Source organism: Anomaloglossus baeobatrachus, chromosome 1 (genome assembly GCF_048569485.1).
Source record: "Anomaloglossus baeobatrachus isolate aAnoBae1 chromosome 1, aAnoBae1.hap1, whole genome shotgun sequence".
Lineage (NCBI taxonomy): Eukaryota > Metazoa > Chordata > Amphibia > Anura > Aromobatidae > Anomaloglossus > Anomaloglossus baeobatrachus.
In genome coordinates, this window is record NC_134353.1 from 807046422 (window position 1) to 807118510 (window position 72089).

The 72089-nt window shown below is 42.6% G+C and overlaps 1 long non-coding RNA gene across 1 annotated transcript; it reads right to left on the bottom strand.

Annotated features, from left to right (window-relative positions):
- Positions 1 to 32246: 32246 nt before the first annotated feature.
- Positions 32247 to 58753, bottom strand: LOC142300654 (uncharacterized). Its single transcript, XR_012752677.1, has 4 exons — positions 58638 to 58753; positions 49443 to 49625; positions 34737 to 34867; positions 32247 to 34655 (listed from the first exon to the last, which is right to left on the bottom strand). It is a non-coding gene; the product is annotated as an uncharacterized LOC142300654 (long non-coding RNA).
- Positions 58754 to 72089: the final 13336 nt, after the last annotated feature.

Sequence of the window (72089 nt, forward strand, 5' to 3'; positions counted from 1 at the left end):
CTTTAGCTTTTCCTTCTGTTCATAGACAGCATCTCCAAGTCCACACCCGAAGAGCAATTTTATATTGCTATAGTGACCAAAGGCAGATCCAAAAAACAGCAGCCATGTGTAGTCTGCAACAATGCATGCAATGAACGGCAAATAAGCATATTGCGTTGACAGTTGCTAAAGCTCAGCAATACACCTTCACGCTGTCAATTCATATCCATGTGATACTTCATGGAGGAAGTACTCAAAAGTGTGAGTTTTTGCCTTCTACTTACAGATTGTTGACAAATCTTACAGATTACATGACTTTGGTGATCCTTTGCGATGTCCAAAAATTCACAGGCTAGGAAAGGCTTACAGCCCATGCGACCTGCATAGCCAACACGACATCTGCTCAGAGTCAAAGTTGTGGTCCAGGATTCAGTTGTTGACGTGCTTCCAGTACTTTGTCTCTGGCCAGGAAGACGCAACGTAACCTCTTCGTCAGTAGCATCCTCCTCCACCTCCTCTGCTGACCTCATCGACTGGCTGACTTTGGTTTGACAGTAAGTGTTGTCTCCAACCTCATCAATAACCCTGTGTGTTTTCATTCCCCTCGTCCTGAGTCCTCCGAGACAACCTCTTCCTGCCCTGACCGAATAGTAAAGTTGTCCTTCCAATCAGGTATCTGTGCTCCTCATCATGTTCCCCATTGTCTCCACCAGGAGGATTTAATTTTTGCAAATGAGGGTGTAGATTAGGCACAGCACCTTCTTCATCGGGGCCTGGATCGCAGTCACAAAGCTTCAGGCTATCTGCGCAGATCATTTCCCCTGTCTCATGGAACTTGCTACCTCAACACGTTAGATTATATGCTACACACGCAAGCTTCAAACTGAATCTGAAAACTCATCTGTTCAGAAATGACTATAACCTTCAATGACACCACCACCATACGTACTTGACGCTCAACCTAAACAACTCCTACTGTCTCCTCCCAAAAATCCTTTAGAATGTAATCCCGCAAGGGCAGGGCCCTCTTCCCTCTGTACCAGTCTGTTTATAGTTACTTGTATATGTATTCTGTATGTAACCCCCTTCTCATGTACAGCACCATGGAATCAATGGTGCTCTATAAATCAATAATAATAAAAATAATAATAATAACTTCCTTGTCTGTACTCATTGCAGCTTTGGAGCAGACCTCTGATTCCCAGGCTATAGTGCGACTGAACAGCTATGCAAACTCAACCATCTCTGTCACCCCATACTCAGCAGGGCTGGTGGAAACTTGAGAGCTGTTAGGAAGCAAGTGCGATTGGATTGACACCACAGAGGAATGGAGTATTTGGGATCTTGAAATTGGGGTGGAGGAGAGGCCACTTTATGGAGCAATTCAGATCCATTGAAGCAGCTGCTGATTTGGCCTCATCTACATTTGTTAGCGATGGTCGTGTCCATGAAAAAAGGGATCATATCAGATTATCCATGGGAAGAAGTACACCTGTTCTTTTTGATGTTATTTGTTGTTACAAAACGGTGACGCCTTAAACGCAAGCAGCCTGCTGCGGTTTCAGTTGCGCCCAGGCATCAGCTGCCATTTAGGCCTGTGCCTCGGGTTGTCCAGCTGGCTGCTTTCTCCTCCACGTCTAAGTGTGGAGAGGCAGCTAGTGCGCATGCGTGTGCCGATTTACCCCAGCCGCAGCCTAACTCCAGTGTTTCGCCTAGTGAGTATGCTCAGCCTGACTGTGCCATTCCTGAGGCTAAGTCTTCATTTCGGGCTACAGCGCATGCTCCCACACTTAGTGCGAAAAGCCTCTTTGCACAGGTACTTGCACTCCGTGCCGGGTCTAAGTCCTGTGTTGTGCCTACACACCATGCTAAAGCTGATAGTCTTTTTTCAGAGACTGTATTTCATGCAACTGACCATGGTCAGGCACTTACTGCATCAGAAACTAGGTCCGGTAATGAACTCTTTGGCCCTGCCCCTGATGTGGGGGGCCCATTTAGACCACAGGGCATCAGGTGTCCTGACGATGTGGCCAGGCCACTCCCAAATGGCTTGCAGAGGCCCGCCCCTATGACTTGTCACCTCATTATTGATGGTCAGACGATGACTGGTGAGGTGTTTGGGTCATGACAGCCATGAGGTCATCATTGAAGTTGCGGTTCCAAATAGGACGCTAGTTATGCCACTCATGACGTATCACTCTGCTTTTGTCTCCAGGAGGTGCATTGTGGTCCACCCTGGTTTGTGGCGGACCCAGGTTATAAAAGGGGCTGGAGACAACAAGGAGGTGCGCAGTCTTCTATTATGCTCCGAAAGAGCACACCTCCATGTGTTGAACCCATTGCGGCTTTAGGCCAGAGGTAGGCAGGGATAGGGCGTCGATGCAGGCCGCCACCACAGTTGGTAACGCAGAACGGTTAAGACCAGCTCCTGTCCTACAAGTCCTGCTTGTGCAGCCCAGTGGCATTAACAGGCCTGCTGCTGCTGATGCGCCTGCTGTTCACAGGTGTGGCCCCAATGCACACGGTCAGCGTCCTGAATGGCCCCTGTGATGTTAACAGGGAGTTCCTGGGCTGGGTGGGCGTGTGGACCCTGTTACGCTAACAGGGCTCCCAGTCTCAAGATCCGAGTGGCGTCTAACTTGGTTCAGGCTACTATTAGTTTCATAGCCACACAGCTCTGTATCCTCCACCGAACCTTCCAGTTGCCAACCTCTCCTTTTCCATCTGGGAGCACGGTGGACACTGACTGCTGATGGGGATATATACCTTTCTCTTTCTTTTCTTATTAATTTTCGTTATATAGTGGTAACATAGTATATACCACCTTATCCAAATCTGCCAGTCCCACCGTAACAGATGGTGTTTCTTCATCAAATGTTACTTTTGCTTAACCACCAAACCCACGGACCAAAACTTTTTTCCCCTTTCCAACACACCTGTTCCCCTTTTCACCCGCATCTGTCCTTTTTCAACTCATTTTGTATATGACCAAAAGTGCAACTCTGCAGGGACACCGTACTCAATGGTATCTCAGCACAACAGCCAGCCCTCGGTCCCTCAGATGTGGACAAGTAAAAGACCATTTCCTCCTATCCATGACAAACCGTTGAAATTCACTCTGTGCAGCACTGGTGTTTAGTGGAAAAGCAGATCGAAGATTGCGTAACACCTTCTGAAGATACTCCTGTACACGTGCGTCCCTTTATATGGCAGGAATTATTTCGCCAAATTTTGTCTTGTACCGGGGATCTAACAGTGTGGCAACCCAGTAGTTAGCATTACTTCGAATTCCTACAATCCGAGGGTCATGTTGTAGGTAGTGCAGCAAGAAGACGCTCATGTGTCTTGTGCATCCAGGAGGACCAAGTCCTTGGTGTGTTGGTGGCAGAGAGGTAAGAATCGTACCTCCTTCCTCTGCCCTCTCCCCCCAACCTCGCACAACCGAAATGTGAGCAAGCTCTCACTCATCTGCTGAGTCTTCCATGCCCATCGCAAGTTCGTCCTCCATTTCTTCATGGCTCCTGCACCTTCCTCAACAATTTTTGCTGATACTATGCGCCCTTGTTAATCCCTATCCCCCACCATAACTGCTGCCTAGGTGCCGCTTACCGTATTTACCTTGTAGATCTTATTATCCCTTCTGCATATGACTCCTCCTGTACTTCCTCACCTTCCTCTTGGACCAATACCTGACTCCGAATAATGCTTACAGTGTGCTCCATCATGTAGATGACCAGAATTGTCACGCTGAGAATGGCATTGCCAGTGCTAAACATCTTCGTCGACATTTGGAAACTGTGTAGAAGGGTGCATAGGTCCTTGATCTGACACCACTCCAGCAGCGTGATCTGCACCACCTCTGGATCAAGTTAGCCCAGGGTATGCGTCATACCGTATTTCAGCAGGGCTCTGCGGTGCTGCCACACACGCTGCAACATGTGCAGATTCCAATTCCTGCGTGTCGGAACATCGCATTTCCGGCGTTTAACCGCCAGACCCTAAGACTTCCGGAGCGATGACAGTTGTTGAGCTGCTGGGTGCGAAGGATGAAAGTGAGCACACAGCAGCGTGCCCGCTGCACAAGGCCATGTAGGCCGGGATGGTATTTTAAAAATTGCTGGACAACCAGGTTCAACACGTGAGCCATACAAGGCACGTGTGTCACATTGCCCTGAAGAAGGGTCGCAGACTGGTTTGCATCATTGTCGCACCCGACCTTCCCTGACTGCTGGTTGACTGTAGACAACCATTGATGAAACTCGGTCTCACTCTCCAGAGCTAACCGTCCACAATTCCTCAGCGGTGTCTCACATTTCCCCTACATTTCAAAGTAAACATTTGACCGCCTGATGGCCTTGAGCTCTGCTGCCAGCATAGTAAGGAGGCATGTGGGATTCCTTGGGCGCAGTTACAAGGAAGGGTGGCCTGACCACATAGGGTTTGGGCCGAGGTGGAGGACCCACACGAGGTTGAGGAGGCAGAAGCAGTGGAGGAACTTGTACATACAGAGGAAGGATTGACACACAAGTCGTGGGGACGGCAAGACTTGTACAGCAAACCCTTCTCCATCTCTCACCATAGTTACCCAGTGCCCAGTCAGCAACATGTAACTCCCCTGTCCATGCTTACTGGTCCAAGTATCTGTGTTGAAATGCACCCTGTCACACACAGAGTTTCTCAAGGAATTGGTGAGGTTGTGTGCGACCTACTGTGGTAGCGCGGGCACGCCTTTCTTGGAGAAGGAGTGACGACTGGCCATCGGCTCTTGGGGCACTGCAATGGGCATAAGGTCTCGAAAATCCTCAGTCTCAAAAGGGTGTAAAGGCAGCCTTTCTGTTGCCAACAAGTTGCAGATGATGAAACTCAACCTCTTAGGCATGTCATTCCCTTCGAAAATCATGTAAAACATAGCGAGGGGACTCCAACCACAGTCTCCCTCGTTGCCACTAATTGGGCCACACACACCCCACTTGACTGGCATCAGTTGACCCCCCCTTTTGAAAAAGAAAAAGATGCTTTGCATGAAGCACTCTCAAAAATACGCGTGCCTTTCCCGTCCCCTGGCTGACCCAGGGGAAGAAAAGTCCTCTGAGAGCCATGACTTGTTCATCTTGGTTCTTTTCGGAAACACAGCAAGGGGACTCCAACCACAGTCTCCCTCATTGCCACTAATTGGGCCACACACACCCCACTTGACTGGCATCAGTTGACCCCCCTTTTGAAAAAGAAAAAGATGCTTTGCATGAAGCACTCTCAAAAATACGCGTGCCTTTCCCATCCCCTGGCTGACCCAGGGGAAGAAAAGTCCTCTGAGAGCCATGACTTGTTCATCTTGGTTCTTTTCGGAAACACAGCGAGGGGACTCCAACCACAGTCTCCCTCGTTGCCACTAATTGGGCCACACACACCCCACTTGACTGGCATCAGTTGACCCCCCCTTTTGAAAAAGAAAAAGATGCTTGGCATGAAGCACTCTCAAAAATACGCGTGCCTTTCCCGTCCCCTGGATGACCCAGGGGAAGAAAAGTCCTCTGAGAGCCATGACTTGTTCATCTTGGTTCTTTTAGAAACACAGCGAGGGGACTCCAACCACAGTCTCTCTCATTGCCACTAATTGGGCCACACACACCCCACTTGACTGGCATCAGTTGACCCCCCTTTTGAAAAAGAAAAAGATGCTTTGCATGAAGCACTCCTCAAAAATACGCGTGCCTTTCGCCTCCTCTGGCTGACCCAGGGGAAGAAAAGTCCTCTGAGAGCCATGTCCACATTGTCAGTGGACAGACACGTGTGCTTATCTGCCAGCAGACCCCCAGCAGCACTGAAGACAGGTTCCGAGAGAACGCTGGCTGCAGGACACGACAAGATCCCCAAGGCGTACGTGGCGAGCTCAGGCAATTTATCCAGATTGGAAGCCTAAAATGAGCAGGGCTCAAGTTGCACAATAATGGCATCGATGTTTCCTTGCATATACTCATATATCTGTGTGTCCTCCTCTTTTTCCTTGTCCAGCTCTTTTGTTTTCGCATGAGTATATGTCCTTGTCACTTTCCCATGTGTTTGTGTTGTGGTGTGAGTTGTTTGTCACCTTTTGGACACCTTTGAGGGTGTTTTCTAGGTGTTTTTATGTGTTTGTGAATGCCTGCCATTGTTTCCTATGTGGTTCGAGTTCGGTTCGTCGAACGTTCGACGAACCGAACTCGAACGGGACCTCCGTTCGGCGAACCGACCTCGAGCCGAACCGGGACCGGTTCGCTCATCTCTACTGCCGATCTGCTTCTATTATAGAATCTGATCTATAATACCTTGGAGAAACCAGTAAGTACCGGTAGTATACGGAGCCATGGTCTTTGTCACACTGTTTACATCCGGCAGCTTCCAGAGCTGGAGACAGCTGAATGGTGGATCATCAATAACAAGGTAGCGGACAATCCCTTTAAAGGGAACTAATCACCAGGATTTTTGTATATAACCTAAAGCCAGTGCTATACTGCCACTATCAGGCTGATTTTATACATACCTGTAGTGCTCAGCTCGGAAGTTTAGGTTTTGAAATTCAAAAAAGTAAAGTTTATAAAATTAGCTTCTTGTTGAGTGACAGCAGCTGAGGATCAGATAATATATTCATAGTTAGCCCCTCCTCCTTTTAGAATTCGCATAAGCATTATACAAATGATTCACTTTGTCTGTGGAAGAACCTGTGTGAGGTCATACCCATGTCACCAGAAGGGGCGGGGCCTCAGCCAACAAAGCTGGATACCAGGTCACATGGGTATGACCTCACACAGGTCCTGCAAAAAACAAAGTGAATCGTTTGTATAATGCTTATGCTAATTCTAAAAGAAAGAGGGGATAACTATGAATATATTATCTGCTCCAGTGCAATTGTCACTCAACAAGCAGCTCATTTTATAAAGTTTACTTTTTTGGATTTCAAAACCTAAACATCTGAGCTGACCACTAAAGGTATGTATAGAATCAGCCTGGCTTTAGGTTATATATGAAAATCCTGGTGACAGGTTCCCTTTAAGGAGCTCCTGGTGGGCTAACCACCCTTTGCCCTCTTCCCTGCCTTTCCATATGGGAATGCACTTAAAAAAATAAAATATGCAGTACATTTATACATTGTGCAGAAAGATAGATATTATACAAATACATAAAAGCGGTGTGTGCTTATTTATCAGAATTCATGTCATATATGTCTATCCCTTTCATCATAATGTATAATTCTAACCATCTGAAACATCTCCAGCCATATCAGAGGAATAATCAGAGTCTGCGGCTATGATTATGGCATCACAGTGCTGTTTTCATCTGCTGAGGATAATGTGTTTACTGCACATCCAATTCTGCATATTGGACGCCAGTTATATTTTTTATTTCATCGCTGGAAATATGCTTGCGCTTCAAGTACAGCTATCAAAATGTATATTATTGCTCTTGGTATCCTTAAGACATTACAAGCACTAAATTATCCACTTTCGCCCTGCAGAGGAACAGGCTCATGGGGAAAAGCAAGTATTGTTATCCAAATAATTATCCATTTAGGGTGTACTGTACCAGCGTCTTGCTAGCTCTCATTAAGCATTTATCAATTCCTTAGAAAGAGTACCTACTGTACAATGAAATTCCCATCAATATTTAATATAGCTTTGCCAGAAGCAGTTAATCGACTTTCTTACTTGTGCTAAAGTTATATGCTTCACATTTCCTTGATGGAAGATTTTAGATAAATCCCTCAGCTTTATTTTCTCTTTTTTTAGTGTCCGTTTATTTTATTTACCTTTATGGTTATTGGGGATCAGCCTTGGAGAGCTCCGATTGTGGGGCACATTATCTCCAGCCTATTAATTTTAAAGGCTAAATCTGACGCTATTGATTAAGGTGTTCTGCTCGGGCGGCTACAGAGGGGCTGGTGTTCTATATTACTATCAGTTGACAGGGATCCTTAAATACAAGCTAGTCTTGTCAGTCGGTGACTTATTTTATTTTTTATATTGTATAATAAAATAATCAGCTGTGGATTTCTTCTCCGCATTTTATTTTTCGGTCTCTTGACTTCAGCAGCTTGAGCCACATCACATTATTCATTGAGATTGATACACTCGTTGCTTTCATTTTAAACTTTTATCCCTACTGGAGCTCAGAATGAATTCATAGTAGTTTCAAGACAGAAGTTTATTAGAAAATTTACACTTAACATTCAAAGTGCAGTTATCTTTGCCTATTCACCATTAATAGTACAGGGAGTTCTAGAAAGTCAACCTCTTGCTCTGACTCGGTATTATTTTGCCTTTATATTTTCTTGACAGAGGCTGTTATTGCTTGCTTTTGAATATGGTATAAAACATAGCGATACAGCAATATAACTGCTGGGATTGATGTGATGTTGCACAATTAAAATGATTTTCCTCTCCTACTCTTCACAAACCTGTCTCACTGACTGCAGAAGGAGCTTCCGCTAAGTCTATATGCAGACGCTGCAGTATTTTCTGCAACCAAAACTGCACCTTGTCACAGAGAGCCTGGAAATGTAAAAAAAAAAACGGTTGTAATGATGGTGTATTTTGCTTCAATTTTTTTTATTGCGTTTTTTAAAGGAGAAACAAAATATGATAGGATAAGATAATTGATAGATAGCTAGAATAGATAGATAGAAAAAATAATTAGAAATAATAGTTAAATAGAGAGAACATATAAAACAGAAAGAAAGAACATATAGAATAGATAATAAAGAATACATAGAAAGAAATAACAGAATAGCTCGATAGAGCGACAGCTAGCTGGAACAGTTTTTTTTTATTTTTTGGGGTGAAAAAATTACATGGGGTCTCCCCCGTTTTTCATAACCAGCACTCGAACAGCAGCAGCTGAAGGCTGCAACCCTCAGCTGTCTGTTATACCTTGGCTGGTTATGAAAAATAGAGGGGATCCCATGCTTTTTTTTTTAATTATTTGATTTTTTTTTTTTTTAAATTAACGTGGGGTCCCCCCATTTTTCTAAAACCAGCCAAGGTACAGCAGACAACTGGGGACTGATATTATTAGGCTGGGAAGGGCCATCGTTATTTGGCCCTTTCCAGCCTAACAGTAGCAGCCCACTGCTGCCCCAGAAGTGGCGCATCCATAAGATGCACCAATTCTGGTGCTGGACCCGGCTCTTCCCATTGCCCTGGTGCTGTAGAAATCTGGGTAATAAGGAGTTAATGGCAGCCCACAGCTGCTACTAAGTCCTAGATTAGTGATGGCAGATTGATGTGATGTTGCACAATTAAAATGATTTTCCTCTTTTATTCTTGACAAATTTGTCTCACTGACTGCAGAAGGAGCTTTGCTAAGCCTATATGCACACGCTGCAGTATTTTCTGCAACCAAAACTGCACCTTATCACAGAGATCCTGGAAATGTAAAAATAAAAAAACGCTTGTAATGATGGTGTATTTTTGCTTCAATTTTTTTATTGCATTTTTTAAAGGAGAAACAAAATATGATAGGATAAGATAATTGATAGATAGCTAGAACAGATAAATAGATAGAAAAAAGTTAGAAAGACTTGTTAGATAGAAGGAACATGTAGAACAGAAAGAAAGAAAGAAATAACACATAGAATAGATAATAAGAAAGAATAGATAGAAAGAAATAACAGAACAGCTTGATAGGGCGACAGCTAGCTGGAACAGTTTTTTTTTTATTTTATGGAGTGAAAAAATTACATCGGGTCTCCTCCGTTTTTCATAACCAGCACAGGAACAGCAGCAGCTGAAGGCTGCAACCCTCAGCTGTCTGTATACCTTGGCTGGTTATGAAAAATAGAGGGGATCCCATGCTTTTTTTTTTAATTATTTGATTTTTTTTTTTAAAAAAATGATGTGGGGTCCCCCCATTTTTCTAAAACCAGACAAGGTACAGCAGACAACTGGGGACTGATATTATTAGGCTGGGAAGGGCCATCGTTATTTGGCCCTTTCCAGCTTAACAGTAGCAGCCCACAGCTGCCCCAGAAGTGGCGCATCCATAAGATGCACCAATTCTGGTGCTGGACCCGGCTCTTCCCATTGCCCTGGTGCTGTGGAAATCTGCGTAATAAGGAGTTAATGGCAGCCCACAGCTGCTACTAAGTGCTAGATTAGTGATGGCAGGTGCCCATGAGACACCCCCCATCACTAATCTGTATGTTAAAGTAAATGAACACAAATACCTCAAAAATCGTTTGTTTGGAATAAAATACAAAAAGAACCCTCTTTCACCACTGTATTAACCCCCCATACAGCCCTGCAGGTTCAAAGTAATCCATACAAGGTCCCATGGCAATTCAGCTCTGCTACATCCCTGCCATTTTACAGTGAGCGCCATAGAGCATGACTGTCCCACTGTGAGCCCACTGTGAGTGCACACAGAGACAGCCGCGCAAACTGAATGAACTCGGGTGAACCCCTGACATCTTAGTTGCGGGCCCCACATTACCGTGTGTGTAGCAGCAATGACGTCACGGGTTTACTCGCGTTCATTCTGGGTGACATACCCACAGATCGCATGGCTCACCTATGTCCTGGCCTGGAGGAGAGGGAGAGGGAGAGAGAGAATAAGAGTCCTATCTGTAATAGGAGACCAGGAATTATGCATTCTATTTTCTCAGTCTATGTGCACATGTTGCAGATTTGGGGCAGAGATTTTCTGCATCAAATCTGCACTTTCTGGCAGAAAAATGCACCAAAAAACGCATGGTTTTTTTTATGCCATGCGTTTTTCTTAATGAAGTTAATAGGTGGAAGGGCTAAAAAACGCACAAACAATTTCCATGTTGCAGTTACTTTCTGCACCAAATCTGCAAGGAGAAAATAAGCAATGTACACACAGCACTTGAGAAATCACATTGACTTTGCTGGCATAAATATAGACATGCAGATTTGTGCCACAATCTGCACCAAATCTGCATGATAAATGCACCGTGTGCACACAGCCAAAGATTCTGTCCACATCTGTTTTGTTGTTTCCATATCTAATGAAAAGCCTCTATCACATGACTGTTGCATGACCGTAGTATTTGGTGGACCTATGGAACTCACATTCGGGTCTCTTCTGTAAAGGTGTCCATTGTTTTGACATGACTGGAAAATTAGTACTGTAACTAGTGCCAAATTGACAAAAAGGGCTACTGAGCCCTCAAAGGAGATTTGACCTTATACAAGGCTAAACATTTCCTCTAAGTCTCCGGTGAGACATAAATGGAAGGATTAACTGGTCAGTGTTGATTAAACAGACATTGCCTAAATTAGAAACTATAATATAAAGTAGGATTGTAATGTATCTTATTGGAGAAATCTGATTTTGTCTACACCTTGAGCCACGTTTTCCCCTCCCCCAGCCTTCTGAGCGCAACATTCTCTCTGACCAAAAAGCTCAAATCTGTTGTGATAAAACCACAGTAGACTTCCGGCAGAGTGAGGTCGGAGAACAGCTTTTTTCATACTCTATGGAAAAGGGAAGGGAGAATAGGAAGAGGAGGAGTAAGAAATAGGAAGGGCAGCACACACAGTTGGAGCAACTTTCTAGCAATAATTTGTCTCCCAGAGCTGGATTCACAGTTACACTGTTTAACCCTGCTCTATATTGTATTCTATGCTACTGCTGATCTTCTATGAATACTACATAGGAAAATAAAATCAGAAATCCATGTCTCTAGGTGTTCTGAATATGGGAGACATCATAGCAGCTTGTCTCCATCCTATAATTCAGAAAGAACTGATAATTGAATATGGTGCAGAGGGAAACAGTGGTGAAAATGGCAGGATGCAAGTCATAAAATAACCCAAATTTGTTTTCATCATTTACACAAACAAGACATCCTGTTCTGAGAAGTTTTTCAAAAAGACTGATATGCTTTAAGGATGAAACTGACACTTGTTTGTCACTAGACCGGATGTTATTGTATGCTAAATAGAGATGAGCAGACCTGACAACATCTGCCATCAAATTGTGCTTATTTTCCCAGGAAATTTGATATACACTGAAGTTGTTCTGAATGTCCCTTATTAATAAATTTAAGACATTAGAAAGAAAAAAATATGCTCACATCACTTCTTCCCTGTTAAGCCACTTTGCTTCTTACAGCCCACCATCCGGTCTCCAACGCCTCCTTTTCTTCCTCATGTCATATGCAGCATCTCCAGGACTGTTAATATTAGGCCACGACAATTGGCTGTGAACAGGCCTTGGAGGTGTCTGTGCATCGCAGGTTGTGACGTTACAAGCATGCAACACACAGTAATCTCTGAGGCCTAGTTACAGATGAAAGTCCCAGCCTAGAGTAAACCGATCTGATAGTAAGCAGGTGATCAGATGCAATGATGAAAACAATATGGAGGCAGTGGTGGCTGAGCCAACAGTTTATTAACTTTATAAAAATTAAGGATTATGAGAGATCAGATATGAGTAATAGTGGTAAACCAGAGTATTTCACATAGGATAAATCAGCAACACAGATATCCAGAATACAATCACAGTATTATTTACAGAATATTACTCCTATCACTAACTAATAGTTATCGTATTCTAGATCCCTTTAGCAGGGAAATGTTAGTGTCACTCTATTCGTTACTGTAGTCTACTTAACTAACCAATACTACATAGTGCACAGGCACTGGCAGAATGAGAAACACTACTCATAAGTCCAAATTGTGGGAGCTCTGCACACCCTCTACTGGCATTTGTGCTCTGAAACATGGTCTAAGTTCTCACTCAATATTGTATCTCTGCACAGGAAGCAACGGATCTTAACCAGCCTAGTGTGCGGCTTTACCACAAAGTTGAGACTCTGAGCGGAAGGGCCAGTCAGCGGCAGCCTGAAATTTCTGACTGGCAGTAACCTATGGAGCCTCATTCTGAGAACATTCTTAGAATGAGGCGCCATAGGTCACTCTCGATCATCGTTAGGTAAAGAATTTCCTCCCATGCGTGAGAAATTCCATCCCTTCTGCTGACAGCATTATCCTATGGAGCTTTGTTCTGGGAACATTCTCAACACAAAACTCCATAGGAATAGATATGTGTCATGGGACATTACTTTATTAGATTATGTCATAACTTCCAGGATTTATTTTCAATTAATAAATTGGTGAACGAGGGAGTGTGAGGGAGTCTTTATCCCCCCATTGGATTAAGTCAAAATTTCAAGGATTTTTTTATTCAATAAATTGATGAACAAGGGAGTATGGTTTTTTTCCTGTCAGTGTGTTTTTTATCTAACACTTACCGGGTTAGTAGTGGGGGTGTTTGATAGACGCCTGTCCATTACTAACCCCTAGGCTTGATGCCAGCTGTCAATTCACAGCTGTCATCAACCCCAAAAGTATTACCTGAATTGCCACTGCACCAGGGAAGGGTACCACTTCTGTTGCAGGTGTGGGCTGTTATTTTTAGACTGGGAGGAGCAAAATAACCATGGCTCTTTTTTTTCTTTTTACTTATTTATTTTGTTCATAGCAGTGCATCTTCCCCATACAATAAAGCTTGCTACTCTGCAGCCTTTCAGCATATGAACAGTATCCGAACTCAGACGCAGACTTTTTTTTTAAAAAGTATATGTTCGAGTCTGAGACCTGGGCACCCAGCAACCGGTACGAACCCTGAACTTTACAATTCTCTCATCCCTAGCTCCAACTACTGTAATTCTACAACATCAATGGAATCAGGTTTTCTGTAAGTTTTCAGCTACTATGGGTTTCTCAAGGTATAAAACTTGTGAGGTCATTGCCACCTGTAACAACATCTGATCCTTTATGTAATTGCTAAAAATCTATGTAACGGCCATAGTTTCTACTGAAAAGTAGGAGTAAAAGAAAGTCATGGAGTATAAATTCTGTAAAAGTTTTCTCATGTGGCTCAAGTTGTGCAATAATCACTTTCGCTATGAAATAATAACACAGTGTGAAAGCTAAGGAATAATGCAGAAATTGTAAACAGGAGCTAAAATACAATAAATCTTTTGGTTCCGCTCTCCAACATCTTTATGGATTGTATTTTCAATAACGTGGGAGAGCTAAACATTGATCTCATTACATCCAGCACCTTTATTCAGCTGAAGGGTAAAATAATTACATTTTTTTTCGTTCTAATAGCAATCATAACACTATTATAAATGTAAATGCTTTAAACATTGTATACATTATAGATTCCACACAATATACATATAAATGGCTCTGGTATACAGTATTGGATTGATGTAAAGTATGGCAAAGACTTAATATTTGGATTTTATTGGAAAAGCTATTGTGCTGCAGGCCTTTTAGTACATTAGGAATCTACAGGAATCATCAATATTCCTGTTGATTTTTTAAATGTTCTTCTAAATTGTGTGATAAATCAAAGAAAATTGGAAAGGCCACCTCGGAATACATTTTTAAATCAAACTTGCCAACCAGTTTCTGCACTAATAAAGCATTTGAAAGCTTCTTTCCCATAGACTCCATCCAGCTCTTCGTTGTTGCCGCAGCTCACCAGAAATCAATTATAAAGATCCTCTTTCTGCTGTTTAAAATGTTCCAAATTTGAACAGTTGTTTTAAGTACTTAAAAAATGTCCCCTGGGTATAGTGTTAATTAAAATAGGTGGATGTGAACTACTAGCCAGTAAAACGATTGCTCACTGCTGTATCTTTTATTAGAATTGTAAGGCCACTTTTACAAGAACATTTGCATCATCATTAAGGTAATTGTCTGGAGAAATGGCAATAAAAATTGGTAAATAAAAGTCATAAAAAGTATGTGGGTGTTAGATATACAGGGGCATTGGAACATAACAGCTAACACACATTGCTTTATGTACAGCTTTAAATTGGACACTTCTCAGCTATTACATCAAAGGCAAAAGACAAAAATAGTAGAATAACAATCATTATTAGCAGAATCATATGACTGTGTTTTATACACATTCGATGGGAGGATAGAACATGGCATGCAAAGTAGCATTTCCATGGAATTTGTCTTGCATATGAAGGTACGTCCATTACTCCCTAACCCCGGGCGTTTTTTTCATTTTTGTTTTTTCTCCCCTTCTTCCGAGAGCTGTAACTTTTTTATTTTTCCGTCAATCTTTCCATATGAGGGCTTTTTTTTTTTTGCAGGACAGATTTTACTTTTAAACAAAATCATAACTTTTACCATATAGTGTACTGAAAAATAGCAAAAAAATTCCAAGTGCGGAAAAATTGCAAAAAAAAAGTGTAATTGCACAAATATTTTGGGGGTATTTTATTCACCATGTTCACTATGTGGTAAAATTGATGTGTCAGTGTGGTGCCACAGGTCAGTACGAGTTTGTAGATACCAAACATGTATAGGTTTACTTTTATCTAAGAGGTTAAAAAAAATTCAGAAGTTTGTCCAAAAAAAGTGGCTCTCTTTTAGCGCCATTTTCCGTGATCCACAGCATTCTTATGTTTTGGGATATGGGGCTCAGTGATGGCTTATTTTTTTGTCTCAAGCTGACATATTTAACGGTACCGTTTTTGTGCAGATGCTAATTTTTAACCATCTGCTATTGCATTTTGCGAAAATTTGCAGCGACCAAAAAATGTAATTTTGGCACTTGTAATTTTTTTTGCTGCAACGCCATTTACTGATCAGATTAATTGATTTTATATTTTGATAGATCAGGCATTTTTGAATGCCGCAATACCAAATATGTGCATATTTTTTTAATCCTTTAATTTTCAATGGGGCATGATTTGAACTTTTATATTTGTTATTTAAATTTTTTAAAACTTTTTTAACTTTTTTTTTATTTTACTAGTCCCCCTAGGAGGCTATAAGAATCAGCAGACTGATCACTTGTTCATTTCTGTAGATCTGCACAGCTCTGATCTCCTGAAATACTGATTTCCTCATACAGCGCTCTCCTGGAAGTAAGAAGAAGTGAGTCATGATAGCTTCAGGAGTCATCACAAGACCCTGTGCTACCATGGCAACCATTGGCTCTATGTGATCATGTCATGAGACTTCCGATGGTGGCGGGTGAGTGCGCGCTTACCGTGGCGGGCATTTACATTGCACTGTTACATTTTGACAGCGCGATCTAAGGGGTTAACTTGAGCAAGTGGATCGCAGATCCACCCGTGCATATTTGCCGCACTTGTCAGCTGTTCAGATCAGCTGATATGTGCAGGATTCACCGCCGGCTGCCGGCAGCAGCTGGTGGTGATTATACTGACATGAGGCAGGACGTACCCAGTACGTCCAATGTCAGTAAGAGGTTAAAGAGTAACTTTCATTTTAACTTTTATTTCATAAATGAATAGTACACATGAAAATAAGCAACTTTGTAATACATCTTATCAGACAAATTTGCTTCTTGCTCTGCCAGTATTGATCAGTCATTATCAAAATTCTCAATTCTGAGGTAAAATCTGTATTCAGTGAAGACTTTCCCATTACAGAGATAGGAGATGGCAGTTGTTACTGATAAGATTCTATGATGATGGGAGGAGGGTGGAGCTAGAGAGAGGAGCTATAGAGAGAGGGACGGGCTAGAGGCAGAGGGAGGAGCTAGATTAAGTGGAAGGATCTAGAGGCAGAGCTCCGCCCCCTCCTCCGGCTTCTATCTACATAGAATCTTATCAGTAACAGCTAAAATCTCCTATCTCAGTAATGGAAAGGTCTTCACTGAATACAAACACAACATCACAGATTTCGTCCAGTTATATAGAAAAATTGTTATAGTAGGGGACTTTTAACAACACTTTTTTGTTTATTTTTATTAGAAAATTTACCCTCAACCCTCGATAGTATCACAGACCAGTATGGTACATTCTGTCTCCAAGTTTTTCATCTCCAATTCTGTAAAAATGTATATAATCCAGATACTGAGTCCAATACTGTAGATGATCTTCCTTTTACTTCAGTGCTGTATATCACTGTATATTCTACAGAACTGCAAACCGAATAGATTCAATTCAATATTGTTTTATGCCAAACAAGGTAACTTCAGAGAATATTAGATCTTACAAGAATCACCAGCTGCTACCAGCTAGATTTGAAGAACAGAATTAACATGGGTGCATGTGTCTTATTCGGGTCTCCAAATAAATTGTAAGACATCTACTTGCATTCCCATTGATGATATTGAGCCTTGTTGGCCTAAGAGAGGTAGTTTTGTTAGCCTTAGAATGAGCCAACTATTTAGCAGACTGATCAAATGCTATGTGCCCACGTAGCGTATTTTCGTGCAGTTACGCTGCGTTCTGCACCGCAGCGTAACTGCATGCATCCTGCGTCCCCAGCACAATCTATGAAGATTGTGCCTAATCCATGCCCACGTTGCGTATTAGAACGCAGTGCTTCGGCTGCAGCCGAAGCGCTGCATTCTAAAAAGCAACATGTCACTTCTTTCATGCGCTTTGGATGCAGGTCCCGCTGTGTCTATTGGAGAGGCTGTATCCAGAGCGCATAAAATCGGCTTTTCATTACAGACTGTTTCTGCAGCGATTTGAAGTGCATGTGTGCTGTTCAAATCGCTGCAGAAATTTTTGCAGGGACAGAACGCAACATGGGCACATAGCCTAAATGTCTTGATAAAAACTAAAGGCCAAAGCTAAGGCATTAAGAAATTAGGAACAGATAGATGAAAGTGTTTATGCCATGAAGCAGATGTAAGATGCTTTGAATATTCATAAAATTCTTGCGGTATGTGGGGTTGTGCAAAATTTTGCAACTTCTAACATTTTCATGCCAGTTTCAGGCAGTTCTACGAATATGAGTAGAGCTGTGAAGAAGTCAGGATGGACGTAACTATACCTACCAGTCAAATTTATGGAAATTGGGGGTGTTTCTTACGCCAGAAATGTTATTCCAGTTACTTAATAGCGTTAGGGGTACTTTGCACGCTGTGACATCGCAAGCCGATGCTGCAATGTCGAGCGCGATAGTCCCCGCCCCCGTCGCAGTAGCGATATCTTGTGATTGCTGGCGTAGCGAACATTATCGCTATGCCGGCTTCACATGCACTCACCTGCCATGCGACGTCGCTCTGGCCGGCGACCCGCCTCCTTCCTAACACAGCAGGCGGCCAATAGCAGCGGAGGGGCAGAGATGAGCAGGATGTAAACATCCCGTCCACCTCCTTCCTTCTGCATTGCAGCCAGGACGCAGGTAGGAGATGTTCCTCGCTCCTGTGGCTTCACACACAGCGATGTGTGCTGCCGCAGGAACGAGGAACTACATCGTACCTGTCACTGCAGCGGCATTATGGAAATGTTGGACCCTACACCGATGATACAATAACGACGCTTTTGCGCTCGTTAATCGTATCAAAAAGGATTTGCACGCTACGATATCGACTGCGACGCCGGATGTGCGTCACTTTCGATTTGACCCACCAACATAGCACCTGCGATGTCGTAGTGTGCAAAGCCTGCCTAACATTGCTGGTGAGACACACGGTGGCACATGCCACTGATATGATGGGCCAAATTCATTAAGTTGTATGAACTGCTTAATGAACTTGGTGCACCTTAGTCAATCACACTGTTCATTAAAGCGTTTCCTATAAACAAAGTTCATTTTAATCAATAGATCTTGGAATAATAATAAGTTCCTCAATTGAATGTGTTTAAAAAAAAATGTCACTATGCTGAAATAATCTTATAAATATGTCCCTTCTATGTACTGTGTAATGGTCGTGTCTGACTGTACAGGGACATGGTCTGATCATACCACATCTCCTGGGCAGGGAGGGAAGTAAAGCATACAAACATAGCATGGATCACCAATTAATCCTTCTTTGAGGTAAAATATTTTTTTTTTTTTTTAAAAAAAAGGCAGAAATTTTTTACCTCACAAAAAGAATAAGATCTCGTGCTGTTATGTCTGTATACTCTAACACATCCTCCCCTGCCCAGGCAGAAGATATGGGTTGTTCAGACCATGTCCCTGTATGGTCACACACATCAATCACAAAGGAATATTGATATATTGATTAAAATTAACTTTAAAATTACCTTTGTGGGAAACCCCTTTAAGTCTGACGAATGACATAACCGTCTTAATGAACTGATAACTTAGATTATAGATCAAACTCTGTCCTTCTATGGCAGATAGAATTTCTTAATACAAATCTGTCAGCAGGATTTCCCAGCGGAAACTATTTATATATGCATGGAGGTCTTTCAAAGACAAGTCCAACATATGTTTACATGGCCAGTCCGTTTCTTTGTTATTGAGAAATTAGTGTGTGAATTGATATGCAAATGAGGCTGAAGAGCTATTTTAGATATAAATCCTCTGTCACTCCAGTTCTATTCCTCGCCTTCCTCCTGCTTGATTGACAGCTCCTTTCACCAAAGTCACACAGTACAGAAATTGTCAGTCAAGCAGTAGGAGTTGGTGCTGGGCAGGGAATAGATCTGGAATGTCAGAGGCCTCCGATTGACCATAGCTTTTGCATCTCAATTCAATTGCTGATTTCTTCTTAGTAGCAGTGGAACAGACTGGCCATGTAAAGGTATTGCTTGACTTGTCTTTGAAAGAGCTACATGTGCACATCAATAGTTTGGGGGCTGAAATCATACTGACAGATTCTCTGACTGTTCCCAACTTCTACCATAGAATATACCAGTATATATGCCAATTCTTGTATTCTAATAAGATTTTTACTGTATGTACCACATTCAGGATACAAATATTCAATAATTTACTTTTATTCTGCATTTTGCATATGCAAATTAGGCATTTCTTCCCCTGGACTTCTCCTTCTATTCATGCCTCCCCAATTGGGATTGACAGCCTACATATACTCTCTGTTAGGCCAGGGTCATGCCAGAGAGTCGGGTTGATGAGTATAAATGACACTACAATCAATCACTGATCCAAGTTTAAGCAAAGTGTCTGTTTCGAGTTGTCCAATTCTCTCACATGAGGAGATCATAGCCCATAGCCAGGAAAAGATGGAGAACAAAATTTCTCCATCTTCTCCATTCTGCGAGTCGGCATGTCATCTGAGTGCAGTCCAATGAATTTCACACACCCGTAGACTAGAATGGGTGTGGGCCATGTTATTTACACTGTAAATGGCAAAATGTTCCAATTTTTTTCTCATGCCGAATAGGCTAGTCAGTACTGTCCCATAGAAAAACATTGCTCAGAGTGCAAAAAGTATAAAACATCAGATAGCACTTGTCTGATGTATATGTTCATGTGAGTTGAGCCCTTATAGTAGCCTGCGAATCAATTGGACCTAGCTTTTTGCAATCCCTTAACTCCATCCCATTCTTTGTAAAATAGATTAGGGCCATTACCTAATATTTTAAATATAAGCTATCAAAAAAGGTGATATCACAAGTATAAAGCCGGCCATACACATATATTGTAAGTAAAGGTGTAAAAGAATACAAATATTTCCTTGCTGATAACTGAAGCAGTGTATTATTATTTATATAGTATATTTAGTGCATTACTTTATATGTAGTGATTTTATTTTCTATCTGTTTTCCATTCTTTTCAAACAAAAAATGTAAATTGAAAACCATTGGAAGAAAAAAAAATAATACAAAGCAGCAGCAAACATCTCTTTTTCTTCTATTTTCTATACAACAGAAAATCGTCGCAATGATCTGTTTGAAAATGCAGTTAATATAATATGTTAGCCGCTTCTCAGAACTTAAAAGGAGTAAAATATACAGTCTAACTATAAAGATATGCACTTGAATCAATGCAAAATAAAACAAATATAGAACAAAATCTGGAAAAAAACAAACTTCTTTAATGATAGGCTTTATGAAGGAAGGATACACACCAAGGTCAGAGAATAGCTGAAGCATAAACTGCAAACAAAATGAAATGAGCTCCATATTAAACAAAATGCCTCAGAAATATCTCGACTCAGTAGTTGTTATTATACCACAATAACTCATCACTAAGACAGCTAAAAAGTATATTTTGAAAATTTACAAAAGTTTTATTCTTAAAAAATTATGGTGTTTTGTTTTAAAAAGTCAACAAAAGTAAGGCAGCACTCTGTATGTATGCACTTATATGTATGCAAATATTAAATATTAGAAATTTGGAGTGCTATGCTGTTATATAGAATATACTACTTAGTGCATGAATTGACCTAATTAATAGAGGCAACGAGGGACGACAAGGAGTACCTTTCTTTGATATGACACTAAATCTAATATTTATCAAAAAATTCTCTAACAGGCTGAAAGCCTTCAAATTAAAAGGGCAGGTAGGATTAAACACTAATTAAAAACAGCCTTAGGCCGAGGTCACAGTATCGTATAGCATCCAATACATAAGCATTGGATGCGATATGCTAATGACAATCGGCTCAAACAATGCTATAAGCATGTGCCAAGTATCATTTACTGTGCTCCGATTCTCTCGAATGCGAGAATTGGAACAGAGGTGTGGAGAAGAGGGAGGGGATAATCTCTCCATCTTTTCCATTGTCTCTGCGTATAATGGACAGCATTTGATGATATCTAACTGCAGTCTGATGTTTCAGCATAATCGGATTTCTGGAGGTACTTGCAGCATGGTGCAAAAGTTTTCTCATGCCGAATCAGCATGAGAAACAAAATCGTGAATATGCGTTTTCTTGCATTGCACTTGTCTGATTTAAATGCTAATGTGAGCAAACCCTTAGGGGTACTTTGCATGTTGCGACATCGCTACTGCGATATCGTCGGGGTCAAACCCAAAGTGACGCACATCCGGCGCTGGTAACGACGTCGCAACGTGTAAAGCCTAGATGCGCCGATAATCGATCGCAAAAGCGTTGTAAATCGGTGATCTGTGTAGTGTCGGTCATTTTCATAATGTCGCACCAATAGGAGATACGATGTTGTTCCTCGTTCCTGCGGCAGCACACATCGCTGTGTGTGAAGCCGCAGGAGCGAGGAACATCTCCTTACCTGCCTCCACCGGCTATGCGGAAGGAAGGAGGTGGGCGGGATATTTACATCCCGCTCATCTCCGCCCCTCCGCTTCTATTGGCCGCCTGCCGTGTGACATCGCTGTGATGCCGCACGACCCACCCCCTTAGGAAGGAGGTGGGTCGCCGGCCAGAGCGATGTCGCAGGGCAGGTAAGTGCGTGTGAAGCTGCCATAGCGCTAGTGTTCGCTACGGCAGCTATCACAAGATATCGCATGTGCAACGGGGGTGGGGACTATCGCACTGAGCATCGCTAGCATCGGCTAGCGATGTCGCAGCATGCAAAGTACCCCTTAGGGTATGTGCCCACAATTAGGACTCACTGTGTCCTGGACGCAGCGGGTCCTGACATGCGGGGCTGAGAGTCTCCTCTGCAGGAGACCACAGCTGCTCGTAACCATGATCAGGGTTTAGTGTGCTGCATCCTACGAAGGATGGAAGATGCATGCAAATCCACAGCAAACAATTGACATTCTTGGAAAGCCGCACCGCAGGTTATAGTTTGCTGCGGAATCAAAAAGCACAGTGTGCACAGGATTTCTAGAGATCCTGTCAACTATGCTTGCACTGTACAATGCAGCATTTTGGATGCAGCGAAAACACGCTACATCCAAAACGTTGCAAACACTGATCGTGGGCACGGACCCTTAGACTAATTGTAGCAGGGCTCAGACAGATATAAATGCAGTCACCACCTCCAATAGTATAGCATTCCCCTTTTTGTGCTGAGCTGTGCACAGCAGAAATCACTGCAGCTCCTCTCTCCCACCAACTCCCAGTAGATTGCAAGTTACATATACTTGTAAAGCTTACAGAGAGGGAAACCGGTTGTACGATGAAATAATGGCAGATATAGTATTATTCCTCATGGGCATATAGGTCACTTTATTCTGAATAGTTGGGCCCCGACCCTCCTCTTTCCCATCTATATTTATGCCGTTTTACGTAAGGTCCGGTTTTAATATAAGATTAGAGACCGCCCCAATTGGTGTACACCTTTTTGCAGTAGGATGGCTTTATGCTTTTTAAAAAAAAAAAAAAAAATCTGTCTTAACTAAGTGCCTTCTGTTATTTATATGTACTATTGCTTTTTTTTTTTTTTTACTGCAGGGCATGTGATCATTTTGTTTCTATCTTAGGTGTTTGTGTTTAATGGCCACTGTATGAATATGCTTCTAAGCAATGCATATATACTCACAAACATGGGCATGGCCCCCTCTCCTTTGGCAGGAGATGTCCTTTATTTAGCTTCCCATGGGATGTCCATACAGTCAGGCCATGGCCTTTCTCTGCCTCAATCTACATTGATGTCATTTGATGGAAGCTGAAGGTTTAATATTAATTTAGGGACTGTCCCAATTGGTTTACACCTTGTCATGGTCGGACGGGTTTATGCTTTGTTTAATCAAAAACAGTGTATACTAAAAACCCTATATTATTTATATGTACTATTACTTTTTATTTATTTCTTAACAGGAGAGTATGTACTCATTATGTTTCTATCTTAGGTTTTGTCTGTTAAATAGCCACAGTGTGAATATTCTTATATGCAGTGCATGTATACTAACTAATACTCCCCCTCATATTTTTGGTTTTGGAATAGTTGCGTGAAAGGAAAGGTTATCCTTTAACTGAAACACAAGTAGCTATTTAGGAGGCTTCAAACTGGGTGAGGAATAACAAAAATCTGCTACAAAGGTGAGGTTGTGGAATACAGTTTCATATCACAGGTTAAAAATCGCAAGATTAGTCACAGCAACAAGACCCAAGGTAGATATACTGCTTTAGCAAAGTCTTTACTCTGCAATTATCTCAATGCAAATAGGTCTAAAAATGTGATGTTCAAACAACTTTGAAAAAGGCCAAAGAAATTGGCAACAATGAGTAGTGTAGATGCCATGGTCAACCAATGAATCTTAGAGCAGTAGATAAAAGGCATATCATGCTTAATTTTCTTTAAAATTCAAAGTCATCCAGGAGCACCATTAGTTTAGCCAAAATTGGCAGCAGCCAATTGAACCCAACTACATCCATCTAAAGTTTTGGGGAAGTCTGGTCAGAAGTGTTTGTTATGGAAAGGCTATGATGGGCCATTATACTGTGTAGAGTGTATTTAGGCCATTACACTGTATGAAGGGACATTATTCTGTGAAGGGATGTGTGGGACTATTATACTGCGTTGGAGGGCAGTGTGGGGGCCATTGTAAAGTGTAAGGAGCTGTATCATAGCCATTACATTGTGTGGAGCCATTACACTGTGTGGAAGGCTGGGTTCTTTCCATTATAATGTGGAGACCATTATACTGTGTGGAGGACTACATGGGGGCCATCATATTGTGTGAAGGTCATCATACTGAAAGCAGGTATTCAAACTGTGTGGAAAACTGTGGGGGGGGGCATCATAATGTGTGGAGGGCTGTGTGGTGGCCATCCCACTGTGTGGATGCTTTTATACTGTGTGAAGGACTGTGGGGGGGGAGGCTGATCATACTGTGTGGAGGGCTGTGGAGTGGCCATCATACAATGTGAATGGTGGTGTGGTGGGTGACATACTGTGTGGAGTCCATTATTCTGTGTGGAGGATTGTGTGGAGACCAGCTTACTGTGTGTGGGCAATCATATTGCATGTAGGGGCAAATAGAGAGATTTCCTGCAACCTGCTACTTTAAACAACTAGCACTAATTTAAGAACACTGCTAAGTTCTTACTTGATTTGACACTGAATATTACAGATTCAAAAATGTGACAAGATCTATCCTTTATCTCTAGCACCAGTTATTAAATGTATTATATTCCAGGCATGCCCAGCAAATGTGAAGGATGCATATATCATATAAAATGGAGCATGATGAATATGATGTGGTTTAATTGTGGTCTTATTTGATAACCATTTATATTACCAGCTCGTTCAATAGATGGATAATTTTATTTTTTGGAGAACATGATTTATTCACAGTTTTCCTGGAATTGATTTGACTTTGTCATGAAATGCATCATATAGGAATGGCTTTATATCTGGCAATTGTCATTGCATTATAGATGTAAGTGTTTTTTTGATGGAAGTTAAATCTGGTTACACTGGATGTCCCAGCTGCCTTATGCTTGAGTTAAGATAATATAATGTTGTTTAAATTTGAGGTTGGGCAATGCTACAGGGAAATAGAAAGCTTCTAGCATTACATATTTACATTGCTGCTGAAAAATATACTTTTGTCATCACTCATCAAAAGCTGAATAAAAGCTGACTGCTCAAAATGGGTTTGGCTTCTTTAACCCTACTGTGATAAGATAATATTGGAGGAAGTCATATCTAGTTACACATTTTACCTGCAGTAGCGAAAATATAACAATATGGAGTGGCCATTCAAATAAATGACCATTCATGTAATGCATGGTCATGCAGAGTCATGAGTGTGAGTCCTACTACAATTGGTCCATGTACAATAAAAAAAACATATTGTGATGCTACTACCAGGGGGAGCTGGTGCTCAGGCAGGATATAATGCTTCTTAGTGTAGTTAGGCGCAAGCCCACTAGAGGTCACAAGCATCCAAGGAAGGATGGAATAGAATGGTCAATCAAGCCGACGGTCAGTGCCGGGAAGTCACGTAGGTACAGCGGGTGAGCAGAGTCAGAGTCAAGTGAGAGCCAAAGGTCGGAACGCCAGGAAGTATCGTCAGGAGCCGAAGGGGAGCAGAGCCATAGTCAGATAGCAAGCCGGGGTCGGAAACCGAGAGGATAAGTAAGTATAGAGGAGGGAGCGGAGACGGGATAACAAGGCAAAGAGCTGGTTAAGGAAACAGGGAGGTAAGACAAGATGGGAGGTACAGAGGTCAAGGAAAGGAGTACTAGGTAGAGGGCAGGATCAGAACAGACTCACAGGAGAAGCACACACTGCAGAGCAGGAACTATCACTGGCGACGTACCGAGGAAGACAGTTCCAATATAAGGCAGCGTGACCACTTGGACAAGACACGAAAGAATAAGCTTCTCCCATCGGACCTCACCTCAGAGGATGCAGACAGCAAGAAAACAAACACATACAATGGCTTTGCACAAGCAGAGTCATACGTGAATCATGACACATATGAACTCCACTGTGGATCATAATCAAATTCTCTCCTGGTAAAATATTTGTGGAATTTAAAAACTCTCTAAATTCCTGATGTGGATGTAAAAAGAGTTTATACAATTCTGACAAGAGCCAGTAGTAGTATTTCCCAAAAGCCATTTTCAGATAAGAGGCGTAAACAACCCCTTATCAAAAACGTTGCTAGAGAAATTTACTCACAGATGCTCCGTCTCAGTTTATTTCCTGATTATAAAATGAAGCTTATTCCTTAAAACATATCTTCACTGTAAATTTCGAGGTCGAATCTAAAATTTAAAAACTTCTTGTTGATTGCTGTTTGGAAGTTTCAATCACTTGCTGACTGTATTTATTTCATCATGGAGCAAAATTGAAGAATATTTACTTCTACCCTTTACTTTCTCCCTGCTTCAAAATAGATTAACTAGATAGTAGTAACTGAAAATAACTTGAACATCTTTGCCAAAGTGAATCACATTTTATAAATAGATTTCTAGGCTTAGAAATAATGACTGAGAGTACAGGTCCGCTGTACAGTATCTGTTATGTGGCAAACGAGCTTTAATGCAAAAAAAAAAAAACCTTTTCAAACTTTTGCAGAAGATAAGGGATAGCCTTTGGTAATTTGTGTCCAGTTTTTAACTACCGTATTTTTACCCCCTGTAATATGCAGATGGCCCCCCCTTCTAGACAAAATGAATGCAGTCCTTGAAGCATATTGGGAGACAGGTGTTGATAGAATAATGCCATCTGGCTTTCTGCTTCTACAGTGTTATAGACAAGTAGCCTGATTATTTTAAGGTGTAGCCAAAATATAAACGCTAAGCTAGGCATCATTATGGTCAGTTTGGAAATGTGCCTGTGAGTATGTATGCATCCAATGCTATGTGTTCAGAGTTCTTGAATGGAGTAAAAAATTGTGCAGAACATGAGTTGGCGCAATTGCTGTGCCTAGTAGCCATGCAGTGTAAGAAGGCAGTGTAAAGTTGCCACCAGGGAAGCCACCACTGACTTCTCTGGAGAACTGTCTGTAAATGGCTATTTATGTGCAGTCTGACAGGCCCGATTCTAGTTCGTTTGCTGTCAGAGGCAAAAGAGCTCTCTGCTGTCTCTCTGCAGTGCAATTTAAATCTGAAGGATATAAAATAAATTCTGCCATTGTTTTTTATGTTTTACTTTTATGGTACTGATTCATTATTATTTGGCCCTTTAGGTCCATGCAACACACAGGATGTGGCCTGGCATTTATATTTTTTAAAAATAAAAAGTGGATTGATTGACAGGATTAGGCCTCTTGCTCCCACACCTCTACCAGTACAGACTAGACACAACTTGGAGACCCATCTTGGAGTCTTCATATTTAAAAAAATATTACAGGAGACATCAGGACAATTAGGGTCTCAGTATATTGAGGTGCACCTTGTTGCTGGTTACCGGGCTCACATGCATTGGCCAATACACAAGCTATTTATCTCTTTTTTCAAATATTCTTATAGCAGCAATGCAATACCAAAGTTCCCTTATTCATTGTTTGCATTTTAGAGTGCAGCTGCATGTATTTTGTAGTTATATTGTGTTTTCAGCTAGCACCTGTTCACACCTGTTGGATGGGCAGATCAGTCTTTTGATATATTTGTAGTGCATTTCTTTCTGACAGAGAACTCTGCCCTTTAACCAAGCTGTGTCCATCCTCCTTAATAACTGGATCCTAGCTGCCCAGATATGCAGGCTATTAACCCAGATAGAGACATGTGAATTAGGGTCCCAATATATTGAAATACACCTTGTTACTGGTTACCGGGCTCACATCCATTGGCCAATATATAAGCTAAGTATCTTTATTCAAATATTCATATAGCAGTAATGCAATTCCAGAGTTCCCTTATTCATTGTTAGCATTTTAGCATGTTACTGTATATATTTTGTAGTTATGTTATGTTTTCAGCTAGCACCTGTTCACACCTGTTGGATGTGCGGGTCAGTCTTTTGATATATATGTAGTGCATTTCTGTCTGACTGAGCACTCTGCCCTTTAACTAGGCTGTGTCCATCCTCCATTATAGCGTGATCCTAGCTGCCCAGACATGTAGGTTTCTAATCCAGGTAGAGGCATTTGTGTTAGGGTCCCAGTATATTGAGATACACCTTGCTTACACCGGGCTCACATACATTGGCCAATACATAAGCTAAGTATCTCTTTTCTCTCAAATATTCCTATGGTAGTAATGCAATACCAGAGTTTCCTTATTCATTGTTAGCATTTTAGAATGTAGTTGTATGTATTTTGACAGCAGGACAGTGGCATCAATTGCCCCCCCTTACCCCCCTTTCCGCATAGTGTCTTTACATAGCAGGGAGGTATGGTCCATGCAACAAATTAGATGTGGCCTGGCATTTCAATTTTAAAAATCAAAAGGGATGAGTGACAGAAGTTAGGCCTCTTGCTCCCAAACTGGAGAAAGTACAAACAAAATACAACTTGGAGACCCATCTTGAAGTCTTGAGATTTAAAAACATTTCAGGCAGACAGCAGGACAATGGCATCAATTTCCCCCCATTTACCCATAGTGCCTTTGCACAGCATGGAGTTATGGTCCATGCAACAAACAGGATGGGGCCTTGGTGTCTCCCATGGGTCAAAAACACAGGGCATGGTCACTTCTGTAACAGCTGACAGGCTCTCACTTACCCCGACTGTAGCGGGTAAACATGTGGAGGCTTTGCGGTCAGAGACCTGTGTGAGACTAGTTTTGAGGGTGACAAAGGAGGAAGAAGCAGCAGACGCGATTGATTTGGCAGTCGTTGGTTGGGTAGGCCTGGCAGTACATATTGTAGCGCAGTAAGATTCCCACAGTAATGCATGTTGGTAGCGCATGTGGCGGTTCATGGATGGAGTAGTCAAATTATTTGAATGTTGCCTCTGTTAAGTCATTGTTTACAATGTTGACAAATAACAAAAGTTAAATCATCTTATGCTAGCTCAATAAAGGCTCAGGCTTGCCAACCCTTCCTGTGACCTGCAGACCCGCGACCGCTGCTGACCTCAGCCAGAGTTGTGTCTGAGGATGCAGTGCTTCTCATGGTTGCATCACTATGTACCATCCTTGTTTTCCTCCTCCTCGTCATCTGCTAATCTGCTCAGCTGTGTGCCTCTGGATTCACACCAAGTGGGATCAAGGACATCATCATCATGCTCTATGTTGTCCCACTCCTCCTCTTCCTGACCTTACATTACAGGACAGTACGCATGTGCCTCAGGTATCACTCTCATCATCATAACCTCCACCCCTGAGGGTTAACGTCAGTTGACAATGGTCGGGATCCTGCTGGGACCCAACTTCATCCAGGCCAGGATTCAACTGACAAAGATTTTGGGCATCGCTGCAGATGCTTTCTCTTAAATCTGGAAATCTTTGGAGCAAACCTCTGATGTCCATGTGATGAAATGTGTGAACAGCTCTGCAGACTCCCCTATGTGTAGTTCTCCACAGTCAGTTTGCCAGTTGGAGACTTGTGGCGTGGGCGGAAAAAAGTTCAATTGGGGTGGCACCTCTTAGGAATGAATTATGTGTGATGTTGAGGTGCAGGAAGAGGAGGAGATGCCACTTGATGCAGCACTTGCCATCCACTCTAGTACCTATTGTTTATCAGCCTCATTTCCAAGTTGAAGCCATGTGGGGCTACCAAAGAAATCTAGTGGACTATTCTGTCCAGTAATGGAAGTTGTTCTCATTTTTCTTGGAATAGGATGAGCCGGTGTTTTCTCACCAGAGCTTTGAGTAAGAGAACTTCCCACCCATACACCTCGAACACCCCACTTATTCACCCTTCCACCACAACCTCGTGATGATTAACCACTCATAGTTGATATAACCTTCTGCTTTTAAACAGATGTTTCGCAAACTTACACCCATACTTGTCAGACACCTGACACAAATGATAAATTATTAGTTTCTTGCCTGAGTTGGCAATATTGTGAAGGCAGTTAAAAGTACCAATACCTAGAAATGTAATTGACTACATAATTTTTAGCAGGCAATGAAAAATGCCAAAACCTTTTTAGCTAGTTTATTGGCAAATTTACAGAATTCACTACTAATTAACAATATCTAGGAATGTGGGTCAATGCGTAATTTGTGTCAGGCACTCAAAAGTGCCAAGACGTATTTAGCTAGTTCACTAGCAAATTTACAGCAGGCACTACCAACTAACAATACCTAGAAATATGTTTCACTGCCTAATTTGGAGCAAGCAGTAATAAGTAGTAATACCTATTTACATCGTTCACTGGCAACTCTTTAGCAGGCACTCACAAGTAGCAATACCTAGTTCTGTCATGAAATGCCGATTTGTGGAACACCTTTCCCTACACTGCAAGTCCCTATTCTACACTATCGCTCTCCTATCTATCTCAACTACCTATCATTAAACCCCTAACTAAGCTAACTGTCTAGCAGCACTGGCGGCAGCACCTTCCCTAGTGTTTAACATTGAGAACATAATGGCGCCGATGCCACATCATATATGCAGAGGGACATGTGACTTAAGCAGCCAATGACACAAGCCCTTGTATCTGAACCTTGTAGAAGTTTTCTGTGCCTTGATTGGCTGCAGGAACAGCTGCAAATAAAGTTAAGAAAAAAAATGGTGCCGTGTGCCTCTGGCTTCATCCAAAACCCCACCCCCTCCACTCATTAAACACATCCCTCATAAAGCACTACAATCCTATCCAAAAGCATAACATGTTATTAGAAAAGCATTTTTTGAAAACACATACAGTGATCGAACAAAACCAAACATTGCTAATTTTTGGAGAAAGTGCTCGGGGTACCCAGCCCAAGCCGAACAGACTGGGACCCATACCGAATTTGAAATTGACAAACTTTTATTGAATAGGTTCTCTCATCTCTATACATTATCAGATATACAGTATGAAGGTTGAACTAGATGGACCTAGGTCTTTTTTCAACCTTTGTAACTATGTAACACACCATCGCCTCTTATCTATAACCCTGCACTGTCAACACCTCTAATCAACAACCTTCGACACCATCCACCCTTATAATCCATCTCCTCTTACCTATGCCATCGCTTCTTATTAACAATAATCTCTACAGTACACTGTTTGTCCTTATGAACTATGATAGCACAACATCACCCCTTATGATCTATAAACACCACTCATAGAATCATAGAGTTGGAAGGGACCTCAAGGGCCATCGGGTCCAACCCCCTGTAAGTGCAGGTTTTCCTACATCATTCCAGCTATATGTTTATCTAGCTTCCGCTTGAAAATTTCCATTGAAGGAGAGCTCACTATCTCCTGTGGCCACCTGTTCCACTTTTTGACTGACTCATTGTCAGAACGTTTTTCCTAATGTCTAATCTGAATCTTCATCCCATTGATTCTTGTACTTCCTTGTGCTAATGAGAATAGGGTAGTTCCCCTTGCACTGTGACTACCTTTCAGATATTTTTAGACCACTATTAAGTCTCCTCTCAGCCTTCTCTTATGCAAACTAAAATATCCTAGTTCTTTTAGCCAGTCTTTATAGGACATGGTTTCTAGACCGTCTATCTTCTTGGTTGCTCTTCTCTGGACTTGCTCCAATATATTGATGTATTTCTTGAACTGGGGTGCCCAGAACAGTACACAGTATTCCAGGTGGGGTCTGACAAGAGCAGATTATAGGGCAATAGTGACCTCTCTTGATCTAGATTCAATGCTTGTCTTGATACATCCAAGAATTTTGTTGGCCTTATTAGCTGCAGCTCCATACTGTTGGCTCATGTTGAATCTGGGATCAACTATTATGCCCAAGGTTTTTTTTCCCTGTGCTATCACTTAGTTCTATTCCTCCCATACTATATATGCTTTTTACATTTATTTTACCCATATGTTGGACTTCACATTTGCCCCTTTAAACACCATTCTGTTCACCCATTGTTCGAGTATGTCTAAATCTTGTTGAATACGCTCTCTTTCCTCTCTAGTGTTTGCTACTCCTCCTATCTTAGTATCATCTGTAAATTTTATGAGTTCCCCAGTAATTCCTTTATCCATATAATTTATAAAGATATTAAACAGCACTAGAAATATGTTTCACTGCCTAATATGGAGCAGGCAGTAATAAGTAGTAATACTCAAAAAAAACCAGTAGATATCCATAGGGGTCATCAACAAATCAGAAATTACAATACCAAATTACCCCAATAAAACCATTTTATTATTTAACACATAAAAACACCCACTCAATTAGAAAATACATAATATCAACAAACATGTTATGCATGCCAGGTAAAGGGTATAGGGGAGATAAGGAATAACTCACTCTAAACTTATTTCCCTTTCATTGATGCCCCTACCTAACAAGGTGAATCACCATAAGGTAAAGGGGTGCCCCCACTCAACGGTGGCTCTCCCTATTAAATCACTCAACTTACCCTCCCTTTAATATATTGACCTCACTCATCCACGATTTGTTATCCACAGGAAAAGGTGGGAGAGAGATATTAGAAAGAATATAGGAGAGACCTTAGTCAATAATATTCAGCACACATACCACCACTATCTCGTTCTGTTTTCGAGATAAAAATGCTAACTCCATTGTTTTCCAACAGGTGGCGCTATAGGTGGTTTCATTGCATAGCGCATGGCTACTTTACTATAACTAGACAAAACTTCTATACCCCCTCTTTTTACTACCCATTCTTTATACTTTGCCCTGGCTATATAATTCCTCCTGTCTTCAGCCACTTATACATTCTATGCTGGCTGCCACACAGTTTAATGGCCCCACAGGCCTGCATACTCAATAGGAAGGTCCCAAAGCCCTCTACACACAGTATGATGGGGGACCATAGCACCCTGTGTGTGCTCCATCACAGCTGTTAACAGTAATGCATCCTGGGGATGCTGATACTGTTAAACGTTTTGCAAGACAATGCGGCCCATCGCCAAATGGGCCCATCTGGTCACATTTGCCTGATCACCAGTCCAGCCCATAAAATGCTACCTCTGGGAGTCACCTCAAACTGCTGCCTGAGGTGAGATGTTCATCTCAGAAGCGGGTCTACAGCCTGCAGATACCAATTTGTTATGTTTAACGTGAAGTACTCAGTTAGAAGGATTGTTGATGGTGTGTAATCTATAGCTGATGTATCGGGACACATTAGTAGAAGCAGTCATCACCCCAGCAGATGGTATTCCCACTTACAAAGGCTTTGTGAATTAAACAGAAGCAGTGTTGTTTCTGATGATAATATTATAAAAAGCTATTTTTCTCCCACTGTGAATAGAAGGAAAACCAGTTCTTTGTCACAATATTTCTGGGGTCCCAGAGATTGTACTACCCACTGGGAATGATTTCTGATCTACTTTATCATTGAGTTCTGAAATAATTTTAATGCAAAACACTTTTAAATTAACTTGGTTCATCCCGAGCAACAGTAAAAACTGGCACACATAGGAAATGAGAGAGGGAATAATGGAAAATAAAATTCACACTCCTTGTAAAGTTGGACTAGAGCTCAACCAGGGCACTCTAGAAGTGGTTCCCCAGCACCTGTTACCCCCAAAATTATTCACATAAATTATTCATATTAGTAGAGCCTTTTTTTTTTTTATTTATTTTTTTTTAAGTATTTGGGTCCTTGTTCCTTGCTGTGGATGCAGGCAGGATGGGGAGTTCATGAAGGTTGGGAATAGATGGGGACTGTACTGGAATTGTTAGAAGTCTAATGTGTCTTATTTATTAACTCTGCAGACGAGTCATTGCTGGAAGAAGTTGTCATGGCAATATGGGCCAGATGGAAGAAAAGAAAAGTGAATGAACCAATCAAAAAAGATTGTCACCTGTAGGTCACTATACTGAATATAATGGTTCTGTAATCTCTTCAGTACTTAAAAGGACTGGTATCTATCAGTATATGGGCACTATATGGAGGCTATTTTAATAGTGTGTTTTTTCTTTTTTATTTATGAACAGTTTGCCACAGTTCAGTAGTTTTTTTAAAGATAGCTGTATGGTAGTATTATTGGTAATATTAGTCTTTGTACTATGTGTTCTGTGAATTTTTGGTAATATTATTTATTCACTATGTAGTTATAAATGTAGTGGTCATTATATAGCGATGCTTTTTGAGACTTGTACAGTGGTAATTTTGATACTATTTGTCTTTGTATTGTGTGTTTTGCCTGTAGAGTTATTGCAATTTTATTTATTCACTATGCAGTGGTAACAGTATTGTGTAGCATTATTATTTAAGCCTTGTAGTGTGCTAATTTTGGTAATATTGATATTTGTATAGTATGTGTTTATATGTAGGTAATATTTAGTGGCTTAACAGCAAAATTACAGGGCCCCATAGCAAAAGTTCTAATTGGGCCCCTCTTCTGTGCTGTCCCGTGCTGTGAGCCTCCTTCCCTGCCCTCTGCTGTCTTGTACTGTGAGTCTCCTCCCCCGTTTTCGGCTCCTGTGCTGTCCCGGGTTGTGAGCCTCCTCCCCGTCCTCTGCTCCTGTGCTGTCCCACGCTGTGAGCCTCCTCCCTGTCCTCTGCTGTCTTGTACTGTGAGTCTCCTCCCCTGTTCTCGGCTTCTGTGCTGTCCCGGGTTGTGAGCCTCCTCCCTGTCCTCTGCTCCTGTGCTGTGAACCTCCTCCTGTCAGCAGAAAAATAAAAAAGTTATAGCTCTGAAAATAAGGCGATGCAAAACAGTTATTTTTTTCAGGTCACATCATACCACATCCATGATGGAGGGGCAACATCCCTAGTGGTGCTTCTTGACTCCTTGGTCACGCCCGTGCAGCTTGGGAGGACGTCTCAAGTGTACAGAGGGTCCCATACACATAAGTTCGAGAGGTCTTATTTTTTCTGTGGTAAAAAGGGGCATTTTATCAGGTCATGATATTTGGTACCCAAGAAAGGCTGTTCGGCGGTACAGCTGGGCTGAGGGGGATTGTGGGATTCCTGCCTGAGCCTACGCATCTCCCCCATGACAGCCACTCAGTGTTTGTTGCCCGTCAAAGAGAACATTAGGGGGCATGAGGTGTCCATTCAGATCTTTCTGGATACTGGTGCGTGGGCAAATTTAGTGGGTGAGCAATTAGCCCACACCTCTGGGTTACAGGTTGAAGTGTTTCCCAGTCCTATACAGATTTTGGCTATTGACTCATCTCCGTTGTCCCAAGGGTACTTCAGGGAGTGTGTCCGCAACTTGGAACTCCGCAATGTGGTCCTTCATACTGAGCGGTTCACTTACCAGATACTCAAGAACCTACCTGCACCAGTGGTGCTAGGGTTCCCATGGCTCTCTTTACCCAACCCTGTAGTTGATTGAAAAACTCAAGATATTGTACAGTGGAGTTCATACTCTAAGGCTCACTGCCTGGGTGTCTGTGTGGCTATGGTTAGCCCTAATATTCCTGAATTTTTGTGTGAGTTCAAGGATGTGTTCTCAGAGAAGGGTATTAAGGAAATAACGCCGCACAGACCAAGGTTGAAGTCGGCGGCTCGCTTGCCCAAATGAAGGCTGTACAATTTGTCTGGCCCGGAGAGATTGTCTCTCAGGAGGTTGTCTCTCACTCTCAGAGAGCCTGGCCAATGGACACATAAGGCCTTCGTCCTCTCCGGTCGCGGCCTAGTTTTTCTTTGTTAAAAAGAAAGATGGTGGATTGCGACTGTGTCTTGATTTCTGGTAGCTGAACCAGTTTACGGTTTATAATCCATATCCTGTGCCTCTCATTCCTGATCTTTTTAACCAAATTGTCAGTACTAAGTGGTTTTACAAGCTCGATATCAGGGGGGCCTACAATCTCATCAGGGTCCTTAAGAGGGATGGTTGCAGAACTGTATGTAATACGCCAGAGGGGCACTATGATAATCTAGTAATGCCTTTAAAGGCCCCGTCACATTAAGCAACATCGCTAGCAACATCGCTGCTAACGAACAACTTTTGTGACGTTGCTAGCGATGTTGCTGTGTGTGACATCCAGCAACAACCTGGCCCCTGCTGTGAGGTCGTTGGTTGTTGCTGAATGTCCTGGGCCATTTTTTAGTTGTTGCTGTCCCGCTGTGAAGCACAGATCGCTGTGTGTGACAGCGAGACAGCAACAACTAAATGTGCAGGCAGCAGGAGCCGGCTTCTGCGGAGGCTGGTAACCAATGTAAACATCGGGTAACCAAGAAGCCCTGTCCTTGGTTACCCGATATTTACCTTTGATACCAGCCTCCGCCGCTCTCACTGTGAGTGCCGGCTCCTGCTCTGTGCACATGTAGCTGCAGGACACAACGGGTTAATTAACCCGATGTGTGCTGTAACTAGGAGAGCAAGGAGCCAGCGCTAAGCATTGTGCGCTGCTCCCTGCTCTGTGCACATTTAGCTGCAGCACACATTGGGTAATTAACCCAATGTGTGCTGTAACTAGGAGAGCAAGGAGCCAGCGCTAAGCGGTGTGCGCTGCTCCCTGCTCTGTGCACATGTAGCTGCAGCACACATTGGGTAATTAACCCAATGTGTGCTGTAACTAGGAGAGCAGGGAGCCAGCGCTAAGCGGTGTGCGCTGCTCCCTGCTCTCTGCACATGTAGCTGCAGCACACATCGGGTAATTAACCCGATGTGTGCTGTACTAGGAGAGCAGGGAGCCAGCACTCAGTGTGCGCTGCTCCCTGCTCTCTGCACGTGTAGCTGCGTGAGCTGGTAACCAAGGTAAATATCGGGTTGGTTACCCGATATTTACCTTAGTTACCAAGCGCAGCATCTTCCACGCGGCGCTGGGGGCTGGTCACTGGTTGCTGGTGAGCTCACCAGCAACTTGTGTAGCCACGCTCCAGCGATCCCTGCCAGGTCAGGTTGCTGGTGGGATCGCTGGAGCGTCGCAGTGTGACATCTCACCAGCAACCTCCTAGCAATTTACCAGTGATCCCTATCGTTGTTGGGATCGCTGGTAAGTTGTTTAGTGTGATGGACCTTAAGTCTCACCAATGCGCTTGCTGTGTTTCAACACTTTATTAATGATGTGTTTGCTCATCTGTTGAGTAGGTTAGTGGTCATTTACCTAAATGACATTGTCATTTACTCCCAGGACCGTAGCTCACACAAAAACACATTAAGTAGGTGTTACAGGTACTCAGGACAAATAGACTTTATGCCAAACCAAAGAAGTGTTTATTCACCATTTAGGAGTTGAGTTACCTTTCCTGGGGTATATCATTTCCGTATCTATTTTCAGGATGTATCCCTCTATTTTAAATTGCGACCATCCTGAAAATCCAAAAGTGCTACAGTTATTTTTAGGTTTTGCAAAATACTGCAGAAAATGTGTATTAGAAACTTTTCTGCCATAGCCAGACCTCTTACCGACATGACTAAGAAGCTAACAGACTTTTCTGACTGGATGAGAGCACTTTACGTGCTTTTGAATGTTTAAAGAAGTGTTTTGTGTCAGCTCCTGTACTTCTGCAGCTCGACGTCTCTTTGCCTTTCACTGTGGAAGTGGATGCTTCTGAGGTTGGGGTGAAGGCTGTGTTGTCTCAGGGTCCATCATTGGGTAAGCTTGTGCTTTCTTTTCCAGGAAGTTGTAGCCCCCAGAACATAACTAAGACATAAGTAACAGGGAACTGCTCGCCATCAAGTTGGCATTTGAGGAATGGCGACACTTCCTGTACGTGGCCACTCACCCGATTACCGTCATTACTGATCACAAGAATCTGTTGTACCTTGAGTCTGCTAAGGGCCTTTTACAAGCTCGGTGGTCTTTTTTCTTTAACAGGTTCAATTTATTTGTCAACTACCACCCTGGATCCAAAAACATTATGGCAAATGCCTTATCAAGGTGCTTTCCATGGGGAGAGTCTCAAGAGCAACTGATGCCCATTATGCAGAAAGGGGTGGTTGTTTCAGCACTCAGTACTGATGTGGAGTCTGAAATTGCTGAGGCCCAAAATGAGTAACCATCGAGGGTTCCAGCTAACAGGTTGTTTGTTCCCCTGAACCTTTGCTTTAAGGTTTTAGAGGAGCATCACAATTCTGTCCTTGCTGGTCATCCTGGGGTGAAGGGTACATTGGACCTCTTATTGCTCTGGTTTTGGTGGCCCATGATTGGTAAGTTTGTGGTCTCCTATGTGTCTGCATGTACCGTCTGTGTATGATCCAAACCACCGCACTCACGTCTGTCTGGGTGTTTGCTCCATCTGGGTGCAAATGTCAGTCCAGCAAGCTCTGGACAAATATATCTATGGACTTTATTACGGATTTACTCCCCTCTGCTAGTAACACAGTTTTCATAGTAGTTGTCAGAGTTCCGGGATTTCCAGTTTTCTTCTGAAGGATCTTGCCCTTTGTTAACATGGAGTTTTCTGTTCTGTTGCCCTACTTCCTGTTCATCTGTTTAAAAGCCCGCCCCTAAGCCTAGTCTAGTTGCTTGAGTATACTGCTTCCTGTCTACTCCTGCCCTGCTGCTCTTGGTTCCTGATTGCTATTTGGATCCTGTTGAACCACCGACACCGGCTCTGGACTTCACCTGGTCTCATCAAGCTGTGCCCGGACTCCGTCTGCCGTCTCTGGTCGGCACTTCTGCCCGGTTCATTCCGTTTCATATCCACCCTAGGACTCACATCACGTACGGACATTTTTGGACTATACTTGTTGCCCTTTCGTGTCCCGGCTGCTGCGTATTTAGGCCTTCTGGGGTGATCGCCAGACAGCCCCTGTATAGGGGTTCGCTCCTGGTGGTCTCCCTGGGGGAGTCCGGTGTGCGGCCCCGGGAATTCCCCTTGCTCCGAACCTGGCAGGTATTTACTGTGTTTATGTTCTACTGTGTTTATGTTCTGTTCTGTGTACATATTGTTGGTTGCATATTATAAACGTCTTTGCACCAAGAACCCGTCTCTGGTTGTCATTGCCTTACGCAATCGAAATCCTCAGTTCAGACAATAGTATTACAGTAGTGGTTGATCAATTTTATATGATGGTTCACTTTGTTACTTTACCTTCCTTGCCTAATGCCAAAACTTTAGCCCAGGTATTTAGTTGCGAGATTGTCAGACTCCATGGTGTCCTATCTGACATTGTATCTGATAGGGTTACTCAGTTCACTGCGAAATTCTGGAAGGCATTTTGCACTCGGTTAAGGATCAAATTGTCCCACTCATCAGCCTGCCATCCTCAGTCACATGGTCAGACGGAGCTCATGAATAGAGTTGTGCGCGGTTCGCGGTTCTCCAGTTCGCGGTTCGAGTGATTTTGGGGGGTGTTCTAGATCGAACTAGAACTCGAGCTTTTTGCTAAAAGCTCGATAGCTCGAGTTACATTCAAGAACGGTTCTAGCAGCAAAAGCGTGGCTTTTTACAGCTACAGTGTGCAGGGAGCCATCGCTGGCAGCTAAATAAAGATAAATAAGATATACATCGGGTATCCAAGCAAAGTGCTTTGGTTAGTAAGCCGATATTTATCCTAGTTACGTGTGCAGGGAGCCGGCACTTCCCCGCTCAGCTCGCTCCGCCCCCCTCCTGCACACAGCATGTACACACACACACACACACACACCTGTCCCCAGCCATGCAGTCCACGACACTGACGTCCTCAGCGCCACATGGCCCCGCTAGGCTCCACCCACTTCGCACTCATCCACCAGCACACATGGCCCCGCTAGGCTCCGCCCACCTGGCACTCTGCACACATGGTCCCGCTAGGCTCCGCCCACCTGGCACTCTGCACACATTACCCCGCTAGGCTCCGCCCACCTGGCACTTTGCACACATGGTCCCGCTAGGCTCCGCCCACCTGGCACTCTGCACACATTACCCCGCTAGGCTCCGCCCACCTGGCACTCTGCACACATGGTCCCACTAGGCTCCGCCCACCTGTCACTCTGCACACATAGTCCCGCTAGGCTCCACCCACCTGGCACTCTGCACACATGGTCCCGTTAGGCTCCGCCCACCTGGCACTCTGCACACATTACCCCGCTAGGCTCCGCCCACCTGGCACTCTGCACACATTACCCCGCTAGGCTCCGCCCACCTGGCACTCTGCACACATGGTCCCACTAGGCTCCGCCCACCTGGCACTCTGCACACATGGTCCTGTTAGGCTCCGCCCACCTGGCACTCTGCACACATTACCGTGCTAGGCTCTGCCCACCTGGCACTCTGCACACATGGTCCCGCTAGGCTCCGCCCACCTATCACTCTGCACACATAGTCCCGCTAGGCTCCGCCCACCTGGCACTCTGCACACATTACCCCACTAGGCTCCGCCCACCTGGCGCTCTGCACACATTACCCCGCTAGTCTCCGCCCACCTCGCACTCCGCACACATGGCCCCGCTCGGCATACCTGCGGTGATGAAGTCCCGCCCTCCCGACCTCAGCGCTGTCACTGTCCTCCATGGCCGCCGCTCGTCACATCACCTTCTCTCGCTTCTGACCCGAGACTGTCACTAGCGGTGACGTCACGGCCCGCTCGCGATACTTGGCTGTGAAGGTTATTGAACTCAGTGACAGGTGTTGTCAGCAGTGCAGGAGATCAGCACAGGTAATGTACCTCGCTGACAGCAGCAGTTGTCATCCCCTGCAGTGACCTGGGCTGACCCATTGATGTTAGCTCAGGTCACAGCATTGCTCTCCCAGCCAATGGGGAACATCCTGCTCATCATTGACTGGGACAGTGTGGATCGTCATGGGAACCCCTTGGATTACAGCAGACCTAGATTTGTTTTTCTTTCTAATAAATTGGTGAAGGAGGCAATGTGTTGGGCAGTGTTTTTTCAAATAAAAATGTGTTTGTCGTCTATTTTTTTTTTATTACTGACTGGGTTGGTGATGTCGGGTATCTGATAGACGCGTGACATCACTAACCCCAGGGCTTGATGCCAGGTGACATTACACATCTGGTATTAACCCCATATATTACCCCGTTTGCCACCGCACCAGGGCACAGGATGAGCTGGGGTGAAGCACCAGGATTGGATGCGCCACTTCTGGGGCGGCTGCGGCCTACTATTTTTAGGCTGGGGAGAGTCCAATAACCATGGACCTCCCTAGTCTGAGAATATCAGACCCCAGCTGTCTGCTTTACCTTGGCTGGTGATCCAATTTTGGGGGGACCCCACGTGTTTTTTTTTTTAATTATTTATTTAATTTAAAATAACAGCGTGAGGTGCCCTCAGTTTTGGATTACCAGCTAAGGTGAAGCTGCCAGCTGTGGTCTGCAGGCTGCAGCCGTCTGCTTTACCCTAGCTGGCTACAAAAATAGAGGAACCCCACGTCATTTTTTTTTTTCATTTTTTTGGATAAATACAAGGCTAAGCACCCCTTAATGCCACATGAAAGGCACCAAAGAGTGCAAAATTACAAAATGCAGGAGAGTGGAACATAATGTGTCTTTCTGCCATTATAATGACAGAAAAGACTGATATGAAGTGTACAAGCAAAAGAAAATCACCAGAGCGCTCTACGCTGAGAAAAGCAGTAGAAAATGGCACTGGAGTGAACATGTGATCGCCTCATGTAGGTTGAAGCTATGGATCTGTACCGTCCTGGGGGCTCGGCTGCTCTCCGGCGAGCCGCTCGGATCCGGGCTTTAGTTGTCGGTGGCTCAAGCGCCTCCGGACTGGGGGCCACGTCGCTCTGGAAAGAGGGGGGGTTTGGTTGTTTGGTTTGGGGTGGACCGGTTTCACGGCCTGAGCCGCGGTGACCGGTAACAGTTCGTGATGCCACCCACGGGTCGTGGTGAGGTGATGGGCACCACCACTGCAGTGAGGGTGCGGGGGCTTGTCCGGGATCGGTGGTGGGTCGCAGCTAGGTGTTGACCCCTTCGTGGGTAGGGGGTTTGTTTGTCCCGGGGCCAGGTGGCAGGAGCGGGGGGTTGCAGGACGCAGGGGCTTGCTTGCAGCGCGGTGCCTGATGGCATTGGTGTACTCACGATTAAACCACACAGAGTCAATGGTAAACCAAGTTCAGTGTAGATCGGTGCCCGCAGCCGGCTGCGTGTGTCCCCAGTGAGGTTGGTGATGTCGCCTTTCTCCTGCACCTTTAAATTTGCTATAGTGACTCCTATGCTTCAGCAACGGTAGTCCGCTCCCCGGCTTTTGGGTACTGGAGGAGCCCTTTTGCCCGCAGGCACTGGCCCTTTGGATCTCTGGCCCTTGGCGGTGGCTCCTATCCAGAATCGGTGGGCTGTTGCCGTCTATCAGGACTTTGGGTGGGAATGAACCCCTGAGGTCCAGACCGCAATCAGTAGATTTGTCTGAGCCCGGTTGCTTCTGGGCTAGAACGGGGTCTGAGTACCCTGCCTTGTGCTCCGGTTGACTTGTTAGCTCCCCGGTTCGGGTCCGAAGGATTACCACCCTCTTCTCGTTCCCTACGGTTCGGCAGTTCAGTCCCTGACCAGACTCCTGCAGATGGCCACCACCACCGTCTGCCTGCCTGACTGTTCCAAGGGGTCCTTGGCTCCGTCCTAGGCCCCTGACTCTCAGCTCGCCACTTTTACTCCTCTCACTACTCCTCTCCCCACTCGACTCACTTGTCCTTTCCCTGCCTCAGGTCAGCAGACTCCTCGGAGGGCATGCCTATCCGCCTTGCTCCGCCCACCTGGTGTGCCTTGCTAGACCTGAGGGAGGCGGTCAGGACTTGTTGGCTGCTGGTGCCTCACTGGGGTGGGGGTGTGTGTGGTGTTGTGTGTTGTTACCTGTGACCCCTCGGGGTCCAGGGCATCACAGATCCTGGGTAAATATATGTATTTTCCCTCCTTCAGTTTTTTTGCAGTACGCAAACAAACGGAAGGCACACGGATGACATACGGACCGTATATGGAATAGATGGATGCACCCATACAAAAAACGGATCGGTCGTGTGAATGTAGCCTTATTCTGATCTGCCATTTATAAACAGCAGGCAGAAATAAGTGAATAGCGCCCCCCAGCGTCAGAAAATCTCCGGGGTTTCAGGGGGTAGCTGAGACCCTGGAGATCTTGATTTAGGGCTGTTTTTCCGGTCCTCACTCACGCGATCACCGGTATACAACGTATACCGATGATCACGTTACAGTAAATGACAGCGTCGGTAAAAAAATATTTATCTCCCATCTGGCAAGAACAAACATGATAAATCTCCTCCCCGGTCCCCTCCGGTCCCCCGGTGTCGCCAAAGTGCCCCCCCTGACCCCCTCCCGGAAATCCAAGATGGCCGCGCGCACAGCAGCGCGCCGGCCGCATTCACCCTACTCCTCTGATTTCTGTCGCATGTGCCATGACACATGCGACAGAAAACTCCTCCCCAGGCCCTGCCAGGTCACCCCCTATAACCCCACCAGTGTTCCCCGGTGTCCCACGGTACCTGTGCAGTGTTGATCCCCCGCGGCCCTCTCCTTCACAATAGACGCTGCCGCATGCACAGAGCGGCTGTCAGCTCAGCTTCCTGTGTTCAGACACAGTGAGTGGTGGTTATGCATCTGTAAGCTAAATGGGCGTGACGGTGGCTCAGTGGTTAGCACAGCAGTCTTGCAGCGCTGTGGTCCTGGGTTCAATTCCCACCAAGGAAACCATCTGCAAGGAGTTTGTATGTTCTCCCCGTGTTTGCGTGGGTTTCCTCCGGGTACTCTGCTTTCCTCCCACACTCCAAAGACATACAGATAGGGAATTTAGATTGTGAGCCCCAATGGGGACAGTGTTCCCAATGTATGCAAAGCACTATGGAATTAATAGCGCTAGATAAATGAATAAATTATTATTATTATTATTGTTATTATGACTGCAATGCCCTGCTCATGAGTTAAGGAATATAGTTGATCAGGAGAGCTATATACTACATTTCCAAATGGAGTTATTTGATTTTATAGTTGCTGCTGAACGACTACCAAACATAAGAGTCCGTTATACTCCAGAAGAAAACACAACTAAATAGCGAGCTCTGTTGTTTAGTATTCAGTCAGCTGGATAACTGGACTTAAAGGGGTATTCCATCTCCAAGATCCTATCCCCAATATATAGTAGGTGGAATAGCAATAATATCAGCAAATACCAATATTTGGAAATGTAGAATAGTTCTCCTGATTAGGCATGCCCTTACCTCATGAGCAGGGCATTGCAGCTTTGGTAGCAACCGTTACGACATGGACTCTGCTGCTGTGGACTTGGGGAGAGTGGGTGCAGATTCATTGCACCCACACTCCTCACATGGAGCGTCTGCACTCCTAGAAAATAGGGAATACGTTCCCTGAGTGTCTCCCCCATATTCTAAATGGTCCAGAGTCGTTGTGGGACCCCGTTATTTTTTTTCTTACAATAAATTGGTGAAAGAGGAAATGTTTTGGGGATTGTTTTTTCAAATAAATTTTTTTTGTCAATTTTTTTTTGTTAGTACTGTCAGTTTATGATGTCAGGTATCTGATAGACGCCATGACATCACAAACTGCTGGGCTTGATGTCAGGTGACTTTACAGCTAGTATCAACCCGATTTATTACCCCGTTTGCCACCGCACCAGGGCACGGGTTGAGCTGGGGTGAAGCTCCAGAATTGGCACATCTAGTGGATGCGCCACGTCTGGGGTGCCTGCGGCCTGCTATTTTTAGGCTGTGAAGGCCCAATAACTATGGACCTTCCCACTCTGAGAATACCAGACCACAGCTATCCGCTTTACCTTGGCTGTTGATCCAATTTGGGGGGACCCTACTTTTTTTTGTAATTATTAATATTTATAAAATAATTATAAAAAAAGAGCCTGGTGTGACCTCCACATTGGATCCCCAACGACGGTAAAGCTGCCAGCCGTGGTTTTCAGGCTACAGCCATCTGCTTTACCCTAGCTGGCTATCAAAAATGGGGGGACCCAACGTAATTTTTTTTTAACAATTTTTTAAATAGAAAAAATTAATGGGCTTCCCTGTATTTTGATTGCCAGCCAAGGTAACGCCAGGCAGATGGGGGTGGCAACCCATAGCTGTCTGCTTTATCTGCACTGAGAATCAAAAATACCGCGGAGCGCTACGTCATTTTTTTTAAAGATTTATTTTTACAGCACTGTCATGTCAGGCAATCAAAATACAGGGAAGCCCTTTTTGTTTTTAGTTATTTAAATAAATAATTAAAAAAAATATATATGGGCTCCCGCTGCATTTTTTGTATTGCTAGCTAAGGGTAATCCAAGCAGCTACTGGCTGTTAACCCCCACTACTTGGTGTTACCTTCACTGGCAATGGAAAATCCACGGAAGCATTTTTTATTTTTTTTTGCCAAAAAACTACAAAAAAAATGACGTGCGCGTCGCCATATTTTTGTATGCTAGCCAGGTACAGCAGGCAGGTATGGCTGCCCCCAACCCCCAGCTGCCTATTTGTACCTGGCTGGGAACTACAAATATAGGGAAGCCCTTTTTTTACTTAATTCATGAATTTTATGAAATAATTAAAAAAAAACCAAAACGACGTGGGCTTCGCCCCATTTTTATGTCCAGCCGGGTACAACTAGGCAGCTGGGGGATTGGAATCCATAGCACAGGTTAGCCCGAGCTTTCTGGGCCCCTCTGCAGCGAATTGCAGTCCGCAGCCGCCCCAGAAAATGGCGCTCTCATAGAAGCGCCATCATCTGGCGCTGTATCCAACTCTTCCAACAGCCCTGAAGCCAGGTGGCTTGTAGGGTAATCATGAGTTAATACTGGCTTTGTTTTACTAGCTAGTATTAGGTCAGAGATTCTTAATGTCAGGCAAGTTTGACCCGGCCATTAAGAATCTCCAATAAAGGATTAAAAAAAAACACCACACAGAAAAAAAATACTTTAATTGAAATAAATACACAGACACATTAGAGACTCCATCTTTATTCCCCCCTGTCACCCCGCCACGATCCATGGTGGTCTGTCTTCTTTCCCCTTCAACACATGCAGCTCTGTCTGCTCCATCAGACAGCACTGCATGGGGGAAGACGCTGTGCTCCGTGCAGAAATCACTCTGTGAGAGTGACCACAGTCTCCCGGCTGTAAGCGGTGGCACGGGTTGCCATAGCAACGCTGCTCCGATTACGTGATTCCGGTGCCGCTGCAGGCTGGAAGCGGGACATCCCCGTCACCGCTACCAAGCGTGTTGCTATGGCAACGGTGATCTCTGTTATTGACCGGCTGTTTCAGTCGGTCAGGAGCCGGCTTCTGCGGACGCTGGCAACTACGGTAAACATCGGGTAACCAAGAAGCCCTTTCCTTGGTTACCCAATGTTTACCTTCGTTACCAGCATCCGCCGCTCTCACGCTGCCAGTGCCAGCTCCCTGCTCCCTGCACACATAGCCAGACTACACATCGGGTTAAATTAACCCGATGTGTAATCTGGCTAGGAGAGCAGGAAGCCTGCGCTAAGCGGTGTGCGCTGGTAACCAAGGTAAATATTGGGTTGGTTACCCGATATTTATCTTAGGGAAGAAAAATTTCCAGCGCGGTCCAAGTTTTCATATAAAAAGTCATCTTTATTGATCAATCCATAAAATAGGGGTTTACAGGCGGTCAGCAAGATATAGCATAGATGTTATTCAGACCCCACAAAGCTACGCGTTTCGCACATTTAAATCTAATAAAAACCTAAAAGAACACACAATCAATCAATTTATCAATTGTAACACAACCCATGTAGTATACCTCATTTCATGCGATGCATGTAAACTCCAGTACACAGGATGTACAGTAGGGCCATTAAAGACTAGAATAAGACGCCACCTATTGGATGCGACTAATCCACAAGCTGTCTCTGTATCAGCGGCTTCTCGTCATTTTCAAATGATACACGGAGGAGATTTGCATGATTTTAAATTTACAGGTATTGAAAAGGTCTTTAGACCGATCCGGGGTGGGGATCATAGGAGGAAACTCCTTAATAGGGAAACATATTGGATCCTCACCCTGGAGAGTAGAATACCATATGGGATGAATTACCGACAAGATCTTATCCTACATTATTAATTTTCATGCTAATCATTCCTTTTCTCCCCCCCTTCCTTCCTGGCCAATTTCCTCTTCTCAGTTTCTCTGATGACAAATCTTGATACTAATAAATTATGCCAATACTTAGAACTATAAACATTAATTAGATTACAATCGATATATAATAATCATTATTTTAGTTCCATGATTAATCCATCATAATAAATTTGGTGTAATATTTAGCTCTTTGATCTTCAAAATATTTAATGGTTGAAGAATTTTTCCATATGCTTCCTATTGACTAATGGATTTAAGGATATATATGTGTGTAGTCTCTTTTTTTTTTTCTCCTCACAACAAAAAACAAAAAAACAAAAAACCATAAAAATAAAACAAATAATGATATTTATTCATATGATAACTGATACATTATATAACCTTAATTGATAGTATTATGAAAAAAGTTTTTTCTTCAATGATATGTATCCTGTTATCAGTTTTTTGGATAATAACAATTAATAATAAATAAAAAATTGGTTCGGATGAGAGGATGGGGGATACTATATATATATATATATATATATAATCTTTTTCTTTTTCCTCAAAACAAAAAAACAAAAAAACAAAAAACCATAAAAATAAAATAAATAAAAAATTTCAACCATAATGATATTTATTTATATGATAACTGATACATTATATAACCTTAATTGATAGTATTATGAAAAAAGTTTTTTCTTCAATGATATGTATCCTGATATCAATTTTTTGGATAATAATATAATAAATAAAAAATTGGTTAGGATGATAAAATAAACGATACTAATGTTAAATATATTGCAATGTGGACTATATAACCAATTAATTAATATCAATATTTGTCAACCAACTTATATTTATTTATGCAAGGTTTCACACATTCACCTTACGAACATAGTTTGTGTACTGGTACTGTTATCCTCTATAGATCCTTCGGGACTATAATTATAACTAGATAAGGAGAAATACTTTCTCCTATTCTTTCCCACTTTCCCTCACGATGCATATTGACAGGGGTCTAATCTACCGATGTTTTCTTATATGGAATACTAATGAGTGATGAAAGATATCCATATGGATTTGATTTTTTCTACTATGATTGTTTAATGACTGTTCTATATAATCATGCATCAGTGTATTATATGATTGTACTATAATAATTATATGACATGCTTTTTAACCATTCATTTTTAACCCCCTCCATTTTCTCACTAGCAATTTTCCATCCCCCTTTTTTTTTTTTTTTTTCTTTTCCTTCCTTTTCTTCTTATCCTTCTTTCCTATTTCTTTTATTTTTCTGTTTTTTCGTTTTCTCCTTTATTCTTCTTGTATTTTCTTTCTTTCCTCTTTTTCTTTTTCTCTATGGAAAAACCGCAGTGCATATACCTTTATAATGTGATGTGTTCTATTGTGAAAGTTCCACTGATGAAAACATGTGTTTTTAATTTGGGAGGGTGTGTGTTATACGATATAGGAAGCTGACATTTCTTCCTCCCCAGAGCATGATTAAGACTCACGTCGAAACGCGTAGCTTTGTGGGGTCTGAATAACATCTATGCTATATCTTGCTGACCGCCTGTAAACCCCTATTTTATGGATTGATCAATAAAGATGACTTTTTATATGAAAACTTGGACCGCGCTGGAAATTTTTCTTCCCTGATTCTTCTATGGCAGCCTAGCCTTACGTGCGCAGCCCTGGATATACAGCGGACTACAGCAACTCGGTGAGCTGATTTTTTTCTCTTGTTTCTGGATATTTATCTTAGTTACCAAGCGCAGCATCGCTTCCACGCGTGCATCTGGCTGGGGGCTGGTCACTGGTTGCTGGTGAGATCTGCCTGTGTAACAGCTCACCAGCAACCCGTGTAGCGACGCTCCAGAGATCCCTGCCAGGTCAGGTTGCTGGTGGGATCGCTGAAGCGTCGCTTAGTGTGACGGTATTTTAAGGGAACGGGGAAGCAGAGCGGGAAGTCTACCGTGTGCTAGAGCATGTCGCCGGTACACGGCGATACACAAACGTGCACCGTGTAACAGAGAGATGCAATGACAGGTCCTACATGACGCGTCCTAGTCATGTGACTAGTCTGTAGCCAATGAGATAACAGACACGTGACTGGTCACATGCTATTTTGATGACGTCACGTAGGTCCTGCATCACTACTGGTTAACAGGAGGATGCAGAGATTATCGGGAGGAATAGCGGCAGGAGACAGAGTGCAGGACGCATCCCGGGGACCGGTAAGTGTTATGGCAATGTTTATGAACTGTATGTGTACATTTATAATGCGTTTTTATGTGTTTGTGATTGGCTCCCATTGTTTCATATGGGTTCGAGTGGTTCGCCGAACCGGTTCGCCGACCCGAACTCGAACCAGACCTCGGTTCGGCAAACCGAGCTCGAGCCGAACCGCAACCGGTTCGCTCATCTCTAGTCATGAGTCCTCTGGGATTTCACCCTTTTTCAGTGTGTATGGGCAACACCCTCAGTTTTGTACGTTACTTACGGGTCACTTTTCCGGAGTCCTGGAGGAGGATCAGGCAGGGTTGGCATTATCGTCTACTTAGTCTAAGGTTCAGAAGCACTTCTGTAGCATGGACTCTAGGTTTAAACATGTGGCTGACAGTGGATGTTTGTGTGTTCCGAACCTGTCCGCTTATTTTAAGGCATCTCTCAACATAGATTTATCCTGTAAAAAAAAAAAAAAAAAAAAAGTTGCTAAAAATGCTAATTTTAAAACTTTTCTTTCAAATCTGCATCTTGGTAACAATCAAAAATACAAAATATTACACTCTGATATAAGCTGGCCCATTTACTTTTAGTATGTAAAACTGGGTGATCATTTTTTTATTCTTAGTGTTATGGAAGTATTTATATCAGCAGACATGATGTAAATGAAATCCACTATTTTCTAGTAAGTTTCCCCTTCTCGTATTGAGTATTTTTAGTTCCCATAATTCTTTAATTGCTGAAAATATATAACAGGTGGATAGGACCGCATCATGTCATAGCCACTTTTCCATAATCTGGAAGATGGAAACTTAAAAATGGAGCAGAGCAGTTAAACAGGTTCCAGACGACAGGCTGCAGTAGACATCTTCAATCGGCAGACATTGTAAATGTAAATTCTAAACAGATCTTTTGTCCTAACAATATCTTGACAGTTAGCAGTCACTAAGTAATGTTAATTATTCTAAGTGGCTAATATAGAGTGCACAGCTGCTAGTCATGGATATTTGTACTACTATGTGAACATCATAGTGTGGTTTCCATCTAGTAATTGCTTGCACTTTTCCTTTTTTTTTCCTTTTTGTTAACCAGAAACATATTGCAGAGGAATTAAATTTCACAAAAAGCCCCCTCTTATTCAAATGTATTCTTAAAACTTTATTTCTTATGCATATTCAGGATTGCAGTTAGCCTAATTAGGATTGGGAAAACCAATATTCTATTGAACTTCCCCAGTTTCCTATTCTTTCTGTATTGACAAGTCTAGTGCTAGTTCTTCAGATCTGCATCCTGAAATAATTTTAGATTTTCAATCGTCTCTTAAAACAGTCATGTTAAAACAAAAGTCAATCTTATTGATATGGCAGAAAATTCTGAGGTAGACCTTTCACTAGGCAGAGTACTGACAGGCAATGTCATACAATTGTATATTCAGGGCACTGATTATGCCTCAAAATCTTCCTAAACTTTCCTAAATGTGGTGAAGTTTGGTGTTCATTATACCAAAGGCGTATACTCTTATGGCTTGGGCACATGACCAATTTTCTTGTCCAAGTGCTATCCACGGTTTTCATGGATAGCACTCTGATCTACGGTATTCTATGGACCTGTGCACATATCTGATTCTTTTTCTCTGATTAAGAGGTCGGATCAAAATCGGACAAGTCTCCAATTTTTTTCTCTAAAGGCCACTTTACACGCTGCAACATCGCTAGCATTTGCTGGCGATGTCGAGCGCGATAGCACCCGCCCCCGTCGTACGGCCGATATATGGTGATCGCTGCCGTAGTGAACATTATCGCTACCGCAGCGTCACACGCACATACCTGCTCTGCGACGTCGCTGTGACCGGCGAACCGCCTCCTTTCTAAGGGTCGGTTCGTTCAGCATCACAGCTACGTCACAGCAGCGTCACTGAACCGCCGCCCAATAGAAGCGGAGGGGCGGAGATGAGCGGGACGTAACATCCCGCCCACCTCCTTCCTTCCGCATTGCCGGTGGAGGCAGGTAAGGAGATGTTCGTCGTTCCTGCGGTTTCACACATAGCGATGTGTGCTGCTGCAGGAACGATGAACAACATCGTACATGCAGCAGCAACGATAATTGAGAATAGGGGGGCATGTCACCGATTAGCGATTTTGAACATTTTTGCAATGATTCAAAATCTCTCATAGGTGTCACACGCAACGACCTCGCTAACGCGACCAGATGTGCGTCACAAATTCCGTGACCCCAACGACATCGCTTTAGCGATGTCGTAGCGTGTAAAGCGGCCTTAAGTGTTGGATCAAAATCCTCAATGCAAGTCTATTGGTCCATGAAAAAATCAAACCGCACTTGAAAGATATCTGAGTGTATATAATTTTCACAAAGTGACAGAATGGAGAAAGTGGACAACCTATTTTTCTTCCTTGCCAAGTCCAAGGAAAACTGGTGCCACTCCTATCAAACTCTGATCAAACTCTGATCAAAGCCTGATGAGAATAATCAAACCATTTTTCTCGAATTTGGAGAAAACGATCATGAGACCCTACACTTAGGCTAATTTCAATGAAAATAGTTTCTTATGCAATGCCCTGACATGTTCGGTTCTTCAGATAACAAAATATGATATTTGTAGTTGCTCTGAATAATATATAAGAATCATAATTTGAATTCTGATCTATTAACTTAGAATTCCTAAGAGGTCAGAGAAAACAGGTTTTGTCATATTTAAATAAATTAGGGCTTGTGTATACGTCCCGTATTAGATTTTGTTAGGAACCAGAAAAGGACTGCCATATACAGTATAGGGAGCCTGTTTTACCTTTTGTACTTTTTTGTGAGTTTGAGTTTATATACTTTTTCCCAAAACATTCCAACATTTTCCATAAATGTATAACTATTACATGTATGACTATTACATCTTCAATTGAAAAAAAGTTGGAATGATGTCGAAAATTTAAAGGAAATAAGAATGTAATAATTTGGAAATCTCATAGAAATATTTTATTCACTATAGAGCACATATCAGAAGTGGAAAGTTAAACATTTTTCCATTTCCATTAATTTACTTAGAAATTGATGGCAGTAACACAACAAAAAAGTTGGGACAAGTCCATATATACCATTGTGTAGCATCCTCTCATCTTTTTACAACAATCTAGGCAGGGAGGGAATGGAGGAGACCAATTGCTTGAGGTTTATCACAGTAAAGTTGTTAGATTCTTGTCTGATGTTGGATTCATGCTGCTCAATAGTCCTGGATCTTTTTTGCTGGATTTTTCATTTTATAATTTGCCAAATGTTTTCTATTGGTGAATGGTCTGGACTGCAGGTGGTCAGTTCATCACCTGATCTATTCTGCAAAGACATGTTGTTGTGATGAATGTAGCATGTACTTCAGCATTATCCTGCTAAAATATGCAAAGCCTTCCCTGATATTGACATTGTCTGAATGGGAGCAGATGTTATTCTAAACACTCTATATAATGCACAGCATTAACAGTGATTTAAGATGTTAGCTGCCCATGTCCTAGGCACTAAGGCAACCCCATACCACTAGAGATACAGACTTTTGAACTGTGCGCTGATAACAAAATGGAGGGTCTCCTCTCCTTTTGAGGCCAAAGGACATGGCATTCATGGTGTTCATAAAGAATTTAGAATTTTGATTGATCTGATCACAAGACAGTTTTCCATTTTGCCTCAGTAGATTATAAATGAGACTTGGCCTAGAGGAGATGGCAGTGTTTCTGGATTGTTTTGATATATAACGTCTTATTTACATGATAGATCTTTAACTTACATATGTGAACTACATGGCAAACTATGCTCACAGCAAATGAAATTAGGAACAATTCCTGAGCCCATGGAGTGATTTGCATATTTGAGTCATGCCTGTTTTTAATGTAGTACTGCCTGAGGGCTTTTAGTTCACGAGCATCTAATAGTGACCATTTGTCTAATCTCTTGTGCATATGGATTCCTACACAATCTCTAAATCATTTCATGATATTATGTGAAATATTGTATATCTTTGCAATTTTAAGTTGAGGAACATATTTCTTAGATTGTTCCACAATTTTTAGATGCAGTTGTTCACATACTGGTGAACCTCTGACCATCTTTGTTTCTGAAAGACTCTGCCTCTCTAACATGCCTTTTTTTTAAAACACAGTCGACGTCTCATTACTACCACTTTTTAAGATTTTGAACACCATAAATCCATTCAGCACATATCAAAGAGTTTATACCAGGAGGTGACAATATCAGGTCAAAGCAGCATAGTAAAAAGACCACTCCATGTGAGTTATTTAAACAGGAGAAACAGGAGTTTGTTGGTCATTGAATAACAACTAAATGAGTTAAGTTTTCAGACATGTATTCTGTGCTCAGTGCATTCTTGTTTTCTTTACATTTCATACAGCATCCCAACTTTTTGAGAATTGGAGTTCTAAAGGAACACAAAAGCAAGCTGTGGAGACACGGGGCTCAGTGGGCGCTCTCGTCCACTAAAACCCGCCGCCTTTAGAAAGACAGCGTGGCTCAGGGCTCATCCCAACTGAACGCCGGCCTCCCTAACCGTGGGCGTAACACTACTCAGACAACACAGGGTGAGGGAACCACAATAATTAGACTTTATTGGATCCCCAAACAATTAACGGCACATAACGCATAACCAGCAAAACACACAAATGTAACAGTCAACAGAGTCTCACCCTTCCGCTGGCTCACCAGTGATTTAGAATGTCCATGCCTCACAGGTTCCCAGCTGTCTGAGGTCTGCAAAGTCTGCAACAGGTGACTGAACTGTCCCAACCTGAGTGTCCTCCTTAGGTAGTCCTGGTTTGATGTTAAAATCCTGGCAGCCGGAGTCGAAATCCCTAGGCTGTGGATATGGTCTCCAACCGGATCCGGAGTCCCTAGATTGAAGCCATAAGATGTCCTGATCCTCCAGTCAGCTCCAAAGAGCTTAGACTGAATCCATCAACCATCAACAACCACTGGTGGCTTAAAGAAGTCCTTTTTATAGCCACAACCTTCCCCTTGGATACACTGCGTCCTCATCGATTGGTTGGACAAGATTGCTTCTCCCATTGGAGGAATTTCAAGCTGCATGCATGGATAATGTTCATTTAAATGATATGCTTAGAAAGGCTGAGGGTGTACATGTAAACTGGGAGCCACTGACTAGACAATGGCTACTAAGGTAATTACATTATCAATACACAACTACAATACAATGGTTACTGGAAAAGTCTGGAGAACAATAGTCTAGCTTTCAGTGGCCAACACAATTACATTGAGTCAACAAGAGTCTTGTAAAAACAATGAGGGACTTCTCCCCCATCTATAGACAATCTAGCATGCTGTCTGGCTGGATTTTAAGAAACGTTAACCCATGAGAGTCCATGTCGTCACATTCCTCCCCCTTCTTAATATTAGCCAGACATGATAGGCTTCCGATCATCCTTCTCCTCTTGACGGCATTGTCCTTTTTAATGGTGAGGTCAGCAACAGAGGCTCGCATCCATACACCTCCCCCTGATTACCTCCCCCAAGTTGAGCAGCCATATTGTGGACAAGCACTAAGGTGGGGTCCATGAGTTGGGCCTGCACAAATCTCCCACTATCAATCCTCCTCCAGTCAATAGCCACAGTGTGGTTAGGCTTACTCACGGTTCTTGGCTCAGAAGTGGATGATGGAGACCGGGAATGCAAACCATCCCTGGAAAAGATGTTAGAAAGATCCACATCAGGGTCCTGCTTGGCTTGGAGGTGGGTGATGGCTGCTTCAAACTGACCGGATAGTCCTTGTCCTAGGTCATTCTCCAAAATCACTGGTGTGAGCAGGTAATTCACAATCCTTACTTTCACTTCCCTTTGAGTGGTGTCCGAAACAACAGGCTTGGTGGGGCCATCTATGAACCCCACTTCAACTTCCTCCTGGCTAGACCCCGAAACAACAGGTGTGGGGAGGCTGTCCATAAACTCCATATGGACCTCTTCCTGGTCAGACCCCAAAGTAAATGGTGTGGGGACGGTGTCCATAAGCTCCACATCAGCCTTGCTCTGATTAGTCTCCACAATGACAGGTGTGGGGAGGCTGTTCACAAGTCTCACATCAACCTCTCCCTGGTCCTTTCCCGAAATAACTGGTGTGGGGACGGTGTCCATAAGCTCCACATCAGCCTTGCTCTGGTCAGTCTCCACAATGACAGGTGTGGGGAGGCTGTTCACAAGTCTCACATAAACCTCTCCCTGGTCCTTTCCCGAAAAAACTGGTGTGGGGACGGTGTCAATAAGCTCCACATCAGCCTTGCTCTGGTCAGTCTCCACAATGACAGGTATGGGGAGGCTGTTCACAATCTCCACATCGATCACTTCCTGGTTGGTCCCCAAAATACCAGGTGTGGGGAGGCTGTCCTCAAGCTCCACCTCGACCTCTCCCTGGTCGGTCCTTAGGTCCAACTGCACACATGCCAGAGGGATGTCTGAGCGCTGGCCCTCAGCCAGGGAGATGGATAATTGGGAATCTGGTAAAGGGTCTTCTGGGGAAACAATAACTGGGCTAACCAGAGTGATGGAAGATCCAATGTCTCGAAGTCCCTGAGCCTGTATATCACCGACCTTGACCGTCTGGATGTGAGGATGGAGGTTGGCTGGTGTATGGTGTCCGGCCTGCCGTAGGGTGTGGACTGGATAAACCACTTCCTCAGCTATTGGTGTTTCTTGGGAGTAGCATTCCTCAGGTCTCGTGGGTTCATCTTGGCATATGTTGACTGGTTGGAGTGGCAGCAGGCTCCAAGCATGCGGCCTCGGTTTTGGAGACAATCTTTATCTATATGTCCATTGCGCCCACATGTATAACAGCGCCATAGATTGGGCGAGTCACAGGCCCTGTTTGTAGTCCTTTGTTTTGGCGCAGCTTCTGCTGGGTAGCGGGACCATCCTTCTCGACCGGCTGGTGCTAGCAGTACGGCAGCTGGAATCCCATAAACATATTCCATAACCCAAGCCCTCTCTTCTCTTGAGGATCTAGGCCCCAATGCATCCAACAACGCTGTGGCTTGGGCCATTTTGGACAAAGTTGATTTCCGATTGTCACTAGATCCATGATGTGGCACATAGTTTAAATCCTCAGGGTCAATATCGGCAGGATCCTCATCGTCCTCTGCATCATTCTGGGCATCCCAACGGACTAATTTCTGGATCAAGGCTGACCGAGTCTCAGCGTTCCTGTAGATAATCTTTCGCCTCTGGCACATATCCTGTAGCATCCATTTACTGCAGCGGTCGTAACTCCTCTCTTGTCCTTGTCCCATGGCTGAGCTGGTGGGGTTGGACATGGCAGCGTCCGAAACCTGAATGCCTCCCCTATGGCCTGCTGGGTATGCTTATGTGCCTCCCTGGTTGTTGAGCCCCGGACGGTGTCCGAAAACGCCAGTCCGCTTAAGCTCCCCTGGGTAAACCAGGCTGAGTAGTATCCCACTGCTGCCACCAATTGTGGAGACACGGGGCTCAGTGGGCGCTCTCGTCCACTAAAATCCGCCGCCTTTAGAAAGACAGCGTGGCTCAGGGCTCATCCCAACTGAACGCCGGCCTCCCTAACCGTGGGCGTAACACTACTCAGACAACACAGGGTGAGGGAACCACAATAATTAGACTTTATTGGATCCCCAAACAATTAACGGCACATAACGCATAACCAGCAAAACACACAAATGTAACAGGCAACAGAGTCTCACCCTTCCGCTGGCTCACCAGGGATTTAGAATGTCCATGCCTCACAGGTTCCAAGCTGTCTGAGGTCTGCAAAGTCTTCAACAGGTGACTGAACTGTCCCAACCTGAGTGTCCTCCTTAGGTAGTCCTGGTTTGATGTTAAAATCCTGGCAGCCGGAGTCGAAATCCCTAGGCTGTGGATATGGTCTCCAACCGGATCCGGAGTCCCTAGATTGAAGCCATAAGATGTCCTGATCCTCCAGTCAGCTCCAAAGAGCTTAGACTGAATCCATCAACCATCAACAACCACTGGTGGCTTAAAGAAGTCCTTTTTATAGCCACAACCTTCCCCTTGGATACACTGCGTCCTCATCGATTGGTTGGACAAGATTGCTTCTCCCATTGGAGGAATTTCAAGCTGCATGGATAATGTTCATTTAAATGATATGCTTAGAAAGGCTGAGGGTGTACATGTAAACTGGGAGCCACTGACTAGACAATGGCTACTAAGGTAATTACATTATCAATACACAACTACAATACAATGGTTACTGGAAAAGTCTGGAGAACAATAGTCTAGCTTTCAGTGGCCAACACAATTACATTGAGTCAACAAGAGTCTTGTAAAAACAATGAGGGACTTCTCCCCCATCTATAGACAATCTAGCATGCTGTCTGGCTGGATTTTAAGAAACGTTAACCCATGAGAGTCCATGTCGTCACACAAGCCTTCAAATTAATCCTAATAATTTAATAGTGCATAGTGCACAATCCCAAACAACAACCTCAAGGTAACAGAATGCAGTTATAATAACGTGCAGGGAAAAAAAAGAGAACATTTTGAAAAAAAAAAAGTCTATGTGGAAAATATTCATAGAGACATAACCAGTGGTGTAATAAAAAGGGTTATAGTCTGTCTCAAATTACTCATCCTGCAGCAGCCATGTGGGAGCAGAACACTACATGTATTGCCAAGGAAAATGGCTTTTTCAGGGGTTAATGTTATATTGGTATTTGCTTCATTGGTAGAATACACACAAACAACATAATGTCTGACCAAACCTTTATGACCTCTGAGTTATGTCGTATAGGCTCCTGTATAAAGGTAACATTAGAAATAAAGGAAAAGGCATAAAAAGTGATTGTTTCTTTGAGCCAAATACTGAAATAGAAAATGACATTCTCAGGGGTTCTAAAGCCCCCATCTTGGAATCACTTGTGGTCCCAGCTGTTAGTGCCCCAGCGACAAGCAAGTTATTCTCTATCTTATGTGTAGGGGATAAACAGTTTTGTTGTGATTAGCCCTTTAATGAAGATTCAATTGTCCATGTGAGCAACCTTTAATTAGAATGAATATAGAAATGAGGACACTTGTTCTGATTCAAGTATTATACTGTTAATTTTTATTTATGTTTGCTTTTTGTGTTCAAAAGTACAAGATGTTTTTGCATACAAAAAAAAAACATTAAGAACTGTATATGCACCTGTGTCTATAACATGAAGTATCTCACCCTTAAAATCTCTTTGCCAATTACATGGATTATCATAATGTTCAGAAGTGCAATTGAAAAACCCATACATTCTTATCGAAAATAAGAGCTTTTTAATCGTCTTTCTAGATTAGAGAGGAAAAAAATCTTTGCTAAGGTGAGTTAGTAAATCATTGTAAATATAATAAATTTGCATAAGACATCTCTAAGGTAAAAGTTTGTCAACTTTATTTTCCCTCCAAAAGTATATTTGATATATTTTATTTAAAGATGTACCTGTTCCTTAACTCAGGCAGGTGAAAATTAGGGATGAGTGAGCCAATGGAATTCCGGGTTCACCAGGTTCGGCCAGACTTTAGTTAAAAGTTTGGTTCAATCGAGACCCGAACTTCTGTCCTGTAAAATTGCTGTAAAATGGTAATAGTAAGGGGTAAGGGGTTGCAAAAAGAAGCATATTATGGGCAATTTCCCTGTAAACAAATGTGGATAGAGAATAAATAAAATAATGTGGGGTCCCCTCTATTTTTGATAACCAGAGCAGGTAAAGCAGACAGCTGTGGGCTGCAACCCTCAGCTGTCAGCTTTACCTTGGCTGGTTATGAAATCAGAGGGGGAACGCATGCCTTTATTTTCAAGATGACTCATAGCATCTGTCAATTGCATAAATTCTCTGCGGGTAGGGGAATGTCAACAAGCCAATATTTTGTAATTAATTTTCTAGCTACATATAGTAAACATACAATAGCTATCTTATATGTCTCTTCCATTACAATGTCTTCTACACTACCCAAAATCCATGTTAGAGGCTCCCTAGGCACATTACATTGGTAGGCCACCTCAATCCAACTCAGCACTGTAGTCCAGAAGGGACAGAGCTAAGGGCACAGCCATATCATATACAAAATTCCCACATGCTCCCCAAAACAGCGAGGACACTTAGAGTCAATTGTCATACCATTTCGTCAGTGGACTTGTACACTCTATGAATAACAAAAAGCTGTGATAGCGATTTAGTCTTGCTGAGTGAGAGTTTAGGCACATACTCCAGAATAGATGCTTTGTAATATTACCAATTTCTTCCTCCCATTTCTGTTTAACTGTAAGCGGGTATTTCTCAAGAAAAGTGTATGGTAGGTCGTATATATTGGATATTACCCTTTCGTGTCTCCTGTTGCACCTATACAATCTAGTACCAAGTTCTTTTGAATTTTCATATTTAGACTTTTACAGTATATTGTGTATTATATTGTATTATTATAAGCAAGTCTAATTTGGCAATACTGGAAGACCCAGCTTTCAGGTTCATGATATTCCTCTTGTAGCATGACAAATGTTTTAAATACATTGGGATTAACTTCTCCAATTTTCAAAGTATGGTAATTGAAAGAACTGAGGTAGGAGTGCATATTCTATATAGGAATGTAGCTGGTTAAATGAACCTCCCCCCTGATTTGCTTGATCTTAAGCCATATTTTATGTATTAAAATGTAGGTGGGGTATCGAGATCCCAAGGTTGTAAATTTATCCTTCTCAAAGTTATTGTACCAATGGTCTCCACCAATTATGTGCTGGATGATATATACTGAATTTCCTACCATGTTTTCTGTCCACCCCCTTAAATGTTGTCCTTAAGCTCATAGGAAATACAACCAAGGATTTGGTAAAGCTAAACCCCATCCTCTTTTGGCCTTTGTAGTGTCCCTAGTTTTATTCTGGGGTGTCCCTTACACCAGATCAAATCCCTGAATGGTGTATTCATTTTATGGAACCTGTTCAAAGGGAGCCAAATGGTGAGTTGTGTAGTACATAAAGAAGCTGTATCATCAACACCCTTTAGTAAGATTGGTCCTTATTACCACTGACAGTTGTAATTTACACCACGCTGTTATTTTAAGCTTGAATTTCTCCAATAGAGATGATAAATTATTTTTTTGCAATTTTTCAGCAGTAGGGATACCTGCGATGAACTGGTAACCATGGAGGATCACAAAAAATCCCATTAATCAGGAAAAAACAAAAACCACAAGAGTAGTTGTAAACTAAGCTGACGGCAATCCCCTATCTATCGGACAACACTAGAAGTAGCAGTGGGATGTTCCTAACACACTTAGACACCTCTGCCAGAGAAACTTGCTACACCTCAAAGATAAAAATGAGGAATCCTAACTTAAGCAGTCCCCAAAGGAATAGCAAGCACCCAACATGTAACGACGGTGATGTAAGAAAACACAATACACAGAAAATGTAGATTAGCAAAGGTGAGGCCCGACTTACTAGATACAACAGGACAGGAAAGATAACTGATTGCGGCCAGCAAAAAACCCTGCAAAAAATACCAAACTCCTGATAGAAAAAATACCTAAGACCACATGGTCTTCCCCCACTATATCAGATACTCTTGTGCCAGACACTTTAAACAGAACTGCAGATACAATGGGAAGAAACCAAATCACAGAACAAATAATATTCAAGAGTGCAAATAATCAAAATCAGAACAGGGAGAAACTCCCTTTCTTGCTGAAGGAACTGCCGTCTCAAAAACTAACAAAGAGCCAGGTCCTCACATACAAGAAAACAAACACAGAACAAAATAGAAAATAAACACAAACACCCCTGGGTGCAAAACCAGCAATAAGGAAAGGAAAACCTGCAGACTTATCTGGAGTGAATTCTGGCGCAGGATAAATAGAGGAAACTGAAGTACAAACTCCGAGCCATCTTCAGAGGCAGAAGCAAACATTTATCACCAGCAGCAGCTAAGCAGAAACTGCTCTCCTATATACACCAGGCTGGTCAGCAATAGGACTGCCTGGATTCCAAATTAATACCAACACCTGTTTGAGTCACAGATTCAGACTCCGCTTCATTACCATTACTGGCCACCAGAGGGCGCTCCACACCAGCACCCACTCGGATGACATTCACAACAGAAACCTGTATGCTTAGGTATTTAAATTGTTTTACAATTTTAAGATGAGTATGCTGGATCCCGAGATTTGTTTCGTCTCCATCTAATATAAAAAGTATTTACTTCCCGCAATTAATATTGAGTCCTGAGATGAGGCCAAAATGTTTAAAAATAGTTATAACACCATTCAAGGAGCCGCAGGGGTCCTGAAGAAGAGCAATAGAGATTTATTTAAGGAATATTTCCATATTTGAAGCCCTTTACCACTGGAGATGCTCTAAAGGTACCGTCACACATAACGAGATCGATAGCGAGATCGCAGCTGAGTCACGGTTTCCGTGACGCAGTAGCGATCCCGTTAGCGATCTTGTTATGTGTGACACCTACCAGCGATCAGGCCCCTGCTGTGAGATCGCTAGTCGTTGCAGAATGGTCCAGGCCATTTTCTTCAAAGGCGATGTCCTGCTGGGCAGGACACATCGCTGTGTTTGACACTGTGTGACAGGGTCACAGTGACTGCTGAGATCGTTATACAGGTCGCTACTGTGACCTGTATTGTTCCTGCATCGCTGGTAAGATCTGACTGTGTGACATCTCACCAGCGACCTCCCAGCGACTTACCTGCGATCCCTTTCAGGTCGCATCGTTTTCGGGATCGCTGGTAAGTCGTTGTGTGTGACTGGGCCTTAATCATCACTGTCAATGGTTCAATGGCCAACACAAACAAAAATGGAGATAATGGGTACCCCTGTCTTGTGCCTCTATAGAGATTAAAGGCCCCGTCACACTAAGCAACATTGCTAGCAACATCGCTGCTAACGAACAACTTTTGTGACGTAGCAGCGATGTTGCTAGTGATGTTGCTGTGTGTGACATCCAGCAACAACCTGGCCCCTGCTGTGAGGTCGTTGGTTGTTGCTGAATGTCCTGGGCCATTTTTTAGTTGTTGCTCTCCTGCTGTGAAGCACAGATCGCTGTGTGTGACAGCGAGACAGCAACAACTAAATGTACAGGCAGCAGGAGTCGGCTTCTGCGGACACTGGTAACCACGGTAAACAGCAGGTAACCAAGAAGCCCTGTCCTTGGTTACCCGATATTTACCTTCGTTACCAGCCTCCGCCGCTTTCACTGTCAGTGCCGGCTCCTGCTATGTGCACATGTAGCTGCAGTACACATCGGGAAATTAACCCGATGTGTGCTCTAACTAGGAGAGCAGGGAGCCAGCGCTAAGCGGTGTGCGCTGCTCCCTGCTCTCTGCACGTGTAGCTGCGTGCGCTGGTAACCAAGGTAAATATCAGGTTGATTACCCGATATTTACCTTAGTTACCAAGCGCAGCATCGCTTCAGTGCGTCGCTGCTGGCTGGGGGCTGGTCACTGGTTGCTGGTGACAGCTCACCAGCAACCCGTGTAGCGATGCTCCAGCGATCCCTGCCAGGTCAAGTTGCTGGTGGGATCGCTGGAGCGTCTGACTGTGTGACCTCTCACCAGCAACCTCCTAGCAACTTACCAGCGATCCCTATCAGGTTGTATTGTTGTTGGGATTGCTGGTAAGTTGTTTAATGTGACGGTACCCTAAAGCTCCTAGATATGTCTCAATTCACCTTGATTTTGGCTGTAAAGGATGACTATAACAGCTTTACCCAAGATATAAATTTGAGCCCAAAGCCCATGCTGTATAGTACCTCCCATAAATATTTCCATTCTATGCTATCAAATGCTTTATTAGCATTAAGGGAGAGAACTCTTTGACACTTATTATCTGCTGGGAGTTGTAAGTTCAAGGAAAGCAGTCTCAGATTAAGAGTCGTTGATCTATTGGGCACAATAAAATCTGTTTGACCAGGATGGATTAACTTGGTAATAACTCCAGAAAGGCGATTAGATATGACATTAGCCAAAATATTAAGATTTGTAGTCAGAGGGGAAATGGGTCTAAAGGGCTATGGTAATTGGAGGTCTTTGTCAGCTTTTGGCAGAACCACCAATACTACTTCTCTCATTGAGGGGGGACGTGTATGTGCCTACAATGAATTATTATGTAGTTCTAATAAATAACTAAGGGGTCATCAGGTCCCTAAAACACATATATTTCAACTGAAATATCATCTGCTCTTTGTGATTTCTCATTGGGCATGGATGAGAGGGTCTTTTCCAACTGCCCCAAGGACATAGGCGTTTCTAAATAGTTTTCATCCTTCTCAATTAGCATAGGCAGCATAGCCCTATCCAAAAAGGAGCTAATATCACTTGATATAAGTTGAACCCGTGAAGAATATAACTGTTCATAAAACTTATAGAATTTATTAAGGATTCCCTATATTGAGCCTTCTAGATTTCCGCTATTGAATCTCAAGTTGTAAACATAACCTGAGTCCATTAGAGCTGAAGCCACTAGGGATAATAAATGACCCACACATTCTCTGTCTTCAAAAAACAAATACCTTTTGACAGGCCCTTTTCCTTTCCACTCTTTGTGTGTAGACTTTATTTATCTATAGTTGTGTCGAACACAGGCCCTTTTGTGTATCCAGGCGGGGTTCTCTACCATGTCCACCTCAACATCTTTAAGTTCCTAAAAAACAGCTTGATCCACCTGTCTAGTTTTGGTCTTACACCTGGATATTTCTCTGAATAATAAACACCTTAAATAAGCCTACATAGTGTCTCAGATCATATGAATGGAGGCACTTTCCTTATTGATTTGAAAAAATTCCCTAAACTGTGCCAGTACCTTATGTGTGTCAATAACCTTTAACCAAAAAGCATTGACCCTCCAAAAACCCCATTGGCCCATACAGGAGTTTCCAAAACTAATAGAGACCCCAAATGGATTATGATCTGAAATGACCCTCAGTGGTTATTACATGATACATGCCATACCATCCATCAAATTATCATTAATATATTAGTGAAACCACAAATTTCAGGAAATACCACTCAAACTCAATCCTCTGCAGAATGATCCGCTCATCTCTACTCATAGGGAAATAATGCAGAGGAAAAACTAAAATAAAAACAAAAAAATATTCTGCTGTAAATCAATATTAATAATACATGTAAAAACATAGGGTACTTAGTTAGCACTATTTTAAATCAAAGATCATTGCAACAAGATGTAGCCAATCAAGATGGTGCTTAACTCTAGTAACTTACCTATTTGTGCTAGCAGGTTTCAAAATACAAGGGTCCTGACTGTGTTTTGCACTTGCATGTGAAAGACATATAGACAAGATGCACAGCCCAGTGCATTCCCTAGGGGGAAAGACTCTCCCTCCATTGTACCAAGTACAAGAAACTAAGGCAAAATAAAAAAACATGGATGATATATCTGTTATAGTGTTGAGCGAGTAGTTAACTATTCGTACTCACTATGCTGTTAGTGAGTATTGTCCGATACTCACATATTCGTTACAAGTAGCGGGTGCAATGTAAGTCAATGGGAAATACTTGCTAAGTAGCGAGTAACCCGAAAGCCGCCCTATTCACTACTTGCATGAAAAGTACGGCTTTCGAGTAAAGGCCGCTTTACACGCGGCGACATCGCTCAAGCGATCTCGTTGGGGTCACGGAATTTGTGACGCACATCCGGTCGCTTTAGCAATGTCTTCGCGTGTGACACCTATGAGCGATTTTGAATCGTCGCAAAAACGGTCAAAATCGCTCATCGGTGACATGCCCCCCTATTCTCGAATATCGCTGCTTCTCGGTGTACGAAGTAGTTCGTCGCTCCTGCGGCAGCACACATCGCTATGTGTGACACCGCAGGAACAAGGAACTTCACCTTACCTGCGGCCATCGGCAATGAAGAAGGAAGGAGGTGAGCGGGATGCTACGTCCCGCTCATCTCCGCACCTTCGCTTCTATTGGGCAGCGGTTCGGTGACGCTGCTGTGACGTCGCTGTGATGCTGAACGAGCCAGTTCGCCAGTCACAGCGACGTTGCTAGGCAGGTAAGTAGTGTGATGGGTCTGCGCGATGTTGTGCGCCACGGGCAGCGATTTGCCCGTGTCGCACAACCAATGGGGGCGGGTATGCACACTAGCGATATCGGTTACGATATTGCAGCGTGTAAAGCGGCCTTTACTCGCTACTTAGCGAGTATTTCCCATTGACTTGCATTGCACCCGCTACTTGTAACGAATATGTGAGTAGCAGACAGTACTCGCTAACAGCATAGCGAGTAAGAATAGTTAACTATTCGCTCAACACTAATGTTATTATAAATACAATGTGTAGGTACACATTTACACTGTACCCAATTAGCAAGGTCCCGAACTCTAGCAACTCACCTCACAATGTGCCAGCAGGCCTCAACAATGAAAACAATGCAAAAAAGCCATGCCCCCAAAAGGCATTACCGCAGAGAATACTGTGAGGTACACCATAGTGGTGAAGACCTGAAAAATGATCACATCCCTTTTGCACAGCATCTTGCAATTCTTGATGACTGTCTTCATATCAATTGATCAGTAATGAGTTCTCACTTAGAGAAGAAGTTGTCAAAACAAAAGTGACAACCACTCTAATGTTAAGAAGCAGGAATATATCAAAATAGTGCAGACAGGACAGGTATGGTAAAACAAATATAAAAATACTATCCTCATTAAGTGGTTAACTGATAGCCAGAATTGACCTGGTTAAGTTAACCTCATACCTGTAATTTCACATATCTAATACATTAGGAAAGCTTGATAAGCAAGTTTTTAATGTTCAAGCTACACCATTGTATGTCAAATGAGATACTACAGAAAAAATATCTTTAAGTTACAAATTTTCGGAATGTCTTGGCTGAGGAAACCTATTGATCTGGCCAAGCACTCAAGTTAAAAAATACCTTAACAGGGCTGAAAAATCATTTCCCCAAAAGTTTAAGGGAATTCTGAGGTCATAGAGAAAATGGCTAATAGATAATATGGAGAAAATTAATTTGACAGTGTAATTTGTGGGTAGGCTGGGTGGAACAATGACTTTCCAGTATATTCAGATCAGATGGCACTTATAAGAACAGATGGAAGCAATACTGGAAACATTACCACATTTAAGCTAATAGATCTCCAAAAGGTAAAAATGTATGATATACCATTCTTTTAAAATGGAGACAAGTGCCTAAGAAAATTTATGCCAGCTGCAAGACATTTTCATAGAGCAACATGAGTTTCCTATGAGTTTGACTTTTCTTTATTTTGTCTTCTGCTTCCTTTATATGTTTTGTTACATTTATAAATAAATTAAATTTATCCTTCAAAGTAAGAAAAAATCTGTTTAATCACTATGGGTTTTATTATTTATTTAAAAAGACAAAAACCTACAGTTCAGATCAGCACAGTGGTCATGAAAAAAATATACAAGACACTGTAATTTGCATTCTTTTGCCTCAAGTTTAATATTCTTTCCAGAGCTATGATGTCTGGAGCAGCAGAATGTCAAGGACACTAAGGGAGGAAGAAATGCTTCATCATTATCACACACAAGGTTCTGACTCCTATACACCACACCTTGGTATTGAGTGACAGTGGTAAGATGTTCTAATTTAAAATATCCCTTGTTTTCTTAAAAAAAAATAAAAAAAATCCCACAGTATTAATTGAAAGACCACAATTATTATTGATTATAATTTATTTGTCTTATACCTGTAACTATCAATCTAAGGCGCCTTTCACATGAATATGTTTCCGGTACTTGTGGCATCAGTTTTTTTCATGAATACCACTCAAACCCATTACAACCTGTGTTGATCTTCACATGTCCATGTTTTTACTTGGCCATTTGTCTGTCTCTCTATAACCGTACTAACCTGAATATATACTGTATTTTTCGGATTATAAAACGCACTTTTCGTCCCAAAATTTGGGAGGAAAGTGAGGGATGCATCTTATAATCTGAATGTAGCTTACCAGTGTAGTGGAGAGGGGTCGCAAGAGGCCAGGGGAATGCTGCGGTCGCTGTGCAGGGGCTGCGGTGGCTGGGCTGGTGCTGGGGTGGCTGTGCGGGGTTTCCGGCGGCTGGACAGGTGCTAAGTGGTGGTAGGTGAGGACTTTAAATAATGACGCCCAGAGTTGGCGCGTGCGCAGCTTCAGCACTCGGCTCAAGCTCTCATCTGCGCACGCACCGCTTCTGGCCCATTGATCTCCCAGCAGCGGAATTAGGGAAAATGGCACCCAGCCTCTGCCACAGCCCCAGTACAGCCGATAGCTTCTAGTACACCCACCGCCCCTGTCTCCTGTCACTCCATTCCACCACTGCTGCTGTCACTTCCGGTAAGACAACACCAGATTATAAGATGTACTCCCTTTTTTTTCACCTTTTCTTGCTTTGAATTTGGGGTGCGTCTTATAATCTGGTGCACCTGATAAACTGAAAAATGCGTTATATACACATATATATATATATATATATATATATATATATATATATATATATATACACACACATACTGTATATATATACCTACAAAATAAGGAAATTGCTGGTTTTTATTCATCTTGCGTCTGAAAATTCTGAATAAAAAGTAATCAAAAAATGTTATTGATTACAAATTGGTAGCAAGCAATTTCCAACTGATTGCAAAAAAATAAGCCCTCATATAGCAATGTTCGCCCCCAAAAAATAATAAGTTACAGCTCTGAGAATATGGTGACATAAAAACAATTTTTTACAAAAAAAAGAAAAATTAGGAGGTACTTCAATACACCCTGGAAGACACATGGAGGAAGCCACAGAAAATTTTTCTCTCCCCCTACTGGTGATGTCACAGATCCTGACATGCATTTTGGAGTGTGGTTTTTATCAGAGAAAAGACCAGCAAGGACAGCATTAAATATGCCAATAGACCAATGAGATCACACAAGACATAGCTGACTGGGAAAAGTACATGGAACAAGCCGCTAATTAGGTGTTGGCTGGCATTCAGTAGAGCTGTGTCATCTAGAGGAGCAGGAAACATCAGGGACAAACTAATGCAGAGTTTTTACTGTGGTAGTAACATCCATAATGCATTTAGATCCAGGGGACTAAAATTGGTGTTCTTCCCGTGTGGAAAATGTGTGCCCTGCCCCAACATGCATAGAGTGCTTACCTTTACCTCTAGCAATTTAAAACGTCAATATTCTATAACAAAAAAACATCACAAGCGGCACAGAAGGAGTGGTTTATTATACCTTGTGCCAATGTAATTTGATTTATGTGGGCCTAACTACCAGAAAATTGAAGATCAGGGTCAGAGAGCATGTTCTGGACATATTTAATGTGGACAAACATTAAGTTGACACAATTTTGAAACCCATGCCAAGACATTTCAAGGCAGTCCATAGATGTGAGACCTCACTACTCAAGGTTTCTAGCATAGATAGAGTATTTATCAGCAAGAGATGTGGCACTTTGAAAATAAGCCTTGCCCAACTAGAAACCCAGTGGATTTGGCGTTTGGACACCCTGCTACCAAAAGGGCTAAAAAAAAGTTTTGAGTTTTGATCTCTTTTTATAATAAGCTTGGAGTGCACTCTGCTTATATATTTGATTATATTTCTATAATGTAATAAAAATACTTTTTAATTGTTTTTATCTTTGTTCTTTTTATCTTTATGTTCATTTTTTTTTACTGTGTCCTTTGTTTCTTCCCTTTAGTGGAATTAATTGATATACCATAAGTGAAGAGCCTTGTTGAAATGGACCTCTCTCAGTCTACTAAACTCATTAGTGAACTAACCAATATATATATATATAGAAAATATATATACTTAAATGATACTTACCTTTATTGCCCCTTTTTGTCCCTAGGTCTTTCTCCTTACTACTGTTTTGGTGCCGTCTAGATGTTTTTCTTCTTTCACTGGAATAGAAGCGTTTTTCTATTTTAGTCAAGAAACAATGTAGAAAATTAGATTGCACTCACCATCCGTAAAACACATCTTTATTCTATTCAGAGTACATTAAAACTCCAGGCAGGACTGCATGGCAAGGATGCAGGGCGCACAGACAACAGCCATTTCAAGTACTCCACACGCTATTACAGGTCTTCCTATTTTTCTATTTTATTCTCATTAGTATATATTGTTTCTTTTTTTATTAGTTTATTTTCATTTGATATACTGTATACATTTTTTGTTCACATTTATTTTTTCTTAAAGAAAATTGATTTCCCTTCACATGTATATTATTTGGTCGATATACACATTTTTTATTTTTTATTACCCACCTCTGTTTGAATTGTTTTTTTTTCCTTTTTTAGTGACATGATGGCTCCCTTTAAATGTTTTACAGACTATACTTTCCATGATTTGATCTGTATTTCCCACTGTTTCCATGTTTTTTTATCAAGGAAAAATATTTATATGACAGTACAGGCCACGTGTCCAGCTTGGATACCCAATAGTTGTACGGCACAGAGGAATCCTGGAGGACATGGAGGACACTGATCCTTCTTAAATCTCCACATCGCACAGAAGGATCAGCTTTCTCAATAGCAAACACTTATAAAGAAGTTGTTTGACGCTGGTGCTCTAAAATAAAATATTTAGCTGCCGATGATAAATTACGGTTGGATGAATTGACATTAAGAATATCATTTAAATGTTTGCTAAATATACCTTTAGTTTCCTTATAGTGCATCCAACATAAAACGTGTCTCATCAAGTGCAATTAATAATGTAGATAATGTGACTTGCAATTGACATATTGCCTAATATAAATATTAATATCATAAAAACAAGACCTGTTGCATTAAGAAATTGAGTACATCGCAAATCGAGACTACAGGATATCATCAATCGATCTTAAATAGAGGAAAACGAGTGCCTCTTCAAAAAAATGTATGGATTTGATCACACAACATAAACTGAAAACCTGAAAAGATCATTTTTTTAAGTCCATGCCTATTTTAGCCTTAAAACACAGCATGCAATTTAATAAAATGCAATGCATTTTTCATAAATACTTACCACTTTTGTTTGAAAATTATGCTCTAGCGTCCCTCCTAGTGATGGTTGTCATGTAGTTGCCAAAAAAGCTCCTTCACTTGGAAATATTTTATCTCCTTTTTTTTCAGTAATCCTATTAAACATCATAATACATAGCTTTAACATAAGGGTTTTTATAGATATGGATCTAAAAAACGTAAAACCTGTAGCCACGTATTGCAATGTACTAAATTTCATAATGCCAACATATCTTGTTTTTATAATACAGTGGAACCTCGGTTAACGAGTAACCCAGTTAGCGAGTATTTCGCTTAACGAGCAAAGCTTGCTGTAAATTTAAACATTTAAATGATATTCTTAATGTCAATTCTTCCAATCGTAATTTATCATCTGCGGCTAAACATTTCATTTTACAATTCCAGCGACAACACTTCTTTACAAGTGTCTAACTAGAGAAGCTTTTTAGATGTTTTTGTAGGGTTCTAGATGGCCCAGTGGTCTGAATTTATGCAGAGAAATAATTAATAATTACTGAGGTTTCATTCAATCATTTTGTTCACACATATACATATACATAGATCAAAATTAGAGAACAACACACATCTTCCTAACTGTTAAAGTCATTGTGTAGTCCTATGTGATTATATCCTAACATGAGTAAACTAGCAGTATTTCAAGCTTATTTCATAAATTGAATTTATTCAAAAGCACATAATAAAAATGTAGAGGAGATAACTGAAAAACAACCCTAATCAAAATTTGAGAACACTTTCAGATACCTGCAAGTTATTGGTGTTAATCTGGCACCTTGTACTAATTTCCTTAATTATCTGACAAACCCTAAGTAACTGGCGGCTTAACTTTCCAGTTTACACTGACTTTGCAGAAATGGTGTGACATTCCAAAGCGATTGAAACCCTCCAGCACCAGGTTGTCCAGATGAAGGCCAAAGGGGTGACCCTATCAGCCATAGCAAGAAAAGTTGGTTGTTCCAAGTCTGTGATTTCGAGAATATTGCATCTTTACAACATTACAAACTCTTTTAAGTCCCTCCCTAAGTTGCCCTAGAAAAACAAATTCAAGAGAGGACAGGATAACACGGAGAATCTCCATGGGTAATCGTTTCAACACTGCAGCTGGAATTGTTTGCCAGTTCAGCACTGAACAAGGTAAGGATCTGTCTTGTCATACAGTGTCACAACAGTTTAAGAGCATTTGGACTGAAAGCCGAGTCTGTAGGGACCAAACCTCTCATTAACAGAAATAATCGAAAGGCTAGACTCACCTTTGGTGAGGAGCATGTTGTGTGGACAGAGGAGAAGTGGTCCACATATAATATAAATTATGGAATGGAACTTGTGTTAATGAAAAAATGAATATTCAACCCCTTCCCCACCCACCCCTCTGCACCGACATTAATGATTCACTCAGACTGCTTTATTACTGCACGAGGATCGCAGTGCAAAGCGTATGTTGGCCGGTGGCTCTTCTCACTAGAGCATGTCAGTGTGTACTTTGTATGCAGTTGTCACACTCAGGTGTGGAGATCAGATGGCCATTCCAAGGATTGCCCTGCAATCCTTGGGCAGTAGTAAGTCTGACTGAATCACTGATACAGGCACACAGGGGTGGGTGGGATTATGTGAGAGGAAGGGGTGAATATTCATCCCATTAAGTAGCCGACATGTGACTTTAAACCTCGAGGCTTACAGCAACACAATGGGGCAATACACCAATAAAAGTTACATGTCCTGAAAGGGCTGTGTAAGCCCTTTTTCAGGATACTATTAGTATGATGATCTGCAACTAGGGCTTATTATTGGAGTAGGGCTTATATTTTAAGCTACTCCAAAATGGCAGAAAAATCCTCCTGGGGCTTATTTTTGGGGTAAGTCTTATTTTTAA